Source organism: Anomaloglossus baeobatrachus, chromosome 5 (genome assembly GCF_048569485.1).
Source record: "Anomaloglossus baeobatrachus isolate aAnoBae1 chromosome 5, aAnoBae1.hap1, whole genome shotgun sequence".
Classification (NCBI taxonomy): Eukaryota; Metazoa; Chordata; class Amphibia; order Anura; family Aromobatidae; genus Anomaloglossus; species Anomaloglossus baeobatrachus.
The window spans coordinates 67,379,574-67,451,662 of NC_134357.1; the positions used below are offsets into that span (position 1 = coordinate 67,379,574).

General features: G+C 46.6%; 1 protein-coding gene across 1 annotated transcript; it reads left to right on the forward strand.

Annotated features, from left to right (window-relative positions):
- Positions 1-13,249: 13,249 nt before the first annotated feature.
- LOC142310841 (scavenger receptor cysteine-rich domain-containing protein DMBT1-like) lies at positions 13,250-46,585 on the forward strand. The gene is made up of 10 exons (XM_075348584.1): positions 13,250-13,314; positions 17,398-17,487; positions 23,813-23,875; positions 25,677-25,836; positions 26,187-26,401; positions 26,784-26,922; positions 28,252-28,472; positions 31,423-31,598; positions 33,034-33,422; positions 46,255-46,585. The coding sequence occupies exons 1-10, from the start codon at positions 13,299-13,301 to the stop codon at positions 46,505-46,507; spliced, it is 1,722 nt and encodes a 573-aa protein (XP_075204699.1). The 5' UTR covers positions 13,250-13,298; the 3' UTR covers positions 46,508-46,585.
- The last annotated feature ends 25,504 nt before the right edge of the window (positions 46,586-72,089 follow it).

The window sequence follows — 72,089 nt, forward strand, 5'->3', positions numbered from 1 at the left end:
AAGAAGGGTGTGGTGTCTTCCATTGGTTGTAGCTGAATGATGGTAACTTCAGCTGGAAGACACACGCCACCTACAGTCAGCCAGTGGTACTACAGATCCCAAGGAAACCCAAGCCCAGTGGATGAGCGGAGCCTGCGTCCACCGGTGTCGCTGGCATTGACTCCTCTCCCATCACCAGCACTACCTATGGCAGGAACACGGCGTCGCCTGGTGATCAGAGTAGAAGTCGCTGGAGCAGACTCTGGTGGTGACGTAACAATATTGATCTACTTTCTTCACTATTAGTGATGGGTGAATAGGAACTATTCATGTTCGGATTATTCGTAACGAATTCCAAAGTTCTATTCCAGTATTCGTCACGAATAATGAATCTAATGCAAGTCAATGGGGAACATGAGCGTTTTTCTTGCCGTGGTGAATACTGAAATAGTACTCGGTATTCGGTAAGAATTATCCGAACCCGAATAGTTACTATTCACCCATCACTACTCATTACTAGAGTTGGGCGGACTTGCAAAAAAACTGCTCTTTTTTTTAAAAAAAATCTGGATCCGGTCCGGAATCCGCCTTCATATAAAGCAGAATCTGAAGATTAAGAATGGTGGTAGGAAGGATACAGGAATGGGAGTCATTACCCAACGGCAGTGCAGGATTAACCCCTCGTTCCCTTCCAAAATGGAAGAAAATGATGATTGTTGCATCAGAATAGAAAAAGCTGTTTTATGGCAATCAAATCCAAGAGGCGTATACTAAAGTTAGGAGCTACGAAAATCCAACATAGAATAAAGCCATCTGTCTAGTTTTATTGGTAGTAACCATTAGGACCTCCAAATTGCAAACCAAATAAGAAAAGACAAAGGGAGTTTTTGGTATAAGACCAAAAATATACAAGACAACATAACCAGACCTTACATATCCTGTTGTAATATAGATCCGAGTGCCTAAAGGCCGTTTTACATGCAGCGACATCGCTAGCAATGTCGCTAGCGATCGCACCCGACCCCATTGTGCGTGCATCATGGACAAATCGCTGCCCGTGGTGAACAATATCGCTAGTACGCGTCACACGCACATACCTTCCTAACGACGTCGCTGTGGCCGCCGAACAAACTCTTTTTTTAAGGGGGAGGTTTGTGCGGCATCACAGCGTCGTCACACAGCGAGCCACCAATAGAAGCGGAGGGGCGGAGAGCAGCCGCATTAACGTCACTCCCACCTCATTGCCGGAGGACGCAGGAACGCTGTTGTTTATCGTTCCCAGGGTGTCACACGTAGCGATGTGTGCTGCTTCAGGAATGACTAACAACCTGCGTCCTAAAAGATCAACGATTTTTTGGAAAGGAATGACGAGTCACCGATCAACGATTTTTCCCTTTTTTCGGATCGTTAGCGGTCGCTCATAGGTGTCACATGTAACTATGTCGCTAATGACGCCGGATGTGCGTCACAAATTCCGTGACCCCAGCGATATCTCGTTAACGATGTCGTTGTGTGTAATGGGGCATTTAATTGTAACACTTAATAGTATAAATAATACAGAGGTAGTAACCTCTATGTAGTGTACATCAATACTATATGTACAATATTCATATATATACAAGAACACTCTTACCCATAATAAGGTGCACTGTGCAGAGTCCCATTTACCAGTCTCTTCAACACTCATTTTGTTTGCTCCCACTTGCTTCCTCAGGGGGTTGAATAATTATTATAACCCCTGATGAAGCAAGAGGGAACACGCAAAACACGCATTGGGGAACATGATAAGTGGGACCCTGCGTTCTGATCTACAATCTGGTTATGCTGTTGGTATATTGTTGGTCTTATAGCCATTTTTTTTTACTTATGACATATACAATGCATTATTTTGATTCTTTTTATAATCAAAAATTAATTTTGACTTTTCTTGTTCAGTCTACAAATGGTAGGTTGTAGTCTGTTACGGTGGTGGAAAATGGTTGAATATTTTTAATGAAGATTATTTGCAAATTTGCTTATTTTTTAGTTTATATGCATTGGATCAATGATAAAACATGTATTACAAAATTATGTATACTTTACTTTCACGCTACTTGCTGTAAAGGAAGTACATAGAAGAAAGGGGATTCCATAGCAAAAATCAGAATGGGTGCCCATCATGATGCCATTTTTGTCAACCACGGAGAATTGTGTTGGATATTTTTTCATCTTCTCCATTCCTTTATTCCTAGGACAATTTTTAAAATTAAATAACAATGCACAGGGGAAACCTATAGGCATTTGCACAAGTAGTAAATGAAACAGGACCAACTATGACAGGGCTCCTCTCTAAACTCTCCCTCACTGCGGTATGGTCTGCCACTATGGTATATACACTTTTGCCTCCAGATAATGCAGATAGCAATTATAAAATTAAAGGGTTAGTTAGAATGAAATGGCATAAAATAGCAAAAGAACAATCACCGCTCCAGTGCTCCTCTTACCCCAGCAGTCTATTCCCTTTAGCGGTGCTGTTTAGCCATGTAGCTGCTGCAGCCAACCACTGCCTTCATGCCACATTCACAGACATCTCTTTAAAAGGAACCTGTCACCAAATTTCTGCCCTACAACCTGTGGCCACCATCAGGGAGCTCTTATATACAGCATCCAATATGTATATACGTGTTTTTTTAAAGACACCTGTGGTGTGGTCAGGTCCAATGTGCATTGCTGGTCTCGGTCCGGTGCCTCCTCTCTTCCTTCAATCACAGTCCTCCTTCCCAGCTCCGTGAGGATGACGTCCTACATCTTCCACACAGTATCCCCCATCGTGCTCCTGCGCATGCGCACTTTCATTTGCTCTGCTCAGGGCAGACCAAATTACTGTAATGCGCTGGCGCTGTGAAAGATCAAACACCACCCACACATGCGCACTACAATACTTTCATCTGCCCTCAGCAGGAAAGAGAAAAGTGCACCTGCGCAGGAGCACAATTGAGGACACTGTGTGGATGATGTAGGATGCGTCATCTACATGAGGCTGGGAAGGAGGTGGCCTCAGCTTATAACGGACAAATCTGGTGACAAGTTCCCTTCCACACTAAATCATGTAATGGCCTAAGTTTTTAAAGGTCATCAAAGGTAACTCTGCATTTTAGAAAATTACTTTCTGCTAAAGATTCTTTTTTTATGGCAAACCTCAGTAACTTCTCATTCCCTTATGCACTTTATTATTTGGTTCTCTTACAGGTCCACAGAGATTTAATTCTCCAACACCAGGTACAAACAATTCTCTGCCTAGAGAAATATTTTTTCCTTTTAAATCTGTTTTTCCTTTATATATATATATATATATATATATATATATATATATATATATATATATACAGTTAGGTCCAGAAATATTTGGACAGTGACACAATTTTCGCGAGTTGGGCTCTGCATGCCACCACATTGGATTTGAAATGAAACCTCTACAACAGAATTCAAGTGCACATTGTAACGTTTAATTTGAAGGTTTGAACAAAAATATCTGATAGAAATTGTAGGAATTGTACACATTTCTTTACAAACACTCCACATTTTAGGAGGTCAAAAGTAATTGGACAAATAAACCAAACCCAAACAAAATATTTTTATTTTCAATATTCTGTTGCGAATCCTTTAGAGGCAATCACTGCCTTAAGTCTGGAACCCATGGACATCACCAAACGCTGGGTTTCCTCCTTCTTAATGCTTTGCCAGGCCTTTACAGCCGCAGCCTTCAGGTCTTGCTTGTTTGTGGGTCTTTCCGTCTTAAGTCTGGATTTGAGCAAGTGAAATGCATGCTCAATTGGGTTAAGATCTGGTGATTGACTTGGCCATTGCAGAATGTTCCACTTTTTTGCACTCATGAACTCCTGGGTAGCTTTGGCTGTATGCTTGGGGTCATTGTCCATCTGTACTATGAAGCGCCGTCCTATCAACTTTGCGGCATTTGGCTGAATCTAGGCTGAAAGTATATCCCGGTACACTTCAGAATTCATCCGGCTACTCTTGTCTGCTGTTATGTCATCAATAAACACAAGTGACCCAGTGCCATTGAAAGCCATGCATGCCCATGCCATCACGTTGCCTCCACCATGTTTTACAGAGGATGTGGTGTGCCTTGGATCATGTGCCGTTCCCTTTCTTCTCCAAACTTTTTTCTTCCCATCATTCTGGTACAGGTTGATCTTTGTCTCATCTGTCCATAGAATACTTTTCCAGAACTGAGCTGGCTTCATGAGGTGTTTTTCAGCAAATTTAACTCTGGCCTGTCTATTTTTGGAATTGATGAATGGTTTGCATCTAGATGTGAACCCTTTGTATTTACTTTCATGGAGTCTTCTCTTTACTGTTGACTTAGAGACAGATACACCTACTTCACTGAGAGTGTTCTGGACTTCAGTTGATGTTGTGAACGGGTTCTTCTTCACCAAAGAAAGTATGCGGCGATCATCCACCACTGTTGTCATCCGTGGACGCCCAGGCCTTTTTGAGTTCCCAAGCTCACCAGTCAATTCCTTTTTTCTCAGAATGTACCCGACTGTTCATTTTGCTACTCCAAGCATGTCTGCTATCTCTCTGATGGATTTTTTCTTTTTTTTCAGCCTCAGGATATTCTGCTTCACCTCAATTGAGAGTTCCTTAGACCGCATGTTGTCTGGTCACAGCAACAGCTTCCAAATGCAAAACCACACACCTGTAATCAACCCCAGACCTTTTAACTACTTCATTGATTACAGGTTAACGAGGGAGACGCCTTCAGAGTTAATTGCAGCCCTTAGAGTCCCTTGTCCAATTACTTTTGGTCCCTTGAAAAAAAGGAGGCTATGCATTACAGAGCTATGATTCCTAAACCCTTTCTCCGATTTCGATGTGAAAACTCTCATATTGCAGCTGGGAGTGTGCACTTTCAGCCCATATTATATATATATAATTGTATTTCTGAACATGTTTTTGTAAACAGCTAAAATAACAAAACTTGTGTCACTGTCCAAATATTTCTGGCCCTGACTGTATATATATATATATATATATATATATATATATATATTTGTACAGTACAGACCAAAGGTTTGTGAATTAAAACATGTGAAATGAAATAATTAACAAAGCAGTGTGAAACAAGTGAAGATATGTTTTATATTCGAGGCTCTTGAAAGTAGCCACTTTTTGCTTTGATTACTGCTTTGAACACTCTTGGCATTCTCTTGATGAGCTTAAAGAGGTAGTCACCAGAAATGGTTTTCACTTCACAGGTGTGCCCTGTCAGGTTTAACAAGTGGGATTTTTTGCCTTATAAATGGGGTTAGGACCATCAGTTGTGTTGTGCAGAAGTCTGGTGGATACACAGCTGATAGTCCTACTGAATAGACTGTTAGAATTTGTATTATGGCAAGAAAAAGCAGCTAAGTAAAGAAAAACGAGTGGCCATCATTACTTTATCATTACTTTAAGAAATCAAGGTCAGTCAGTCCGAAAAATTGGGAAAACTTTGAAAGTGTCCCCAAGTGCAGTGGCAAAAACCATCAAATGCTACAAAGAAACTGGCTCACATGAGGACTGCCCCATGAAAGAAAGACAAAGAGTCACCTCTGCTGCGGAGGATAAGTTTATCCGAGTCACCAGCCTCAGAAATCGCAGGTTAACAGCAGCTCAGATTAGAGACCAGGTCAATGCCCCACAGAGTTCGAGCAGCAGAAACATCTCTAGAACAACTGTTAAGAGGAGACTTTGTGCAGCAGGCCTTCATGGTAAAACAGCTGCTTGGAAACCACTGCTTAGGACAGGCAACAAGCAGAAGAGACATGTTTGGGCTAAAGAACACAAGGATTGGACATTAGACCAGTGGAAATCTGTGCTTTGGTCTGATGAGTCCAAATTTGAGATCTTTGGATCCAACCACCGTGTCTTTGTGCGACGCAGAAAAGGTGAACGGATGGACTCTACATGGCTGGTTCCCACCATGAAGCATGGAGGACGAGGAGGTGTGATGGTGTGGGGGTGCTTTGCTGGTGACACTGTTGGGGATTTATTCAAAATTGAAGGCACACTGAACCAGCATGGCTACCACAGCATCTTGCAGTGGCATGCTATTCCATCCGGTTTGCGTTTAGTTGGACCATCATTTATTTTTCAACAGGACAATGACCCCAAACACACCTCCAGGCTGGGCTCCAGGCAGGGCTATTTGCCTAAGAAGGAGAGTAATGGGGTGCTATGCCAGATGACCTGGCCTCCACAGTCACCAGACCTGAACCCAATCTAAATGGTTTGGGGTGAGCTGGACCGCAGAGTGAAGGTAAAAGGGCCAACAAGTGCTAAGCATCTCTGGGAACTCCTTCCAGTCTGTTGCAAGACCATTTCCGGTGACTACCTCTTGAAGCTCATCAAGAGAATGCCAAGAGTGTGCAAAGCAGTAATGAAAGCAAACGGTGGCTACTTTGAAGAACCTAGAATATAAGACATATTTTCAGTTGTTTCACACTTTTTTGTTAAGTATTTCATTCCACATGTGTTTAATACATAGTTTTGATGCCTTCAATGTGAATCTACAATTTTCAGAGTCATTTAAATAAAGAAAACTCTTTGAATGGGAAGGTGTGTCCAAACTTTTGGTCTGTACTGTATATATATCTATATATATGTATATATAAATATATATATATATATATATATATATATATATATATATATATATATATATATATATATATATATATATATATATATGTGTGTGTGTGTATGTGTTCTCAGATGTTCTATACAAGTAATAATGGAAAGGAGAGTCCTCAGATTTATTATCAATATATGATCAGGATTGATCATACTGTAATTGTCTCTCCCAGGGTTATGGGGTACTTGGTCCTGGGCAGTGTATAACTGGGGAGAATCTCACTTTGGTGGCCGTTGCTCGGTCCCGTGCCCTGGATGCTTTTTAAAAAGGGAAAATTTACAGGGGATTTTTGAATAAAGTTCACACGTGATGCCACTTGCGGTTTTGCGGCTATGGGGATGGAGCCGCCGCTGCACAGCTTTCACTACTGGGGTTGGTGTTAGCGGCAGCCTGGATGTTAGGCCCTCTGCAAACTGGGCCAGGCCCCAGAGGATAGGTGATGTAGATGGGTGTTAAAAGAAGGTAGGCCACACAAGAGTTGCAGTGTAACTGGTTCCTTTACTCACAGTAAGCTGGAAACTGGTCACCCGAGGCCGGCTGGCCTCAACCGCAGGTCTCCTTAGTTCCAGTGCTGGTTTAGTGACCTGGTGGCTTCTTTCCCCTGCACCTGTCTTTGGTTGGTGGGTTCCCGTGGCATGGATCGGCTGGGGGTCCCCTCCTGGTAGTCTCTTAACCATAGTCCGTATGACGGTAGCGTGAACCCTGTGGGGTCGGAGTCTCTGGTCCTGGTCCCTGGTTCTCCCATAGCTACTGTGTCCCGAATTTCAAGGTCAGTGAGGTCCTTGATGTTCCCCTTACTGTGCAGATTTTATTAGGTCTGCCTGGAGCGTTTGCCTGACCTAGGATTCTGTACCCCGTTGGTGCGTGGTTCCGGGAGTACTCCACCGTACTCCACCGGCAACCAACCACCTGGGCGCTCAGGCCACTGTTTCACTCCTGTCAGTGCGTCTGCTCGCTTCCTCTCCCTGTCACCGACTCCTGCCGACTACTGTCTCTGACTGTCCACTGTCTGCCCCTCCCACCTGGTCATCGAGTGGACTGGATTGGCTCCACCTCTAGGCACCCATCCATTGGTCTAACCCTAGCCTGGTACCATTCTATGGGGGATATTGGGGAAAAACAGGGATTTCTGGAATGTTTGTGTTGTTACTAGCACTGGTCTTCTGGGTCCCTAGGTGGTAGGCCCTGCATCCTGGTACTGATGCAGTACCTTGTAGCTCCCTGATGGCTTCAGGGGCGCTACATTATCATTACTGTAAATGTGCCTGGTACAAGTTAAAGGGCTTGTGGTCACGATTCAATCCACACTCAATATATATTGAGAACATAACCCTGAAAAATGCCATAATCACTAGTAATAATAATAATAATCTTTATTTCTATAGCGCCAACATATTCCGCAGCGCTTTACAATTCAGGAGGATCACTACAAGTGGAAACACAAAAGACCAAGCCACGCAGCCTAAAGGCCTCCCCAAAAAGATTAAAAACTTTTTTTTGCCTTTATTGTGACTTGGCTGTATGACGTCTTATTGCTACTTGACAGTACATATCGGCTAGTGATTCATATATATTATTTTTGTTTTTAATTAATTTTATTATAGCAGTACATATGTATTGCTACATATCTGGTTAAATTGTCATTAGGGGCTCAAGAATTCTTGAGTTACAACCATCAGTGGAGCTGTAATGGTGGTCATATTGGTTTCAAAGATTTACCAGAATTTGCTAAAATTAATCTATCTTTGTCATTTACAGGTATTTGACTTTATAACTAAATGCACTATAAAGGGAATCTGTCAGTAGGATCATTTTTCTAAGTCGTCTATATGGGCATGAGGTCCAAAATGTCACGTGCACACAGTTAGTAGTTAGTTACCTCGCAGCTCCAAAATGGCTACCATGAACAGGCTTGGTGCAAGCTACTTCATTTACCAGAACCCAGGGGTTGCCCGGCCTTCACCACTGTACAGGGATCTGAACTTGTACACCAGTCCCTGGGTAATGAACACAGGGTCAGCTTCTGTTCGGTGGCCCAAGCGGGCAAGGGTAGTCAGGAAGCCAGGTCAAATACAGGAAGTCACGTCAGGAACGGAATACAAAGCGGCTGCAGAACACAAACGGATAGTCAAATGTAAAGCTGAGGTCAATGAATGGGAAAATCAGGTCAACATACAGGAGCTCAGGACAAAGGCACAAACCAGGATAGAATCCCTATTGATGAGCAGTGGAAGCTGGCTCTCAGGGGGTTTATATAGAACAGCCCCACCCAGTGTTAACAGCAGACAGAAATCAAAAAAACAAGATTAACCCTGTAGCTTCCAGACTGGATAGAGCCACATATCCCAGGAATAAAATACGTTTGTTATATCAAGCATCCCTGCAGCAAGTGTGGCACCGACTAGCGGACAAAGCTGAAACTGGCAGAGATGTTACATTTAGAAAGTAGAATCAAATTATTACTTAATATCTGGGATCCAATGTCTCATTCCAGAGAAATCCACGTTTTTCTTACTATGTACATGAGCTGCTAAGATCTGTGACCCATACATAGATCTCCCTGAGAATCTACCTTCACAACTTACTGTAAATGAAAGGGGAAGTTACCAGTGTGAGACATGTAAAGACTGACAGTCTGCTCTAATGAGCTACATGTCTCACACTGGCATTCGACTGTAGATATCAAGGCATCATTTTATTCGATGTTCTGTTACCTGCATTGTTGTGTGAAGTGATGAGCCAGGGGAGCCTCTGGCCTTGTAGTCGTGGCTGTAGTTTTCAGGCTGGTCCCTGGCTTCACCACTTCTTCAAGGTCGGGGGCTGACTTGGTGGGGCAGAGTGTGATAGTGCATTCGCCGGACGACGTATAAACGATCTTCAGACAAAGGGTGCTGGTTACAAACGACATCCTTTATTGCACTACAGGATCCGGCAGTAAAATCAGGCACTTTTCGGTGGAGCTGGGGGCAGCCTGCCCTAACGCACCCTCTGGTGGGGATATGCCCAGGGTACTCCACTTCGCCGGGCTCCCACACTTTGGTTTCATGCACACCGGACCCACACCAGTTGCTTCACACCCCGAGGTTACGTTCCCCTCCTTGCTCTCCTGCGCCCCCTGGTGGTCCCGCTCACACACTCTGCCCCTTGGTGTTCTCAGCCTTCTGTCCCGGATCCAACTAACTCACACACACTCACACATTCCCCCATGATACAGCCGGCTCCTCCTCCCCGGTGGCGACAGCCGTCCCACCCGGCCACTAGGGGTGCCCTATCACAACATAAAATAATAAAAGTCAACATTTTTATTAATTACAATTCCGGGTTATCTATGCTGGTACTGGTAGGGGGTAGGCTCACCCACTACATGCCTCCCCTCTTAAAACCCGAGCCTCCCGGCAAGGCTCTAACTATAAACACATAACTGAAAAAAAATGAACATAACATAAGAATACCCTTCAGCCCAGTCCACAACAGGCGACCCGTACGAGAAAAAGGGCACCAGTCCAGCGCCCGGTCTTCGGCAGCGCTCTCGGTCTTTGCTGGCGCCTGGAGGCTTAGTAGCGCTCCCGGTCTTTTGATGGCGCCCGGAGGCTCAACAGCGCTCCCGGTCTTGTGATGGCGCCCGGAGGCTCAGTAGCGCTCCCGGTCTTGTGATGGCGCCCGGAGGCTCAACAGCGCTCCCGGTCTTGTGATGGCGAGCAACAGACATATAAACTTGTAACAACTGCAACTTCTTCGCCCTGCGGAGGAGTTCCTGACTCAGTCTGACAGCGAGCTTCCTCCGGGTTTTATCAACTGAACATAAACTTCTGCCGATCTTTCAACAATACCGGTCTTCATACAAGCCTACTGAGGTGATCTACTCCGGAGGCCAGGACCGCTTCCATTCGGCCGCCTGGACCTGGATGTAGGCGCCCAGGGACTGCCCAGGTTGGCGGCGGATCCTCCGGAAAGATTCAGGAGCGAAAGGAGGCTCCGATGATGCGGCTTCTTCGGTTCCCGGCGGGGGTGAGGGGGTCGCCACCCGGGGTGGTTGAGGCACGGGTTGCGGCACGTCCAGGACGATTACCGGACGATTGGTGACGCTTTGATTAACCGCCACCACCGGGGTACCCTTTTCCGGATCAGCGGTCGGGGCAGACTGCACCTCCGGTGGGACCGCCAAGGTGCGCCTGGAATGGGGGCCATTTGTCGGTATCGGTTTTGGCTGGCTCCGGCGCCGTTCCTGGTGCTCCTCCCATTCCAGCTCCTGTTGCCATTGGGCCGCTTCCCGGGCGGTCGGCATCCGGGTCACTCCAACCGCGAACAGGCCACGACTTCCCGCCTCGGGTAAGAACTGCACCTTCTCTCCCGGATAAAGAGTGTGAAGTCTCTTCCCTCCACGTCCAGGTGGACCCGATTATAAAAATAATCGTCTCCGGTGCTCGCTTCACGGATAAAGCCGTAGCCCTCCTGCTGGTTGAATTTCACCACTATACCAGTGGTGAATTGCAGGGCCAGCTCCTCACCGCCGGGACCGGACATCATTTCCCGGACGATGGTCTCTGCCAGCAGCCGCTCTTGTAAAGGGTCTGGTACCGGAGACGGAGCCCTTGGGTACGGTATGGGAGACGGGGTTACAGGGTCCCAAAAGAAGCCTCTGTGGTCCCGTTCCAGCCGCTCGGCAATCACTTCGGCCGGCTCCCGCACGAGGACAGATGGTGCTGCGGCTGTGGGTGTTGCGGCTGTGGCGACGGGCTGAGGTGTCTCCCAGGGGGAATAAGTAATCCCCAGGGGCCGGTTCCCCACCGGTAGCTGGGTGGCGTAGGTTGCCCGTACCTCAGTGGTAGTGCCTCCGGTTGTCGCGTCCCAGGTGGTCAGCCAGGTCACCTTTTCCGGACGTGCTGGGCCTCCTGTCCCGGTCGGAATGTCAAGCAGAGACGCTTTTGCTGCGGCAGCGTGCTTGGGACGCTCCTGGCTTAGGCTGGTCAGGGCCATGGTGGTGGCGAGATCCTGCTGTTGGCCGGAAGTCTCCATTTCTTTCTCTTGCTGTGTCGCTAGAAATGGCGGCAGAGTCAATGCTGAGGCTGGAGGAAGTGGAGGCGGGCCTATGTTTCCCGCTCTTGGACAGGCTCCACCCCCAGCCTCACACATCATCTTGACTCCTCCGCGGCGGTTCTTCTTTTTCTTTACAATACCGCCCACTTCATATTTCTTTCTTCGTGCCCTGGGACTGGCGCCTCCCCTCTTTGGGCGGAGTACTCCGTACTTCTTCTTCGGCACCGGCCAGCCCCAGGCTCTTCTTTTGGCGCCAATTTTTCGCGCCCTTTCTTCCTCAGCTTCACAGACGGCGGCCATTTTGCCGCCATCTTGTGCCCGGTCCAATGCCTTGGGCACTTCTTCCTCCCACCATGGGACTGGAAATCTTCTCTCATAGCCCGGATACGGTGCACTCGGCACCACCTGATCTCCGGCTTCTTGGGTTCCTGGCAGGGGAATCGCATCCTGCCGACTACGCCACATGAAGTGATGAGCCAGGGGAGCCTCTGGCCTTGTAGTCGTGGCTGTAGTTTTCAGGCTGGTCCCTGGCTTCACCACTTCTTCAAGGTCGGGGGCTGACTTGGTGGGGCAGAGTGTGATAGTGCATTCGCCGGACGACGTATAAACGATCTTCAGACAAAGGGTGCTGGTTACAAACGACATCCTTTATTGCACTACAGGATCCGGCAGTAAAATCAGGCACTTTTCGGTGGAGCTGGGGGCAGCCTGCCCTAACGCACCCTCTGGTGGGGATATGCCCGGGGTACTCCACTTCGCCGGGCTCCCACACTTTGGTTTCATGCACACCGGACCCACACCAGTTGCTTCACACCCCGAGGTTACGTTCCCCTCCTAGCTCTCCGGCGCCCCCTGGTGGTCCCGCTCACACACTCTGCCCCTTGGTGTTCTCAGCCTTCTGTCCCGGATCCAACTAACTCACACACACTCACACATTCCCCCATGATACAGCTGGCTCCTCCTCCCCGGTGGCGACAGCCGTCCCACCCGGCCACTAGGGGTGCCCTATCACAACATAAAATAATAAAAGTCAACATTTTTATTAATTACAATTCCGGGTTATCTATGCTGGTACTGGTAGGGGGTAGGCTCACCCACTACATGTGTTCTTCGATTCTTTGCACAAAAAAAAGATAAAGAGAACCTGCCACGTGAAAAAATGCTATCAACCTAAACCCGGCGCAAGTTCAGTAACTGCGTTGTGTTTTGAGAGTGTAAGCTGTAACCCTGCCCCACTCACCGACTGACAGCCACTCAGCATTAGAACCTGCTGTCACTCCTTGTGGGGGGCGAGGTTACAGCTGTCACTCTCGATTGCACAAAGCGGTGACTGAACCCATGCCGGCGCCACCCCGAAGACTGAAACTTGAACACTGCCAAAAAAATTAAAGTTCTTTTCTTCCTGGCAGTGAGGTTTGATGTGCAGGCGCCGGGCAGGTTCCAAGCGCTATTAACCTGCAGATTAACCCCATATCTGCAGGTTAATAGTATTTTTTTTACTTGATAGGTTCCTTTAATAACTAAATCTACCACTATTATTGTATTCCAAGGCCAAAGCTCCACACTGTCTTCAACAGGACCCCCATATACCACCCAGAATTCCATGTCTACAGCTTCTGGTAAGTTCATCAAGAATATGCATTGTGTGCACATTGTGCAAGTTGAGTACATTGGCTCAGTCCTATATATGACTTTCATATTTATATCATTGACATCTAATTTTATTATTTAATGTAATTTTTTTATCTTTTTCTCTGAGTTTTTTTTAATAATTTGTTTAATCAAACAACAGAATTTTTTTTTTATCAGTTTTTATGTTTACATAATCCTGTACCTTCCTATATATATTATACATGGGCAAGTATATTAACCTGCATACTAATGAGTATTAAAGGGCTATTCCCAACATTGCAAGTTATTACCTATTCATCGGATAGGTTATAACTAGAAATAAGTGGTCAGATTAAAGTTCGGATTTTGCAGGTTCAGTCGGACTTTAGACAAAGTTAAATTCTGGACCTGAACCCCATTGAAAGTCACCGATTGGGCAGTTTGAGTCTCCGCCCACATACAGCCAGCCATAAACAGGGCGTTTCCGGGGGAGGGAGGGCGAGTTTTTTTCATTTTTATTTTGTGCACACTACATCTGATAATGCTGTTTTTACCCCCAGTGCGAGCCGTTCAGAGACTGCGGCTCACACTGGACCAAGCACTGACCGAATCCAAGCACAGCGGTGCTCGTTCGAGTGGTCGGCATAAGTAAAGCACCCAAACTAAAACACTGATGTTATTGAAAAGTCGGTGTTCAGTACGAACAACAAACTTTACTGTTTGGGTCCGCTCATCTCTAGTTATAACTTGTTGATTGATATTGGTTAGACAATTAGGACCCCAACTGATTTCAAAAAAGGGGTTCTGGAAAGCCACATCTGAATAGAACGGGGGCCCAGGAATACGCACCTCTTCTCCTATCTGCTCCAATTACAGTACTTGACTATTTCCTACAGTTCCACTCAGAGTGAATAAAGCAATGGTGCATTTCATTAAAATGGGGCAATCCTTCATCCTGTTCTTGGATAGCTTGTAATATTGAAAATAACCCTTAAGACAATAAGCACCTAGGTTCAATTCCCACCAAGAACAATATATGTGAGGAGTTTGTATGTTCTCCCCGTGTTGGTGTGGGTTTCTTGTAGATTCTCCACTTTCCTTCCACACTCCAAAGACATACGAATGGGGAATTTAGATTATGATCCCCAATGGGGACAGTGTTGCTAATGCATGTAAAGTGCTATGGAATTAATGGCGCGATATAAGTGAATAAATATTATTAATATTAATAATAATAATAATAATAATATGTATATACTTTTAATGGACCCTGGATAATATAATGTATGGGTACAGAGAGGATGTCTTGTGATATAATGAAAGAAGGTTCCTCTTTTGCCTTATTCTTTGCAGGTTCTGATCAGCTCTTGATTTAGTGCTATAAAAAGTTAAAGAATGAGGCCCGATGCTTTCTCTGATGTCTGTTAATGGAGTTTGGCACTTAGGCTGGGGACACATGAGCATTACTGCGAGTCAATCGCATGCCACTCGACTCCCACTCTGTTATGCCACTGTGGTCCGATCCTGCGATTGCAGCACAGCTGTGGAGGAGAGGGCGGGCTCTGCAGAGGAGATGGACGGACTAATCTCCCTATCTCCACCATTGTCAGCTGATGCGTATATCGCACTGCACTCCAGTGTAATGCAAGTGCAGTGCGATGTTTGTCTCGCACCCATAGACTTGTATGGATGCAAGTGAAAACTAATCAGATTCCACCCGTAGCATGCTGAGATTGTTTCTCGATCCGATTAGGGTTGAGTACAGTTGAGCGAATACATAAATATTCGTACTCGCTATACTCATAACGAATACTATCTAATACTCACGTACAGTATTTGTTCCGAATAGCATGTGCAATGCAAGTCAATGGGGAAAAAATCGCAGTGTAACGGGTAACCCAAATGCCGTACTATTCGTGAGAGTAGCGAATAGTGCCGAATTTGGGTTACTCGTTACATTGCGAGTATTCCCCATTGACTTCTATTCAGAACAAATACACGAGTGTTAGACAGCACTCGTTGTCAGTATAGCGAGTACGAATAGTTATGTACTCGCTCAACTCAAGAGCTGAGAAAAAAATCGCTCATGGGAGCGACCCCATAGAGTAACATTGGTCCGAGTGGAATGCGATTTTTTTTTTTTTTTTTTTTTTTTTTTTTTTTTATTGCATTCCACTCTCTCCCTTTTATTCGCCATGTGTACTAGGCCTTACAACAACATGACCATTTGGTCACTAGAACTATGCAGTAGGATCAGAGTGTTGTATCAGCACCAAGATCCTCTGGAACGCCTGCCTGAACCTTAGTATTAGGGCACGGGTTAACAAAGGGTTAAAGGGACAGTAAGGGTACAGTCACACTTTAGTGACGCTCCAGCAATCCCACCAGCGATCTGACCTGGTCAGGATCGCTGCTGCGTCACTACATGGTTGCTGGTGAGCTGTCAAACAGGCAGATCTCACCAGCGACCAGTGACCAGCCTCCAGCCAGCAGCGACGCGTGGAAGCGATGCTGCGCTTGCAGGGAGCCGGCGTCTGGAAGCTGCGAACACTGGTAACCACGGTAAACATCGGGTATGGTTACCCGATATTTACCTTGGTTACCAGCACACACCGCTTAGTGCTGGCTCCCTGCACTCGTAGCCACAGTACACATCGGGTCAATAAGCAAACCTTTGCTTATTTACCCGATGTGTAATCCGGGTATGTGTGCAGGGAGCAGGGAGTCGGCACTGGCAGCCTGAGAGCGGCGGACGCTAGTAACTAAGGTAAATATCGGGTAACCACCGTGGTTACCCGATGTTTACCTTGGTTACAGCTTACCGCAGGCTGCAAGACGCCGGCTCTCTACACATTCAGATTGTTGCTCTCTCGCTGTCACACACAGCGATGTGTGCTTAACAGAGGGAGAGCAACAATAAAAAAACAAACCAGCACTGTCTGTAATGAGCAGCGATCTCACAGCAGGGGCCAGATCGCTGCTCAGTGTCACACACAACGAGATCGCTAATGAGGTCACTGCTGCGTCACAAAAACCGTGACTCAGCAGCGATCTCGCTATGTGAGAAGTACCCCTAAAGCTGGGGTCACACATAACGACGACGACAACGACGTCGTTGCAACGTCACCATATTCTGTGACGTAGCAGCGACCATCGATGATCGTTAGTAAGCTGTCAAACATGTTAGAAAAAGCAGCGACGGAGCAGCGATCATAGCGACGTCGACGGTCGTTGTGTGGTTTCAGACGTAGCGTAGCGTCGCTGCTGCGGTGTCAAACACAAGGATGATCAGCTTATCAGCATGGTGCAGCGGGATAGCAGCGATCAAAAAATGACTTCGAGCATTCAGGAGCGAGCAACGATTTCGCAGCAGGGGTCTGATCGTTGTTATGTGTCACACACAGCGACGTCGCTGTTGAGGTCGCTGCAACGTCACAGAATATGGTGACGTTGCAGCGACGTCGTTGTCGTCGTCGTTATGTGTGACACCAGCTTTAGACCAGTAATGAATAATAAAAGTAACTAGGAGATAATCATTATCTCCTAATTATCAGTTTAATGGATTTTCTGGCATGTTCTTGAAATTTCCATCCCTCCCCTGAATTCATCCTATCCATAGATGCCACAAAGTCTATTGATGTATAATGGGGTTGGATGTATTCTGCTGCGGTGTCTGATATTTTGAATAGATTAAGCAATGCAGGCTCTAAATGAATATGAACAAAGCTTAAAGGATCAGATTCAGCTGGAATGCTTCTCTATAGTTCTTGAGAAATTGCATAAGAAGGAGTTAAATGCTGCAGTGCCGCGGTAAGGAACCATCCAGGATTCTTTAATAGTGAATTTATTTCTACACATTTCAGAGAATCTTTCTCCTTCTTCAGGAAAATATCAGATCATGTGGCTGCAGCTGCCGTGGTCATAAGCATAAAAAGTATACTATGGTTGTTAGCACCTTCAGTGTTTTACTCCTGTACCACTCTGCGGATAACACCCTCTTTGCGCTCGTTTGTCTTCTAGTTTATTTACAGTGCTCTATATAGTTCTTGTAATAAGTTTTTAGTACTTAATACTACTTTTATTTTTTGTAGATACAAGTCCATCAATGTCTACGGAAATGTCTACGGAAATGTCTACAGAAATGTCTACAATAATGTCTACGGAAATGTCTACTACATTAGGTATTTTACCTCAAATGTTTCTGCTCTCTGACTGTACAGAGTATTTTCCTCTTACCTTGTACCAAATAGTTACATTTTTATGTCATATTAATTTGCTGGAAAAACTAGATGACAGTCAAATTTGTAGCTGGCATTATAGGTCACTCATGGGATTTCACCAGGATGTAGCTGCCATAGTGCGCATGGAGGTTGAGGCGCTTTCAATGACCTGAATATAAGTCCTTCGCTATCACTGAGTAGTATTAAAAAATGATGTTTACCTGCAACTGCCACTAGGGGAAGTTCAGTGGATATATCCCCTGAGGAAGCCGATTCGGTGAATCTTCTCAGAGAGACATACCGTGTTTCCTTGAAAAATAAGCTCTAGCAGGAGTTTTCAGCAAGGCATAAATAAAAGCCCTACCCAAAAATAAGCCCTAGTCGTGGCTCAATAATGAAGTTTCCATGCAGCTAAAAAAGTTAAAGAATACTGCAGGACACTTCATTATAGAAAGCAGATACCCACAAGAGAGAGAAGAAAGAAGATAGAAGACCTCGCGATTATACTGACCAGATGCTGACCGAAATCAATGGAACACATCAAGGATCTGCAGCGGAACGCACACCCACACACATCAGATTACACACACACATGAGATTGCACACATACACTCACATCATCCAGGGATATTGATTGCTTCTGGCCGGCATAAGGACCTGGGACTCTGTGCAGTGGAGTGCCAGGACCTGCGGGTGGAATACATGGAGGACCCAGGGGTGAAACGCATCATACAGACAAGAGAGCAGAGAGTCCCCTGCTGGCTGGAAGCAAGTGGTATCACCAGATGTGGTGAGTGTGTGTGCGCGCGATCTGATGTGTGAGTGTGGACTAGAAGGAGAAGGGGACGACGTGCAGCACACCTGCTGGGAGCGCCCGCCGACAATCGCAAGAGGACCTGGGAGCGACGCAGACGTCCGGGGTCTGGTAAGTATGATGATCCTGGAAGGGGGATCTGCATTTTTTGGGGTGGGGGTAACCCTTCCTCCAACCATGTATCCCTGAGAATAAGCCCGACCCCAAAAATAAGCCCTAGCACTTTTTTCAGGGCCCAAAATAAAATATTAGACGGTGTCTTATTTTAGGGGAAACATGGTAGTTACTGTACATTTTGAATATGAACAGCAGACCATGAAAGTATAGTGTGGTGATATGGATTGAAATGCAGTGACCTGCAGGCACAGTTAATATTAACCAAATAAGAAATATCCACTATTGCGGTAAAGAGTACAAAGAGAACCACAATTAGTAGCGAGTTCTCCAGTTCCTGATGTTTTTAACAGATATAATCTGTAATGAAATGTAAATAAAAGTGAAATTTTAATACAGAATTCAATTATTAGGAAGTGGTTTGGGAAGAAGGATTGTAGTGATTCGTACTCAAAATTAAAATAATAGTGAATGCAGATGTAGACAGTGTCTAATGAGTTAAATCCAATCTCTAATATACAGTAATCCCCAAATAGTTATTATTTAGCTGCATATGTGTAAAAGAAAACTAAAACTGTGTACATACAAGTGCATGTCAATAAATTAGAATGTCATCAAAAAGTTACCATAATTTATTTCAGTAATTCAATATAAAAAGGGAAACACATATATAAAATAGAGTCATTACACACAGAGGGATCTATTCCTATATATTATATAGAGTCATTACACACAGAGTGATCTATTCCTATATATTATATAGAGTCATTACACACAGAGGGATCTATTCCTATATATTATTTAGAGTCATTACACACAGAGGGATCTATTCCTATATATTATATAGAGTCATTACACACAGAGGGATCTATTTCTATATATTATATAGAGTCATTACACACAGAGGCATCTATTCCTATATATTATATAGAGTCATTACGCACAGAGGGATCTATTCCTATATAATATATAGAGTCATTACGCACAGAGGGATCTATTCCTATATATTATATAGAGTCATTACACAAAGAGGGATCTATTCCTATATATTATATAGAGTCATTACGCACAGAGGGATCTATTCCTATATATTATATAGAGTCATTACACACAGAGTGATCTATTTCACGTGTTTATTTCTGTTAATGTTGATGATTATGGCTTACAGCCAATGAAAACCCAAAAGTGATTATCTCAGAAAATTAGAATATTATATAAGAACAATTGAAAAAAATATTTTACGCTCAGAAATGTTGGCGCCTACTGAAAAGTCTGTATAGTAAATGCCTCAATACTTGGTCGGGGCTCCTTTTGCATGAATTACTGCATCAATGCGGCGAGGCATGGAGGCGATCAGCCTGTGGCACTGCTGAGGTGTTATGGAAGCCCAGGTTGCTTTGATAGCGGCCTTCAGCTCGTCTGCATTGTTGGGTCTGGTGTCTCTCATCTTTCTCTTGACAATACCCCATAGATTCTAGTTTGTTGGCCAATCAAGCACAGTGATACTGTGGTTATTAAACCAGGTATTAGTACTTTTGGCAGTGTGGACAGGGGCCAAGTCCAGCTGGAAAATGAAATTTCCATCTCTAAAAAGCTTATTGGGAGAGGGAAGCATGCAGTGGTCTAAAATCTCCGGGTAGACGGCTGCACTGACCTTGGTCTTGATAAAACACAGTGGAGCTACACCAGCAGATGACATGGCTCCCCAAACCATCACTGATTGTGGAAACTTCACACTAGACCTCAGCAGCTTGGATTGTGGCCTCTCTGCTCTTCCTCCAGACTCTGGAACCGCGATTTCCAAATGAAATGCAAAGTTTACTTTAATCATAAAACAACACCTTTGACCACTGAGGAACAGAACAGTTCTTTTTCTCCTTGGCCCAGGTAAGGCGCTTCTGGCATTGTCTATTGGTCATGAGTGTCTTTGCGACCCCCAGTGAAGAAGCCCTCGCGAAACGCGTTGGGGTCTGTGGAGCTGCACCCCTCCTTGGCTGATTCAGTTATTATGGGTATGTGTCCTAATTATTCCTCTTGCTGTGCTTCAATTGTCTGATCACGTTATTCTGGTGCTTGGGGAGAGTTTCATCTCCTCTCCCCTGTACCACCAATTTCTAGTATTTTATGCTATGTATGAGGCATTTGACCTTAGTGTCTACCATTAACTTATATCTGGCACCCCCCCTTTCTTTGTAAAACTTTTTACATAAACTATGGAGCACTCCCTTTAGAGAGGTAAACTTGTTATAGCATTGTCATAGACACTTCTGTTCCCAGCCATAGTATTACACATACTCAGCCAGTGGGGTGCATGCTCCTTCATTTTGTATCTCTGCCAGCACTCCTTGAATTGTTTTTAACCTGTGTGTTTCTTATGCCATTATTTAATAAAAACTTTTGTACGCCTTCTGCATTTAGGTAGTGTTAATGACTTGTTTTTCTGGTTTTTGATGTTTTTTGAGTCTCTACCAGGGATTTATTTCCCCTTTAGTCCCATATAGGGGTTATGGTGATCAGTGTTGATCACCAAAAATCTCCCCCTTTTGTCTTTGTTCAGATGTTGTTTACATGTGCTGGATACGTCTGTGTGTGGTGACTCTTGAAGCACTGACTCCAGCAGCAGTCCACTCCTTGTGAATTTCCCTCAAACTTTTGAATGCCCTTTTAACCTTTAATAGGATTAACAATCCTATCAAGGCTGCGGTTATCACATTTGCTTGTGCACCTTTTTCTACCAGACTTTTTCCTTCCACTCAACTGTTCATTAATATGCTTGGATACAGCACTCTGTGAACAGCCAGCTTCTTCAGCAAGAAACTTTTGTGGCTTACCCTCCTTGTGGAGTGTGCCAATGACTGCCTTCTGGACATTTGTCAAGTCAGCAGACTTCCCCATGATTATGTAGCCTACTGAACCAGACTAAGGCTATGTGCGCACGTGTGCGTATTACATGCAGTTACTGCATGCGTCCTGCGTCCCCTGCATAATCTATGGAGATTGTGCAGGGGCCATGCGCACATGGCGTATTAGAACGCAGCGCTTTGGCTGCTGCCCGACGCGTGTTCTAAGAAGTGACATGTCACTTCTTCCGTGCACTTTGCCGGCAGCCCCTGCTCTGTCTATGGCAGGAGCTGCATGCAGAGCGCACGTTCTCTGCCAGCACCATGCGCTTCAGAACGGAGCTTTTCAGCTGCGCTCTGAAGCGCACCTTTTAGGTGCGGTTCAGAGCGCACACGTGCGCACATAGCCTAAGGGACTGTTTTAAATGTTTAGGAAGCATTTGCAGGTGTTTGTGGTAATTATTGTAATTTTCTGAGATAATGACTTTTGGGTTGTTATTTGCTGTAAGCCATAATCATCAACATTAACCGAAATAAACAAATGAAATAGATCCCTCTGTGTGTAATGACTCGAAATAATACATGCCTTTCCCTTTTTGTATTGAGTAACTGAAATATATTAACTTTTTGATGATATTTTATTTTTTTTTACATACACTTGTATCTGTGTATACTTCCAATTGCCTTTTAAAATTTATTATACAGAAATACCAGAAAAATGTTTTGCTACATACTGTACAGTGCCTACAAGTAGTATTCAACCCCCTGCAGATTTAGCAGGTTTGATAAGATGCAAATAAGTTAGAGCCTGCAAACTTCAAACAAGAGCAGGATTTATTAACAGATGCATAAATCTTACAAACCAACAAGTTATGTTGCTCAGTTAAATTTTAATAAATTTTCAACATAAAAGTGTGGGTCAATTATTATTCAACCCCTAGGTTTAATATTTTGTGGAATAACCCTTGTTTGTAATTACAGCTAATAATCCTCTATTATAAGACCTGATCAGGCCGGCACAGGTCTCTGGAGTTATCTTGGCCCACTCCTCCATGCAGATCTTCTCCAAGTTATCTAGGTTCTTTGGGTGTCTCATGTGGACTTTAATTTTGAGCTCCTTCCTCAAGTTTTCAATTGGGTTAAGGTCAGGAGACTGACTAGGCCACTGCAACACCTTGATTTTTTACCTCTTGAACCAGGCCTTGGTTTTCTTGGCTGTGTGATTTGGGTCGTTGTCTTGTTGGAAGATGAAATGACGACCCATCTTAAGATCCTTGATGGAGGAGCGGAGGTTCTTGGCCAAAATCTCCAGGTAGGCCGTGCTATCCATCTTCCCATGGATGCGGACCAGATGGCCAGGCCCCTTGGCTGAGAAACAGCCCCACAGCATGATGCTGCCACCACCATGCTTGACTGTAGGGATGGTATTCTTGGGGTCGTATGCAGTGCCATCTAGTCTCCAAACGTCACGTGTGTGGTTGGCATCAAAGATCTCGGTCTTGGTCTCATCAGACCAGAGAACCTCGAACCAGTCTGTCTCAGAGTCCTCCAAGTGATCATGAGCAAACTGTAGACGAGCCTTGACATGACGCTTTGAAAGTAAAGGTACCTTACGGGCTCATCTGGAACGGAGACCATTGCGGTGGAGTACGTTACTTATGGTATTGACTGAAACCAATGTCCCCACTGCCATGAGATCTTCCCGGAGCTCCTTCCTTGTTGTCCTTGGGTTAGCCTTGACTCTTCGGACAAGCCTGGCCTCGGCACGGGTGGAAACTTTCAAAGGCTGTCCAGGCCGTGGAAGGCTAACAGTAGTTCCATAAGCCTTCCACTTCCGGATGATGCTCCCAACAGTGGGGACAGGTAGGCCCAACTCCCTGGAAAGGGTTTTGTACCCCTTGCCAGCCTTGTGACCCTCCACGATCTTGTCTCTGATGGCCTTGGAATGCTCCTTTGTCTTTCCCATGTTGACCAAGTATGAGTGCTGTTCACAAGTTTGGGGAGGGTCTTAATTAGTCAGAAAAGGCTGGAAAAAGAGATAATTAATCCAAACATGTGAAGCTCATTGTTCTTTGTGCCTGAAATACTTCTTAATACTTTAGGGGAACCAAACAGAATTCTTGTGGTTTGAGGGGTTGAATAATAAATGACCCTCTGAATAAACTTTTCACAATTTAAAAAAAAAAAAAAAAAGAAATAACATTCTTTTTTGCTGCAGTGCATTTCACACTTCCAGGCTGATCTACAGTCCAAATGTCACAATGCCAAGTTAATTCCGAATGTGTAAACCTGCTAAATCTGCAGGGGGTTGAATACTACTTGTAGGCACTGTATTTGGACAAAATTACCATTTGGAACTCTAGAAAAAAAATGAATAATGTCCATTGTAGGAGCAAAAATGGTCATATTGATTTTTAAGCTTTACCAGAAATTGCTAAAACTAAGCTAAAAAACTACATGTAACAGAAGAGCCAAACAATGATATGTAACTATTTCTAATGCTGTATTCTATGCCAAGGTTCATCAGCAACTTCATCTGGACCCTCAAACATTACCCAAAATGTCACCTCTGCCTCGTCTGGTAAGTTTAACCTGAATACATTAATATACAGTATGCACAAGATGAATATGGTGACTCAATCCTTCATATGAGCTTTAATTGTTTAGTCATTCATATTTTTACTAGTTATATAATAAACACTTACAACTATTGCACCCAATATGATGGTAAATGAAAAGTAAATACTATATTTTTATAATACCTATGAAAATATAAATTAAAAGACAAAATGCAGACAGAAACAATCTGCAAGTAGCCAATATACAAAATAACAAATCTTTATTGATAAATATATAAATAAAAATAGATAAAAAGGGGAACGTCAGACAGAAGACTACATGAAGGGAATCAGAGGAACACCCTAATGTTAATTGGTGCCCCCGCTCCACGGAGGTTATTCCTATTGATGATCCTTTAAGCCCCTAATCTGAAGCCCAATGATCAGAAAGATAATACAAATATAAGGTATAGCCTATAGGCACCTATATAGTCCTAAAGGAGGTCCAACATCATAAATCAATGTTACTGACATAAAACATATACAAAATTATCCCCATGTAGATATAGCCCAAAGCACAAACAATGTCAATACCAGTAGATAATTTTCGGCATCTCTTCGTTCTCTCCTTAGATGCTTCAATAGTGACTGCATGGGGATCCAAGTTCATAAATCATTGAAATCAACTAGTGCTCACAAATTTCCATGGGGTATAAAAAACTCCATTCTGTCCAGAGCAACCTATTGTGTCTCAATACTTTCCCATCTAGAAGTCTAGATCATAAATTCTTCCGCTCCTGCCTCGACGAATTTCCCCCCTTCCATGGCTGAGGTTCATCAGGAGGCCTTTCTTAGATGCAATGTTCCATTAATGCTGATATCCAAACATTGGTGTGCTCGGGTGTACTAACAACAACCCTTCATATGTGCGATCACAAACGGTTTGATCCCAGGCATACAATGAAATTTGGGAACTGCCAAAGAATCCTTAACCCTCTAGGGCCTCCACCATCTAACCAGCTAGACCGATCATCCAGCTGTCCCTCCTTGGACGAAGTGGTAATGACTACCAGCAGTAAGTGATCGGTGTCTATAGCCCATAATTATGATATGAAGACATCAGCTGCATTCACTGTAAACTGAAAAATGATCTTCATCAAAATAATCTGTAAAAGTATCTTCAACTCCAAAAAAAATCACGGGCACCTTACATTTTCTTACAGACAGGGCAAAAAAGTGCCTTAATTTTATGGACTGTGCTGGAATTTCTGGATGGTTGGCAACCCATTTAGGAGTAGAGATGAGCAAACCCGAGGTTTGGTGTTTGGTTCTCGGCCGAACACCAACTTTTTTTTAACAGAAAAACAGAGTTCAGGTGCCTGATGTATGAACTTCACTTGAGCAAGCATCGCTGTGCTGGAGTATGCTCGGTTCCCAGAGTGAGATGCTTGCAGTGTTTGAACGGCTCGCACTGGGGGTAACAACAGTGTTATCAGATATAGTGTGCAAAGCCACAAAAATGGAAATACCTCACCCACCCGCCCCTAGAAGTAATCTGTGTATGGCTGGCTACATGTGGGAAGAGACCCACACTGCCAATCAGTGACTTCCATTGTGGTTTGGGCCAAGTCCAAACCCATCATGGAGGTACGGTTCCACTGCATGCACCAAACCAAACTTCTACAGGTTTGCTCTTCTCTAGTTAGGAGGACAGTGAGGTCTCGTTGGTTGTGAAGGTAAAGCGTGGGCTGAAGAATTAATTTACTCCAGTCAATTGTACACTTTATAATATTTACTACATGTAATTTATTTCTGTTCTTTCAGAAACAAATGAAACTTACATTTGTGGAGAGATATTGACGGAAAGTTCTGGCAGATTTACAAGCCCCTTATATCCCAGCTTTTATCCTAGAATAAGTCACTGTACGTGGGAAATCCGCACAGCACCAGAAACTTTCATAGAACTCAACTTTCCAAGCATAAAGTAAGTCCTGGTTGTGTCTGGAGATAAGGGGTAATAATTGTTATCTGCTGGTGACTTTGTAGTTATTAATGAGGACCTGATGTATAATGTGAGGTCCTCAGTATATCTCACCAACTGCTTATCAAAAAATCTATCATTGACCTCAAGTCTGTCCTCGAAGCTGTTTCTTCGCAAGGTACGTTAGGTAGGAAATCATTGCTAGAGCTCCATGCCATAGGATTATGGTGAATGTTACCACCTCTGCAATCATTACTGAACCTCATTTCGTGGAACACATATACAGATGATATCACATACGTGTGCATGTGTATTTTGTACTGTTTTGATTTTGTTGTAATTTTTTTTCATAGTTTGGAAAGCGATGAAAATTGTGAACACGATTATGTGATTGTATATGATGGACCTCCTGGAAGTTCTATACTTGGGAGACTTTGCCATTCAAAAAAACACACATTTCATTCATCATCAAATGTAATGACCGTTGTGTTCAGAACTGATGGATCCGTACAAAATTTTGGTTTTGAAGCCTATTATAATACATCAACTTCAACCAAGTCAATGTCAGGTACCAGAAACCAAACATATTCATAACAATAGCCCATAATCAGTGCATCCATCGTCATAACCCAAATTATATTTCCAATAAATATATGTCAATTGTCAGAGTGAACTTATTAACAATTTCAGCTAAAGTGTCCTCCTCCCCGGCAAACCATTTTATCCCCAACAACTGTACCATCCCCCAGATTGAAAGGGGTTGTTCACAATTGGACAACCTCTTCTTTATGGGTCCAAGGAAAAAATAAATAAACATCTTGGAGAAGTGCCCCTTTAGACACAACCCTGTTTCCCTTCTGCATCACACAAATCTGTGGCTAATAGTAAACTACAATTTGATTGTATTTAAAGATTACAGATTGTCAACTTTTGCTTTCCAAAATTTGCAGAGAAATGTGGAGGCATCTTTACAAATTTACAAGGAGTATTCCATTCACCCAGGCTTGCTTCTCCAGATTCTGACTACTGTGTCTGGCACATCAACGTTAACAACAATTACAAAATTCATCTTCAGTTTTCAGATTTCCAGTAAGTGTGAGAATATAGTTAAAATGCTGGTAAGATGATCATTTTTTTCTGTAAATAATTGTGGAAGCATCTTAGATATTTAGGTCTATAGAATTAAAAAGGTCAGCCACTACTTTAACATTGATGGCCTGTCTTTAGGATAAGTCATCAATGTCTAATCAGCTGGGGTCCAAAACCCTGCAACCACGCACACCCGCCGATCAGCTGTTCTCGGTGCCGTCAGCGGCTGGAAATGCTCAGATCCAGAGCTACCCCATCTTATGATAGCAGCTACAACTGGGAATTGCACATCTGCCTCCCATTCAAATCAATAAGAGGTGAATGTGCAGTAACCGTCGGCTATCAATTGACTCGGCAGCTCCTGGACTGAATATTTCCGGCCATCTGCTGACACCAAGAGCAGCTAATCAGTGGAGATGCGGGGTGTCAGATCCTGGCTGATCTGACATTGATAACCTATCCTAAGGAAAGGCCATCAATGTAAAATAGTGGTCGACCTCTTTAAGGGTGTTGTAGAATGTACATTTTCATACTTTCAGGATATGCCAAACATGTCCCAAAGATGTGGGACTGAGCCCAAAAGCACTTATCTTGAGGACCTCAGGAGCACTTATCTTGAGGACCTCAGGAGCACTTATCTTGAGGAGCTCCGGAGCACTTATCTTGAGGACCTCAGGAGCACTTATCTTGAGGAGCTCCGGAGCACTTATCTTGAGGACCTCAGGAGCACTTATCTTGAGGACCTCAGGAGCACTTATCTTGAGGACCTCAGGAGCACTTATCTTCAGAATCTGGGGATACACCATTTGCTTTTGGAATATGAATACCCTTGGGACCCTTGGGGAATCTGACACATTTGTGCATTAGACATTCAGCTCCTTTGGTGGGACTTAATACCTACTACCAAGTTCACAATTTTAATACAATTGATAATAAAAATAATATTGGGGTTCAGTGAATTTGCTTGAATCCATGTGATCATAATAATAAATATCTGGTGTAAATTAAGAAATATTTATAAAATTTCTTTACTGAGGGGCCTCTGACCATGAGACAAAAATGATCTTGTCCCCACACTATGCTTTTTCCTTTTGCATGAGTTTTATTTGACTGGATTTAGATTTTTTCTTTTACTGCAATTTTATTAGTATTTCTTATTTTTTATGTTCTGTTCTTAGATTATATCATCTTTATGTTTTTTATTTATGGTTAGTTTTTATACTATAATATAATTCTAGTTGGATGATGGTATTCATTTTTTGCATACTGTCTTTTACCTTTGCCATTGAACGCAGATATATATATTTTTTTTGTCGTTTTAATGGTTAGAATGAAAGATCCTCGATCCTGTCACTGCTTTTCTTTGTCAGTCTATGATGGGACACCACAAGGGTCACCCTTACTGGGACAACTCTGTGAGACAACTGTCCGGTATTTCAGCTCCTCATCAAACAGCATTAGCATTGTGTACACCAGACTCCATGCGGATACTGACTTGGGCCTGGAATTCTCGGCTTCATATTACTCTGCTTTCCAGAGCAACACAAATGGTAACGTATAGTTCAGAGAATAAAATAACATTTTGTCCTAAAATCTAGTTCTTGGAATTAACTAATTTAAAACGGGGAAATCCTGCTGGAGGGCTGGGTGTCGGACCACCATTGATCAGATATTGATGATATATCGTAAGTGTAGGTCATCAATATAAAAGTCCCAGACAACCCTTATGTTATAATAGTAGTCTGTACACAGATGCCATCATTTAAAGTGATTAACCCCATATAAAGGTCAGCTGTTCTAGTAGGATGTTCCTGAGAGTTTTGTAGTTGCATTTTACAGCAAAAATCATGTGTAATGGGGATCGGATGACTTGACAGGGACATCTGGGCTGACCCTTAAGGTACCGTCACACATAACGAGATCGCTAGCGAGATCGCAGCTGAGTCACGGTTTCTGTGACGCAGTAGCGATCCCGTTAGCGATCTTGTTTTGTGTGACACCTACCAGCGATCAGGCCCCTGCTGGGAGATCTCTAGTCATTGCAGAATGGTCCAGGCCATTTTCTTCAAAGGCGATGTCCTGCTGGGCAGGACGCATCGCTGTGTTTGACACTGTGTGACAGGGTCACAGTGACTGCTGAGATCGTTATACAATTCGCTACTGCGACCTGTATTGTTCCTGCATCTCTGGTAAGATCTAACTGTGTGCCATCTCACCTGCGACCTCCCAGCGACTTACCAGCGATCCCTATCAGGGCGCATCGTTTTCGGAAACTGGTAAGTCGTTGTGTGTGACTGGGCCTTTAGACTGGAGACCCTGCGATGTCCCTTAGCTCAGAGGTACACGTCATAGTAGCGAGGTCTGAGTCTTCAGAGTGACCTTAACTCCTATCCAAGTCCTGGTGTTACTCTCCTCCCCCTACTCCATCTAAAGGGGTTAGTCAGGACTGTAGACACAAACCTTACAACTAAACACGAATGGGGGAAAAACAAAACTCGTACGCACAGCAATAAAACACAAAGGAGCGACAATTCATGCACAGCGGAGAATAACATAAAAGGGAGGAAGTAAACAGACAACCGGGAAACTTCTTTACCGTACAATAAGCACACCACACATCACCAAAATTGGTTCACCACAATAGACCGGAATCGCTGCACAAGCAGAGCTATCATCGGCACTGAATAGCAGGATCTAGAATCTTATATAGGAAGGAAACTGCTGTGATTAGTAATTAGCAGAGTACGCCAGGTCAGCAGGAATTAACTCCTGCAGGACTGAGGAACAGTGCACATGAAACAGCAGATACCAATCTCTGGCTGAGAAACTAGGATACATCAGGTTGCCCGTTAGGCTCTGCAGTGTGAACAAAGCCCAACGCCGCTTTGACACCTAATGAATCTGGAACCGAACATACATGACACCATGTTTCATAAACAGCATACAACACAGCAAGGAATCTCATTTTTTAAAGTTATCAGTCAAGAGAAGGTTACAATGTTTTCTTTTCAGTGCATTACATATACCATGGTATTATTACATACCTTTCCTGGATATCCCAGGCTCACATTTCTTCCCCTGGATGCTGCCCTTTATTGTGCTCCACAATAAGTTTTTCAAGTTGCCTGGCATGGCTTTATTGACTCTTTGGTCCCGCTGCCAAGCTATATGCAAATATAACATTACCCTCTTTCAAAAAATTACCTTTGCTTCTATGTAATATTAAACTAGTAAGTTTGTTGAATGATTAATGAGATGCTTTCCTTATCTGTACATTGTAAATCAAATGTATTGGGTCAAATACTGCTTATATTGAAGGGTAAGTGGCTTATTCCTGCACAAGGGCTTATTGCGGGATTCACCTAGTCCCCTGTGGACCAGTCCAAGCCTGTGATCATACAGCCCTGATAAATGCTATGCTTTCCTTGCGTAAGGAAAACATTCTTTTGCAGCCTTGTATCATAGTACCTTGGTTCAATGTGGTTTGTTGTTTCCCACCAATGGCACCCAGGGCACATAATTGATTAGACCCTTGGTAAATAAAATTCCTCTAGTTATACTTGCATATCCTGCGCTCATACATTTGTTATTCAGAATTCTAGGAAAGATTGGAGAAAATCACTGAGTGTCACGCGGTGTTCAGGTCCAGACTCATTAGGTGTCATGGCAGCGTCAGGTTCTGCTCACACTGCAGAGCTTGACAGGTAACCTGATGTCTCCTCGTTCTTCAGCCAGAGCTGGGCGTTGGCTGTTTCATGTGCACTGTTCCTCAGGAGTTAATTCCTGCTGACTTGGGGAACTCTGCTAGGAGCTTAGGTTGCTAATTACCAATCACAGCCGTCTCCTTCCTATAGAAGATTCTGGACCTTGCTATTCAGTACTGATTATAGCTTCAGATTAGCTCCGTTTCCGGTCTTGGTGGTGATCCAGTTGGTGGTGATCTGTAGTTACTATTATATGTGGTGTGGAAGTTCCCCTGTTGTGCATTTACTTCCTTCCTTTTTCTTTATTCCCCTGTACACATATTGTCTCTCCTTTGTGTTTGAGTGCAGTGTGTACGAATTTTCGTTCTTCCTTGTCCATGTTGTTTCTGTAGAGTTTGTTACTGTGTTTCTGGCCCGCCCCAAGGGTGGGGGAGAGACATAGAAAGATCAAGGCTCAGACAGGAGTCAGGGTGATGCTGGGTGCTCAGATCCAGCTACCATCAAGCCTACCTCTGAGATAAGGGAAAGCACAGGGTCTCGAGTCTGAAGGCCAGCCTAGGAGCCCCCTTTCTGTCATTTCAGACCTCTTGACATTATGATGGTAATTGCCACTCATCTCTGAATCTGTGAATAATTACAGACAAATATATAGGTATACTTAAGAATGTATGCCATGTTTTTTGGGGGTGTGATGGATCTGATTGTTATCTGTGGTGGCATGTGTTGTCTGTAGTTATATTGTCCTACTTTTAATATATTATGTTGAGATAAACCTGTTATTCTTTTCATTTATCAGTAACTCTGTCCTGCCATTCAGACTACATGGACGCTCGAGTTTCTTCACAGTATCTAAACTCCTTGGGTTACTCTTCAAATAGTATTTTTCTAAATGATCCCGAGTGTCGCCCCCGTATTCTAGATGACTGGTTGGAGTTTCATGTTCCATATCAAAGATGCCTAACAGTTAAACAGGTAAAAAAACTTGTAGATGACAGATAACTCAGGTGTACTTCACAGCGGCATTTATCCCTTGTAGGCTCCCATTGTAATATAAACAAAACAATAAAAACCCAGTATAGATGTAGTAAACATTTTTCTATTGCATGGATATTAATATAGATTTATTACTAGACAAAGTAAATAGATCAGAAAAAAAGTATACCAGCCCTATGAAGGCCAAAAGGACACTCTTTTGATCTCCATTGAGTGATTAGATTCCCAAGTTACAATTGAAGTGTACATTCAAGGCATTTACAACAAATATAAAGTGCAAAATACAGTGTGGAAAAACCTCTGGTGGCTGCAAAGAAATTAAATTAGGGAGACACTTGACTGCCACAAGTGGTGACCACTAGTGATGGGTGAGCATGCTCGCACTGCTCGATATTCGATCGAGAATCAGGGTTTTCAAGTACTGAGTATAATGTAAGACAATGGGAAACTTGAGCATCTTGAAACGCAGACTCTCGAGGCTCAATCGAGTAATGAGCTTTGGCGAGTATGCTCGCTCATCACTAGTTATCATATCTGCCACATGTCCCATCTTTCTCCTGGTCTTCCTTGGGGAGTTCTCCTTAGGGCTTACCTCCTATGCCAGAGTGCCTTTGCCATTTGTCCCATCTCTCTTCTGGCCTTCCTCATTCAGTTCTCCCTTGTGCTCAGTTTGGCTCCTTCCATCGCTTTCTATGTTCCAAGCTGCTGCCCGCTTTTCTCTACTATGTTGCATCCCGTATTTAGCATCCACAGTGCTTTACAGTTTACTACCGACAGCGTCTTACATGTTTTCTCCTACTCCTAAGGAGTAGATTCTTTGCCATTCTTGCCACTGCTAGAGAGTGTTGCCTTGGCCTGGGGCAAAACTATTAACTACCATTACCTGTCCCCATCTCACTTTGTTAAGCTTCCATTTTGACTTACATTATTTTTATCAATCAGCAGTAGTTGTATTATTAGGAAAAATAGATCCAAAACCCAAAGTGCTTGGTAGAGAATACAGTCCTACCTATGAGGACTCCACATGGCAGTAGAGTCACTTTTGTTCCCCTTCAGAGTAATAATGGGGCATGACACAGAATTAATGCCTCACTTTTTGGCCCCAGCACAGTAGTAATGTTCCTCTTTACACCTTCCACAAAAAGACCTGTGCCTCCTTTGCACCAATGAAAAAAAAAAACCTTGAATCCCACCACTCCTTGTTTTTACAAGGAGCAACTGGGTACCATTCCTGCTGTCCGTGATCCACCAATATCATTGTCAATCATGGAGTCTACATGAGTTGATGCGGGTCCTCTATGAAGTACTAAAGTAGTAAAGTTAGAAGCTTTTGAGGTTCCTCCATTGTCCTATTCACATTTCTAGGCTGCGATGTAACACTGAGCTGGATATTAATTTTCTTTCTTCTCCCCAGGTTGTCAATGACACCATGAGCTATTCAAACACTTTGTTCACTTACTCTATGGAACCAAGCGTAATTCACAGCAAGAAATTAAGTCTCACTTTGAGATGTCGGATGTACCAAGATACAATAATAGATTCCTTATATTTTGCCGATGACATCATGGAGAACTCCTTAACCCAACATGGCCTGTATTCGGCTAATCTAACCTTCTTCAGCTCTCCAAGTTTCCAAACCCCAGTGTCCCAGTATCCATACTACGTGGCACTCAATCAGGACTTGTACCTACAAGCCACCTTGGACACCACAGACCCTGCCCTGGTGTTGTTTGTAGACTCGTGTCTAGCTTCTCCGGATCCTTTTGACATGTCAAGAAATGTTTATTATCTCATTCATAATGGGTAAGTCATTGCATTGTATGCGTGTAGGTAAAATCTCCTTTAAAGAAAATGCAAATTGCAGTTAACAAATAACATATTACCAGTGGCGTAACTAGAGTTTGATGGGCCCTGGTGCAAAATTTGGACTGGGGCCCTCCTCCAGGTACACCGACACTTAGGGTACGGGATAATGACACTGACACTCGGGGTACAGGATAATGACACTGACACTCGGGGTATAGGATAATGACACTGGTACTTGGCTTTTACCTTCAGCACCCAGGTTTCCCATGATCTAAAATCCCTCTATCAGCACCCAGCTTTCCCATGATCTGATATCCATCTTGTTCTCGGCACCCAGCTTTCCCATGTTCTGCTATACATCTTTTATCATATCAGAGCATGGGAAAGCTGGGTGCTGAGAGATGTACAGCAGAGCATGGGAAAGCTGGGTGCTGAGAGATGTACAGCAGAGCATGGGAAAGCTGGGTGCTGAGGGAAAGTGCCTTTTTCCCTCAGCACAAAACATTACCATCCCATACTTATTTGTATCTTTGTCCCCCCTTGTATATAGTTCTCCAAATACAATAATGGCCCCCACATAGCCTTCCATATAGTATAAATGGTCCCACATAACCCTTTATATCTTAGAATGCACCTCCATAGTCCTCCATGTATTATAATGCATTTCCCATAGTTCTCCATATTTTATACTGCACCACATAGTCCTTCATGTTTTATAATGCACCCCCCTATAGAGCATGTGTAAGGTAGCCTTCATAGTCCTCCATATATTATAATGTAGCCCCCATAGTCCTATATGTATTATAATGCAGCCCCATGAATCATCATATTGTATTATGCAGCCCCATACTCCTCCATGTATAATGCACCCCTATAGTCCATGTATAAGGTGTCCTTCATGTTTATTATGCAGTCCCATAGACCTCCATGTATCATGCAGCCAGCACACCCAGGGCCTCCATGTGTCATGCAGCCAGCCCCACCAGGGCCTCCATGTGTCATGCAGCCAGCTTTCCCAGGGCCTATATGTGTCATGCAGCCAGCCCCCCCAGGCCTCCATGTGTCATGCAGCTAGCCCCCCCAGGTATCATGCAACCAGCCCCCCCAAGGGCCTCTATGTGTCATGCAGCCAGGTTCCCCAGGACCTCCATGTGTCATGCAGCCAGCCCCCCCAGGACCTCCATGTGTCATGCAGCCAGCCCCCCCAGGTGTCATGCAGCCATCCCCCCCCAGGGCCTCTACGTGTCATGCAGCCAGCCCCCCCCCCCAGGGCCTCTACGTGTCATGCAGCCAGCCCCCCCCCCCCAGGGCCTCTACGTGTCATGCAGCCAGCCCCCCCAGGGCCTCTATGTGTCATACAGCCAGCCCCCCCCCATGGCCTCTACGTGTCATACAGCCAGCCCCCCCCAGGGCCTCCATGTGTCATGCAACCAGCAAAATAAAAAAACAAGTATCTCTCTTCTCCTTCCGACCCCTGCGACCACGGTAGCTACGCCCCTGCCCTCATACGTCACACACCCTGCTCTCCATACAGCCTGCACCCCCATATCACACACACACACTACACCCCCATATGTCACACACCCTGCCCCACATATCTCACCCTGCCTGTACCCCAACTAACCCCTCTCAAACACTCTGCCCACCTTCACATGCTTCTTCCACAGTCTGCAGCCCTCATATGCCACTCACCCTGCACCCCCTCTCATGTCCCCTCTTTTCTCATTACCAATCATGTGTCCAAAGTATTTTCTCCTGCTTTCTCCCCAGCAATCCTGTGTCTCCTCCCACACAGTCACATGGGCATGACATCATCGCAGGTCCTGGAAGGATGGATTCTGTCTGCTGTGCAGGAGCGCTTCTGCTCTGCTGCAGGTCAGGAACGCCTGGTGGGCCTCTCCAGGTCAGGAGCCCCTCTGCCCCCTGCTGACACCGGGCCCCCCTGACTCACAGGCCAGCCCCCTAGCGGTCCATAGTCGGCCACTACACAGCGGTACTACACATAGGGGCCCGGCAGCCGGCTCTGCAGAGCGGCTGCTGGGCCCCTATAACCCTGCGGGCCCGGTCGCAGTGGCGACCTCTGCGACCGCAGTCGTTACGCCCCTGCATATTACCAGCTTTTGTGTGCAAAAAAAAGTTGCCTTGTAATTCACTGCCCCATTTATGTTCCCCTACTTCTATTGCCGCACCTTAAATGTAATCTGCCACTAGGTTTTTGCCAGTTATTCCGAAAGCAGCATAATGTAGAGACAGAGACCCTGATTCCAGCAATGTGTCAGTTACTGGGCTGCTTGCTGTAGTTTTTATAAAAGAAGATCACTAAAGGACTAGCAAATCTTCCGCCATTAGTTCTCCATATTCATGTCCTCTCTATAATCCCGCTCTCTCCACTGATTGAAAATAGCAACAAATAGAGGAGATAAAAATTCCCCCAAAAATGTATTATAAAATATACTCACAGCAGAAAAGAGGGCAACCAGTCCAGTTAGCCCAGGCCAACACATCTAATGCACAGACAGGACATTTATAATACATTTTTGGGGGAGTTTTTAGCTCCTCTTTTTGTTGCTATTTTTGATATTTATCAGTGTAGGGACCCGCAAGCGTGAGGATCCGTGATGAGGATTGCGGGCTTACGTACATTGGCCAATTTACAAACTAATACCTCATATATATTTTATATGTATTTTTTGCACTTTGATTATGCGGGGTGCAGCCGGGCCTCTTAATACGGCCGTGCATAGTGGAATTTCCGTCCCTTACGTGCTGCAGTGAGTGGTGTCCGAGTAGCCTGCCTAATCTAATAGTAAGAGCGTGGTAATAGGTTGCTGGCTGGACACCATGTGCATACAAGTGTGAACAGCGCCCTATGCGCGCCACTAGTGTGCAATTTACCTTGCACCTGTGAAGTGTCCATCATGTTGTGAGGTTTGTCTGCATCCTGTTTGTGCATTAGATGTGTTGGCCTGGGCTAACTGGACTGGTTGCCCTCTTTTCTGCTGTGAGTATACCTCTCCACTGATTGGCAGCATTCTGCCTATGCACAGTGCACACAGAAAGCTTATTTTAGTTTCCACTAGTGATGAGTGAGCACTACCATGCTCGTGTGCTCAGTACTCGTAACCAGGGCCGGATTAAGGTTGGTGGGGGCCCCTGGGCAGAAAATCTGGTGGGGGCCCCATAAACGTTAACATTTTTAGCCATAACAGTAGAGCGCGAACTGTAGCATTTAGATATAAATTTAATGAACATTTATCTTCTCCTGTTCTGCCACATTCAGATTTACAGTACAAATACAGTCCAGGATCACTCACAGCCGTCACTTATACACACAGTACAATACAGATACAGTCCAGGATCACTCACAGCCGTCACTTATACACAGTACAATACAGATACAGTCCAGGATCACTCACAGCCGTCACATATACACACAGTACAATACAGACACAGTCCAGGATCACTCACAGCCGTCACTTATACATACAGTACAATACAGACAGTCCAGGATCACTCACAGCCGTCACTTATACACACAGTACAATACAGATACAGTCCAGGATCACTCACAGCCGTCACTTATACATACAGTACAATACAGACACAGTCCAGGATCACTCACAGCCGTCACTTATACATACAGTACAATACAGACAGTCCAGGATCACTCACAGCCGTCACATATACACACAGTACAATACAGATACAGTCCAGGATCACTCACAGCCGTCACTTATACACAGTACAATACAGATACAGTCCAGGATCACTCACAGCCGTCACATATACACACAGTACAATACAGACACAGTCCAGGATCACTCACAGCCGTCACTTATACACACAGTACAATACAGATACAGTCCAGGATCACTCACAGCCGTCACTTATACACACAGTACAATACAGATACAGTCCAGGATCACTCACAGCCGTCACTTATACACACAGTACAATACAGACACAGTCCAGGATCACTCACAGCCGTCACTTATACACACAGTACAATACAGATACAGTCCAGGATCACTCACAGCTGTCACTTATACACACAGTACAATACAGACACAGTCCAGGATCACTCACAGCCGTCACTTATACACACAGTACAATACAGATACAGTCCAGGATCACTCACAGCTGTCACTTATACACACACAGTACAATACAGATACAGTCCAAGATCACTCACAGCTGTCACTTATACACACACAGTACAATACAGATACAGTCCAGAATCACTCACAGCCGTCACTTATACACAGTACAATACAGATACAGTCCAGGATAACTCACAGCTGTCACTTATACACAGAAAGTAGAGTTGCTCACATATTTTTTTATTCATCCCAATGTTAAGGCAGCCAGGGCCGGCTCCAGGTTTTTGTGGTCCCCGGTTGAGTCTTAGTGGGCCCCATCCACACACAGACACGCACATACACATACAGGCATACGTACATATACATATTTGAAGACAAATTCACAAAAATACATTTAAACAGACAAATATATGCACAGTCATATACACTGACACACATGCAGACACAGACGCATTAAAGGTGTTAATATGGAGAAGTCACAAGCAGCCTCACTCACCTCCCCCGCTTGTTTCCGTCCAGGTCCTCCAGGACATGTGGCTGTGTTGCATGATGGCCATCACTAACATGACTGCACACCATGCACACTGACACAGCACTGCTGTATATACATCACAGGAGGGGCTAGGGCCTACAATATATACATTACAGGAGGGGCAGGGGGCATAGACGTTACTGGGGGGCATAGATGTTGCTGGAGTGGCAAACAGCTCTGGTGGCGTACGCATTACTGGGATGGGTGGCTTAGCGCTCTGGGGTGCTGCACTGACTGCTCTGATTCATATATACACACACAGCTCTGCTTCACACACACAGCTCTGCTACACACACAGCTCTGCTACACACACAGCTCTGCTACACACACACACACACACACAGCTCTGCTTCACACACACACACACACACACACACACACACACACACACACACAGCTGCTTCACACACACAGCTCTGCTTCACACACACACACACAGCTCTGCTTCACACACAGCTCTGCTTCTCACACACACACTCTGCTACACACACACACTCTGCTACACACACACACACTCTGCTACACACACACACACAGCTCTGCTTCACACACACACACAGCTCTGCTTCACACACACACAGCTCTGCTACACACACACAGCTCTGCTTCACACACACACACACACACACACACACAGCTCTGCTTCACACACACACACACAGCTCTGCTTCACACACACACACACACACAGAGCTCTGCTTCACACACACAGAGCTCTGCTTCACACACACACACACACACACACAGCTCTGCTTCACACACACACAGCTCTGCTTCACACACAGCTCTGCTTCACACCACACATCTTTCTTCAGCTCTGCTTCACACACACACACAGACCTGCTTCACACTACACATCTTTCTTCAGCTCTGCTTCACACACACACACAGCTCTGCTACACACACACACAGCTCTGCTTCACACACACACACACACAGCTCTGCTTCACACACACACACAGCTCTGCTTCACACACACACACAGCTCTGCTTCACACACACACAGCTCTGCTTCACACACACACAGCTCTGCTTCACACACACACACAGCTCTGCTTCACACACACACACAGCTCTGCTTCACACACACACAGCTCTGCTTCACACACACACACACACACACACACACACACACACACACACACACAGCTGCTTCACACACACAGCTCTGCTTCACACACACACACACAGCTCTGCTTCACACACAGCTCTGCTTCTCACACACACACTCTGCTACACACACACACACTCTGCTACACACACACACACTCTGCTACACACACACACTCTGCTACACACACACACACTCTGCTACACACACACACACTCTGCTACACACACACACAGCTCTGCTTCACACACACACACACAGCTCTGCTTCACACACACACAGCTCTGCTACACACACACAGCTCTGCTTCACACACACAGCTCTGCTTCACACACACACACACACACACAGCTCTGCTTCACACACACACACAGCTCTGCTTCACACACACACACACACACACACACAGAGCTCTGCTTCACACACACACAGAGCTCTGCTTCACACACACACACACACACACACACAGCTCTGCTTCACACACACACAGCTCTGCTTCACACACAGCTCTGCTTCACACCACACATCTTTCTTCAGCTCTGCTTCACACACACACAGACCTGCTTCACACTACACATCTTTCTTCAGCTCTGCTTCACACACACACACAGCTCTGCTTCACACACACACAGCTCTGCTACACACACACACAGCTCTGCTTCACACACACAGCTCTGCTTCACACACACACACAGCTCTGCTTCACACACACACAGCTCTGCTTCACACACACACACAGCTCTGCTTCACACACACACAGCTCTGCTTCACACACACACAGCTCTGCTTCACACACACACAGCTCTGCTTCACACACACACAGCTCTGCTTCACACACACACAGCTCTGCTTCACACACACACACACACAGCTCTGCTTCACACACACACACAGCTCTGCTTCACACACACACACAGCTCTGCTTCACACACACACACAGCTCTGCTTCACACACACACAGCTCTGCTTCACACACACACAGCTCTGCTTCACACACACAGCTCTGCTTCACACACACAGCTCTGCTTCACACACACACAGCTCTGCTTCACACACACAGCTCTGCTTCACACACACAGCTCTGCTTCACACACACAGCTCTGCTTCACACACACATCTTTCTTCAGCTCTGCTTCACACACACACCTCTGTTTCACACACACACACACAGCTCTGCTTCACACACACACACACACAGCTCTGCTTCACACACACACACAGCTCTGCTTCACACACACACACAGCTCTGCTTCACACACACACAGCTCTGCTTCACACACCACACATCTTTCTTCAGGTCTGCCCTTACCTGCTCTGATGCCATCCTCCTGCTACTCCGGTATAGGCCGCCGTCCTCCTGCTGCTGTTCCGGTGCCGCGGCCATCCTCCTGCTCCGGTGAGTCTCCTCTCCTGGCCACGGCGCCGGTCTTCTCATCCGCGGCCGCGGCGCCGGTCTTCTCATCCGCGGCGCCGGTCTTCTCATCCGCGGCCGCGGCGCCGGTCTTCTCATCCGCGGCCGCGGCGCCGGTCTTCTCATCCGCGGCCGCGGCGCCGGTCTTCTCATCCGCGGCGCCGGTCTTCTCATCCGCGGCGCCGGTCTTCTCATCCGCGGCCGCGGCGCCGGTCTTCTCATCCGCGGCGCCGGTCTTCTCATCCGCGGCGCCGGTCTTCTCATCCGCGGCCGCGGTGCCGGTCTTCTCATCCGCGGCGCCGGTCTTCTCATCCGCGGCCGCGGTGCCGGTCTTCTCATCCGCGGCCTGGGCGGCGTCCTGCTGTGACGGCCGCGGCATTGGACCCCGCAGCAGAGCAGGGAGCAGGCATACCTCTGACCCCAGAAGTACAAACTACTTCCGGGGTCAATCAGCGTCCTGCGCCCGCAGTTTGTTTTTGCGTCTTAGAGACGCAGATACAAATAAATGTAGGTGTGCACACCTCCCCCCCCCCCCCCCCCCGAAAACACAGCTGATGTATTAGACTGTCTTTACGGAGGGGGAGAGGGTGTGAAGAAAAAAAAAAAAAAAAAATTGCTGACGGGTGGCAAGTATGGCCCTGGTGGTGGGGGCCCCCTTGGAAGCTCTTATGGTGGGGGCCCCGGGGCTGAAGCCCCGCCTGCCCCGCCTATTATCCGGCCCTGCTCGTAACTAGTGATGAACAGGCACTGCCATGCTCGGTTGCTTGGTACTTGTAACTAGTGATGAGTGAGCACCTCCATACTCAGTACTCATTAAGAGCAGTTGGATGATCGGATGGGTGCGACTCGAACACTCGAGTATAATAGAAGTCAATGGATTTCCCAGAAAAATGCTCAAGTCCCCCAACGACTTCCATTTTACTCGGGTACTCGAGTTGCGCCCATCCGAGCATCCAACTACTGTTAATGAGTACTGAGCGTGGTAGTGCTGACTAATCACTAGTTACAAGTATCAGGCACCCGAGCATGGTAGTGCCCGCTCATCATTAGTTACAAGTATCAGGCACCCGAGCATGGTAGTGCCCGCTCATCATTAGTTACAAGTATCAGGCACCCGAGCATGGTAGTGCTCGCTCATCACTAGTTACAAGTATCAGGCACCCGAGCATGGTAGTGCCCACTCATCACTAGTTACAGGTATCAGGCACCAGAGCATGGTAGTGCCCACTCATCACTAGTTACAAGTATCAGGCACCCGAGCATGGTAGTGCCCACTCATCACTAGTTACAAGTATCAGGCACCCGAGCATGGTAGTGCCCGCTCATCATTAGTTACAAGTATCAGGCGCCCGAGCATGGTAGTGCTCGCTCATCACTAGTTACAAGTATCAGGCACCCGAGCATGGTAGTGCCCACTCATCACTAGTTACAGGTATCAGGCACCCGAGCATGGTAGTGCCCGCTCATCATTAGTTACAAGTATCAGGCACCCGAGCATGGTAGTGCTCGCTCATCACTAGTTACAAGTATCAGGCACCCGAGCATGGTAGTGCCCACTCATCACTAGTTACAGGTATCAGGCACCCGAGCATGGTAGTGCTCACTCATCACTAGTTACAAGTATCAGGCACCCGAGCATGGTAGTGCCCGCTCATCACTAGTTACAAGTATCAGGTACCCGAGCATGGTAGTGCCCGCTCATAACTAATTACAAGTATCAGGCACTGGAGCATGGTAATGCCCACTCATTACTAGATACAAGTATCAGGCACTTGAGCATGGTAGTGCCCACTCATCACTAGATACAAGTATCAGGCACTGGAGCATGGTAGTGCCCACTCATCACTAGTTACAAGTATCAGGCACCCGAGCATGGTAGTGCCCGCTCATCACTAGTTACAAGTATCAGGCACCCGAGTATGGTTTATTTAATCGCATGAACGTATACCTTACCATCATATAAATATAAACACCAGACACTAGACAATGATTGAAAAATATCAAAAGGATAAAAATCAAAGTCAAATATCAAGATTTCCTATGTATGCAATAGCATTAACATTTACAGTATAGAAATCATTCTTGTCACCATGGTAGGATCTCAGGGGGCACTTCTCAACAATGTGCTGGATAGTTTGATGATCTGCTTCACAGTAACAGGTCGGAGAGTCAAATTTTCCCCACTTAGACATAAAATCTGCACAGACGCCAAAGTTTGTTCTGATACGATTTAGGGTAACCCATGTTTTTGTCGCGGGCGGAGGAGGGGACGCCGCGCTCTCCCACTGCTCGGGTCCGGCTGCCGCGGCTGCTGCGGCCTGCCGCTGCTCGGTGGCTCGAGTGATGGGCCGGATCCCGGGGACTCGAGCGGCGCTCCTCGCCCGTGAGTGAAAAGGGGAATTGGTGTTTTGGGATAGTTTATTGTCCGTGACGCCACCCACGGTTGTGGTGATTTGTTAACACCACCGCTGCTCTGTATGGGGAGCCCGGGAGTGATGGTATGGAGCAGCCAGTTGTTGATGTGCCCTCCGTGGGTAGGGGTTGTGGTGCTGCCGGGGCCCAGTGATGGGATTGGGATGGTGGACAGGCGGGTCTGGGGCCTGTGGAGGTGCAGGGGCGCAGGGACAGCGCTGTGCCGCACGGCACGGAGGTACTCACTCAGCCAGTAAACACGACACAGTTCTCGGTAAACAAACGGCTGGTTGGATGGGTCCCTCGGACGGTTCACGGTGCTGATGTTCCCTGCAGTTAGCGGTGACGGTCTCTTCCCTGCACCTATGAAAGTCTCTTTGGTAGCGATGGGTCCCCACCGGTTACCCACTCCTCGGCTTCAAGCTGTGCCGAAGGAGCTCTACTCTTGCCCGCAGGCACTGGCCCTGGGAAACTGGTGCCCTGGTGGTGGCGGTGTCTCCCCTTCACGGTCGGGCTGTTGCCTTCAATCGGGACTTGGTTGTTAGGAGACAGACGTCCCCTTCACTGACGGATTTGGCAAATTATGGCGACTCCTAGCCTTGCCAGGATCCGAAAGGCCCCTGCCCTGGTGCTGACTGTTCTTCATATACTGCTCCGGTACCGCCGGGTCACCACCCATCCGCGGTCCTTCCAGCAACCTCCGAGCAGTCCCCCTGCAGACTATCACCTCCGTCTGCTGACCTTGCTGTCACTGTCCAGGGCACACACCCGGACCAACTTCAGGCTTTACAAACTGTTTCTTTTCACTTTACTTCAGCTTCTCTCCTAAGATCCTCTACCACTTCCTTCTACTTTCACTTCCCTAGCTGGACTGCCTGGTTTTCCCGCCTCCAGGGCTGTGAACTCCTCGGTGGGCGGAGCCAACCGCCTGGCCCACCCCCTGGTGTGGACATCAGCCCGTGGAGGAAGGCAACAAGGATTTTGGGTTAGCTTGATGTACCTGCAGGGAATGTGGGGTGCGTGTGGTGTTGTGACCTGTGACCCCTGGCTTGCCCAGGGCGTCACATTTTCCTCTCACTACATGATGTATGCAGACATCCCAGTGAGAGCCATTTACAGTCCCGCAATGGCTCACACGGGGGATAAAACAACGTTCTCGGTCGTAATGTGACCCAAAAAGAAAAAACCCACCCTCCCTCTGGCCGGAAATGCTCTATTTATTACTGGCTGTATGTGGGTGGACGCCTGAACAGTCCAGTTATTGACTTTCTCTAATGCTTGTTACTCACGTTGAGCTCGTCTGAGCGTCTAACCATCTCAAATCAGGTAATGAGCATTCGAGCATTTTAGTCCTCGCCCATTACTATTTATAACGTAGAACTGCATATAGATTCCATTCCTGTAACATCACCATAGAACCTAGCTGCTCATTAAAGGGAATCTGTCATCAGGATTTTGCCATGTAATCTGACTGCAGCATGATGTAGGGTCAGAGTCCCTGATTCCAGCAATGTGTCACATACTGGGCTTTGTTTTGCTATTTTAATAAAATCAGTGTTTTATCAGCAGGAAATTATCACTAGAGCACTAGGTGTCTTGTAACTCCTGGTCCATCCCCGCCCCCGGCACTGATAGCAGCTTTCTGTCTTGTGCCTTCTGGTCCAACCCTGCCTCCAGCACTGATTAGCAGCTTTCAGTCTTATGCCTCCTGGTCCAACCCTGCCCCCAGCACTGACTAGCAGCTTTCTGTCAATACACACTGTACACAGAAAACTGCCAATCAGTGGTGTGGGTGGGCTAATACAGGGCTCAGCATTCAGACCTTTGCTAGAGATGCTGCTGCTGTGAAAACTGTGATTATATAAAAACTGCTGCACTTAGTAAACTAAGTGACACATCGCTGGAATTAGAGTCTCTGTCTGCTCTCAGATTACATAGCAAAAACCTGCTGATGGATTACTTTTAGCCACATGTCTTTAGCTATACAATATTCACTTTATCTAATATATAAAGCTGAATGTGTGTATGTATGTGTGTGTGTGTGTGTGTATGTATGTGTGTGTGTGTATGTGTGTGTGTGTGTGTGTGTGTGTGTATGTATGTGTGTGTGTGTGTGTATGTATGTGTGTGTGTGTATGTGTGTATGTGTGTGTGTGTGTGTGTGTGTGTGTGTATGTGTGTGTGTGTGTATGTATGTATGTGTGTGTGTGTGTGTGTGTGTGTGAGTGTGTGTGTGTGTGTGTGTTTGTGTATGTGTATGTCCGGGATTGGCATCTGCAGCTACAGCCACAAAATTTTGCACACTCACACGTCTGGACCCTGAGAGCGTCATAGGCTATGTTGTGAGGTGAAATTTTAACCCCGCACGTTCCAATTTACCAATCCATTTTGCCCCTATCTACATAGTGGAGAAAAAGTGAAACGAAAAGTGTATCCGCACCGTCGCATTTACAATCACAAAATTTTGCACAGACACCACATGTGACCCAGGGAACGTCATAGACTATGTTTTGACAGGAAAATTTAACCCCGCGCTTTACAGTTACTCTCCAAAAAACATGCCTTCATTAAAGTAAATGGAGCCTGGAACTACAGGTTATTAGTAGGAGCTGTGAGTGGTAGCTATAGGATCAAAAGACATTCATAGTATAAGAAGCTTATATGTGAGGTAATAAGATGTCGGTGGGGAGACGGATAGAGAGAGAGACGGACAGACAGAGAGACAGACAGAGAAAGAGATAGATAGATAGAGACAGACGGTGAAAAAGACAGACGGGGAAAGAGACAGACCTGGAAAGAGACAGACAAAGAGACGGGGAGACAGACGGGGAAAGAGGCAAACCTGGGAAAGAGACAGACCTGGGAAAAAGACAGATGGGGAAAGAAACAGAGAGATAGAGACAGATAAAAAAAGAGACAGGCAGACGGGGAAAGAGGCAGACGGGGAAAGAGACAGACGGAGAAAGAGACAGACGGGGAAAGAGACAGACAGAGCACATTACTTGGCCAATTTAGTTAAATCTGTGTGGAATATCTGTGGTGTTGAAATATATGTTGTGAAATGCTTCTATTAGCTTAGTTTTTGCCTTTTTAATTACATTTCTATCTATTTGTTTTGTGATTTTTGTGTGCAGAATACATTTTTGTTAATACATTCTATTTTGTTAACAGCAGTTATTAACCCGGGCGAAGCCAGGTAGTACACCTAGTAAGACATATTTGCAACATAAACCTAAAAGTGGCTTTTGTTCCTTATATTTCAGGTGCGCCAGGGTCCCAGATTATCGCACCTATCCTTCTTCATCACCAAGCGCAGCGAGATTCGGATTCAATGCCATCAGCTTCTTGGGCCGTTTCTCCAATGTGTACATTCAGTGCCAGCTAGTTGTATGCAAGCAGTCTGAAAGATGGTCGCGCTGTAACCAGGGCTGTAAGGCAAGGAACAAGAGAGCGCTGGAGACCCCTCACGAGCGTGTTGATGTGGTCGCCGGACCTGTTAAGCTTCTGACCTATTAAGAATTTTTCTGAGGTCAAAGTAAAATAAAGTACGTAAATGTTTGCTGTTCTTTAGAGAAGGAAACATTCACTGCAGAGTAAGGGTATGTGCACACGCTGATTTGCTGCAAACATTCATGCTGCTAATGTTGAAGTGTTGTCAGGAAAAATACAACATAAAATGTAGCAAATATTTAACGTGTGCACATACCCTATTAGTAATAGTTTTTCATTCATGTAGAAACAATGGAAAGCCAATAAAACTGCTGAAAAATATGTTTGTTGAATTTTTGTGATGTATAATGTAAACTATCCTGTCCAATGCGCAGAAGAGGCGAATCCATTAGATGTGCCAAATCTGGAGCTTTACCTGCTTCTTTCTGATTGCTCTGATGTGGTGGCAATCTGGGTAATATATGGGATTTATTATAGCTGTGATTTGTCAAAAACAGTTTGGCAGTCCGACATGCTCAAACGGTAATGTGGATTGTCGGATTACTGGACTGCGTGACTAGGCGGCAGAGCAGTTTGACAGTCTGGTGGTGAGATCAGCTGTGGTCACCTGTGGTCTCATGGTACCAACTATAAGGAATAACGTTTGGAACACCATTCTAAGTCTGAACTGGGTGCAAAAACCTAAAAAAACATCACTATGGGGAGATAAGGTATGCACACCAGTGACTATGTAAGGGGAATACATGAAATAGCAGAAACTGCTGTGTGAATACTGACTTGAAAAATCCAATAGCTATATGCAAGAGTGAAAATGTGAAAAATGGAATCTGCATTACTGCCATGAACATATGAATCAAGAGAAATTTAGCTACTGAATTGATCAATGCAATAGAGCCCCAACACTACGCCAAAGTATTTCTCTACGTTGGGGTCCCTAGCTTGTGTGTGTCCTCTCATGCAGTTAAAAAACTTACCGTGTATGGGAAGCTGAGACCCAGGCTATTTATGCGTATGATATGGATTGGCAATAGGTGTGGTTGGGGAGGGTTCACAAACGAAAAACTACTAACAATAAGGAATAACATTTGGAACACCATTCTAAGTCTGAACTGGGTGCACAAACCTAAAAAAACATGGGGCTCTATTGCATTGATCAATTCAGTAGCTAAATTTCTCTTGATTCATATGTTCATGGCAGTAATGCAGATTCCATTTTTCACATTTTCACTCTTGCATATAGCTATTGGATTTTTCAAGTCAGTATTCACACAGCAGTTTCTGCTATTTCATGTATTCCCCTTACATAGTCACTGGTGTGCATACCTTATCTCCCCATAGTGATTTTTTTTAGGTTTTTGCACCCAGTTCAGACTTAGAATGGTGTTCCAAACGTTATTCCTTATTGTTAGTAGTTTTTCGTTTGTGAACCCTCCCCAACCACACCTATTGCCAATCCATATCATACGCATAAATAGCCTGGGTCTCAGCTTCCCATACACGGTAAGTTTTTTTAACTGCATGAGAGGACACACACAAGCTAGGGACCCCAACGTAGAGAAATACTTTGGCGTAGTGTTGGAGCTCTATTGCATTGATCAATTCAGTAGCTAAATTTCTCTTGATTCATATGTTCATGGCAGTAATGCAGATTCCATTTTTCACATTTTCACTCTTGCATATAGCTATTGGATTTTTCAAGTCAGTATTCACACAGCAGTTTCTGCTATTCCATGTATTCCCCTTACATAGTCACTGGTGTGCATACCTTATCTCCCCATAGTGATATTTTTTTAGGTTTTTGCACCCAGTTCAGACATAGAATGGAGTTCCAAACGTTATTTCTTATTTGCTAGTAGTTTTTCGTTTGTGAACCCTCCCCATACACACCTATTGCCAATCCACATCGTATATATAGCCTGGGTCTCAGCTTCCCATACACGGTAAGTTTTTTAACTGCATGAGAGGACACACACAAGCTAGGGACCCCAACGTAGAGAAATACTTTGGCGTAGTGTTGGGGCTCTATTGCATTGATCAATTCAGTAGCTAAATTTCTCTTTATTCATATATTCATGGCAGTAATGCAGGTTCCATTTTTCACATTTCATTCTTACATATAGCTATTGAATTTTTCATGTCAGTATTCACACAGCAGTTTCTGCTATTTCATGTATTCCCCTTACATAGTCACTGGTGTGCATACCTTATCTCCCCATAGTCATGGTACCAACTGTGACCACAGGTGAGCTCACTGCTTGACTGCTCTGCCACCATGTCATGCAGTTCGACAGTCCAGCAATCTCTGTGATCCAGTGGAATGGCTTGAGCACATTGGATTGTCATACTGACTAACTGCATGATACGGTAACAGAGTAGTTCAGCAATGAGTTTGTGAAGCCCTCTGCGCCACTCACCTGCATCAGTCGCCTCTGGGACCTTAGGGACTTCACGTGCTGGGAATCTTCTGGCAACAGGTACGTTAACATCAATGGGAATCGTGACGCCACTCTCGGTTTTGCGGTCAGTGGGTGACCGCCACTGCAGTTTGGGGAGCACCTGGGGCTGATGTAGTTGCAGTCTGGTGATGTGGCCTCCCGAGAGTGAGGCTGGCCCCAGGGCTCAGGTGTAAGTGCGTAGTACCACAGGTCGCAGAGTAACTCACACACAGGGAGCAATGTCTTTCAGGGTTTTTACTCACTGTTTGGTGGTAAAGTGAGGCAACCCAAGCGATGCTGTGATCAACCAGGAGGGGAACCAGGTATCCTTCAGGCCGACTTAGGGGTGACTGCCAGCTCGCCGTCCTAGTCCTTCTTGTTTTGAGGGGACCACCGACTTGGAGTACTCCGGGATCACCCAGGGAAGCTGCAACTGCCGTTCTCCCCTTTTTGGCCCGTTTGCTGACAGCGTGCACCAAGCAGTGATGGCTTCCTGCCTTCTTCTACTTATGGGCCCCCTCGTTGCTGTGGATCCTGCTCTAGGCACCTGTTTTCCCCGTGCGGGCCTGGCCTACCGGTGGTCCCCTTACTCAGCCACCTCTTCACTAGGTGGTTTTCAGGTGGCCCCACTGGGTAGCCGTTCTCCCTCGCCAACAACCACGACACCTGCAGGGTCTGACTAGTGGCTGCACTCTCTGTTTCCTCCCTCTAGACTGCTCCACTTCAGACTGACTCACGTCTGCCTCTCCACTGTGCCTGTCTCTGCACTTTAGCCGTCAGCTTCTCTACCCAGGGCCGGCGTCACCACGCGGCATACCCGGGCAAGTGCCGGGGCCCTGGACTGACAGGGGGGCCCACTCACGCTATCTAGGACACCTGCAGTACGTCGCGCCGTTCATTTTCCCTGTCGGCCTTCGTACTGCCTGCTATTTGCGTTCCACTGTGGAACGCAAGACGGGTGGGGGGGGGGCACATCTCTCCTCCCTCCTCCCCTACTTGATTACTAGTGCGTAACGCATGCTGGGATGGGACCACCTCCTCTCACCTCTTTGATACGAGTGGAATGTATTGGAGCCGTGCGTCTCATTCCTGCTGCTGTCAGAACGCCCCCGTACGTCGTTTCCTCTTACGACAGCACAGTGGGCGGGCCTTCAAAGAATGATTGTCGTCATCAGCAGCAGCACACACACAGATGCACTTCCTGCTACCACAGTGGAACGCACACCGGCAGCGCCTCGTTCAGGACCTTGTTGTCACTGACGACCGGCCGACTCAGTCACGGCAGACGCAGTACAGTACGGAAGCAGGTCCAAACCGTCCGGGACCGGTTCATTGGAGTACAAGAAGCCCAGGTTAGAAGAGCTACTCTTGGAGGCCAGAAGTGCATTGCCATTGTTTTTTTTTCCTTTTATTTTGATTTATATTGTACCTATGTGTGTTTGCCAGCTTTTTTTTTTTTTTAAATAAACCTGACATTTCATATCTGTATGTAGCAGAGTTGTATGTGTTTGTCTGAATGTAGCAGAGTTGTATGTGTTTGTCTGTATGTAGCAGAGTTGTATGTGTTTGTATGTAGCAGAGTTGTATGTGTTTGTCTGTATGTAGCAGAGTTGTATGTGTTTGTCTGTATGTAGCAGAGTTGTATGTGTTTGTCTGTATGTAGCAGAGTTGTATGTGTTTGTATGTAGCAGAGTTGTATGTGTTTGTCTGTATGTAGCAGAGTTGTATGTGTTTGTCTGTATGTAGCAGAGTTGTATGTGTTTGTCTGAATGTAGCAGAGTTGTATGTGTTTGTCTGTATGTAGCAGAGTTGTGTGTGTTTGTCTGTATGTAGCAGAGTTGTGTGTGTTTGTCTGTATGTAGCAGAGTTGTGTGTGTTTGTCTGTATGTAGCAGAGTTGTATGTGTTTGTCTGAATGTAGCAGAGTTGTATGTGTTTGTCTGAATGTAGCAGAGTTGTATGTGTTCGTCTGTATGTAGCAGAGTTGTATGTGTTTGTCTGTATGTAGCAGAGTTGTGTGTGTTTGTCTGTATGTAGCAGAGTTGTGTGTGTTTGTCTGTATGTAGCAGAGTTGTGTGCGTTTGTCTGTATGTAGCAGAGTTGTGTGCGTTTGTCTGTATGTAGCAGAGTTGTGTGCGTTTGTCTGAATGTAGCAGAGTTGTGTGCGTTTGTCTGAATGTAGCAGAGTTGTGTGCGTTTGTCTGAATGTAGCAGAGTTGTGTGCATTTGTCTGAATGTAGCAGAGTTGTGTGCATTTGTCTGAATGTAGCAGAGTTGTATGCGTTTGTCTGTATGTAGCAGAGTTGTGTGTGTCTGTATGTAGCAGAGTTGTGTGTGTGTGTGTGTTTGTCTGTATGTAGCAGAGTTGTGTGTGTGTGTTTGTCTGTATGTAGCAGAGTTGTGTGTGTGTGTTTGTATGTAGCAGAGTTGTGTGTGTGTCTGTATGTAGCAGACTTGTGTGTGTGTGTGTGTGTCTGTCTGTATGCAGCAGACTTGTGTGTGTGTGTCTGTATGTAGCAGACTTGTGTGTGTGTGTGTCTGTCTGTATGCAGCAGACTTGTGTGTGTGTGTGTGTGTCTGTCTGTAAGTGTATATGACTGTATAGATTTGTCTGTTTATATGTATTTTTGTGAGTTTGTCTTTAAATATGTATATGTACATGTTCGTATCGGTGTCTGTGTGTGGATGGGGCCCACTGGGACTCTTCCGCCCGGGGCCCACAAAAACCTGGAGCCGGCCCTGTCTCTACCGCACCCCCATGATTGGATGTGGAGGCTCACGCCCCCTCCTGGGTCTGCCCAGGGGTCCCCTCTATGGTGTGTGAGAGACCTGGTACTATGTGTCTGTGTGTGTCACACCCTAGTCAGCCTTTGGGATTACCTGTTTGTACTCACTCAGCCTGAGTGCAGTACTCAGTGGCGCCTGACCAGGTCAGGGGTGCCACAAGTTCACTAGTGGTCACAGTTGCCAGCTCACACAGAGGGTATTGTGGGAACCGCCAGCTGTGAACTCTGGTGACCTCATAGCTGGACTGCCGGGATGCTCTGCTGCTGTGTCATGCAATCCGTGTGACCCAGTGGAATTGCTTGAACACGTCAGGCTGCCGGACTGTGTGTCATGGTGGCAGAGCAGTCCAGCAGTACAGCAGTGAGTTCACCTTCGATCACAGTTGGCAGCTCACACAGAGGGTACCTTGCGAACCGGTGGTTGTGAACTCCGGTGACCTCAATTACATCATCACTTTTCCCAGCAAGTGGCTCACCCGCTACCCTCAGTCTGTTCCGGATGCTGCAGTGAGCAGTCATGTTTTCTAATGTCACTGCTCACCGTGGCATCTGGATGTAGCAGAGCTGAGAATTGTTGTGGGACGTCATTGTGAATTATATTGGACGTGCGTGGGTGTTTTTGCTGTAAAAAAGAGCATGGCTTCTACAAACGGATAATGATCCTAAACACAAAGACTCTTGGATGGTTACAAAAAGCATTTAAAAGTTGTGATAATTGTCAAATGGGGTGCTACTAGGTACTAACCATGCAGGGTGCCCAAACTTTTGCATCAGCCCATTTTCCTTTTTTATTATTTTAAAAATGTAGGAGATAAAAATATTTATTTTTTGCCTAAAATACAAAGGAAATGTGTCATTTTAACTTTGTCTTTTAGAGATCATTTCATCTTCAACTTGCTTAACTGTTGACAATAACAGTAAATTTGACCAGGGGTGCCCAAATGTTTCTATGCCACTGTAAATATGATGGTCCCCACAATCTCCTTATATATAAATATGATGGCCCCCACAATTCCCTTACTGTATATAGAAATATGATGTCTCCCAATAGAACCCTATATATAATTATGATGATCTCCACAGCCCAATCATATAAGAAACAATAAACATTCTATTCCACTAAGGCTATGTTCACACAGGGCTTTTTGGTAAGTTTTTGCGGCGTTTTTTAGCTGCAGATTTGCCTTGGTTTTATGCAAATCCATGCTAATAAAAAGCTGCTTTTTACAATACCAGCAAAGCGTATGATATTTCTGAGATCTCATGCCCACACACACAAACACATCAGGTTTTTCCCTGACTGTTTTGTCAAATACCTGCGTTTTTGGTCAGGTTTTTAAAGAATGAGCATGTCAGTTCTTTGCTGCAGATTTGCGGCGTTTTTTCATTGATACAACCCATTTTGTAGAAAAAAAGCAGCAAATTCGCACCATTTCTGGAGCAAAAACACCACTAAAAAACGCATGAAAAACGCACCAAAAACACAGATAACTGAAAGGAGATTTCCTGCTACAAGATCAGGTTTTGGTCAGAAAAAAAACTTACCAAAAAAGTCCTGTGTGAACATAGCTTAACCCTTATTCCTGGCAGTGTATGCCTCCATCTCCTCTCTCCTAAAGCGGGCCTGCAGAGGCAGTATGACATCATTGTGCTGCCCGTGTGTGTACGCCAACGTCTCGGAAGCTGCAGCATTCAGCAGTCTGTGGCTTAGGAAATACGCAGTCATAGAGCAGGTTTCTTGTGTCTGACTGCTCTATCATGTCATAGTGACGATGACACAGTTCAATGCGGCGGTTGCAGTAGATGTGGGGCTCCAGGCAAGAAGTTTGGTGCTGTTTCTAGCGACATCCGTGGAAGGAACTAAAACTCAGAGTTCATGGAAGGAGCCCATGGCTTCCTTCAGAAATGTTTGTGTGGAAGAATGGAACAAAATTACACCTGATCAATGTATGCAACTAATTTCTCGAAACAGGAGGCATTCTGAATCTTCATCACCAACAAACGCTTTTGTACGACTTATTGAATACATTTCAGTAAGCGTGTTCAATACTTTTTACCTGTGTCATTTCTCATTATTACACATAATTTATGGACAGCTATGGTTTCATTTCTTTGCCTGAGTCAATTGGATGGATTTTTACCAAAATCTGGTTAGAAATTCATGTCAATAGCACTTAGAAATATATCTACTTAGAAAATTGGTGACGTTGTCAATAGTTATTTCACCTTCTGTATGTGTTGAAGTTACCCCTGCTATACAATACACTAACTCAGACTTGTAAGACTTGTTTTAAGTCAATCTAATTTATTAGTTAATTTTAAATGACAGGTGGGCATTATGAGTGTGAGACATGTAGACCAGGATATCAGTCTGTCAGTCATTACATGTCTCATACTGGTAACACCACATTTTATTTAAAGTAAGCTATGGAGGCAGATTCTCAAGAGATCTGTGTCCGATCCATAAATTGTATATGCATTTTAAGAAAAATTGTGGCTTTCTCAGGAATAAGACATCGGATCGCACATAGCAAGGTATCATTTTATTCAGCTTCCTATCATCTACATGCCCATATGGGTGGCTCAGGATAGATGATCCTACTGACAGATTCCTTTTAAGTACAGTGTTAATAAGATTTCATTTTCATGTTGAAGCTATGCTGCTTTTTTGCCACAATCATGTAAAAAATGCATTCTGTGGCTGTGAATTTGGAACGTCACAGCAAAAATATTGCAATTTTATAACAATTGTGGTAATAAAATGCATTGCAGGCACACTGTGTGAACGCATTCTTATAAGTGCAATATTTTTGGACTATAAGACACTTTTTAACAAGACAAGCACATGCTATAAAGTGTGCCCATATAAAAAGAGCCCATATATTTGGAACCGTATGGAGCATTTAACCCACCTCCCATAGTAAACAGCGTTATACTTAGAGAAGCATTGGTAATAATATCCCTATATTTTACCTTGTGAAATGTCCTCTTTATTAGGAGATAAAGTATTGACAAGGATTGTGTTTATTACGCAACCTGTTTGATGATTCTGCTTTATAGGGGTGGTCTGACGTACAGTACTAAGTAATTTCCATCCACATTCCCTATCTATTTAAGGCTATGATTGATACTAATTTCTAATATACTTTAATTAAAAATTCCCTCTTCTTCCCTAACTACACTATCTAACTGCTTTTCCTTTTTTTATGATGGTTTGTTGAAGAATGTCAGTGCATGCTTGAACACTCAAACAAAGCGTCATCAGGGGCAGAGGCTGCTGTCACTTCCTCAGTCTCTGCCCCCTCCCTGAAACAAAACATCATCAGTGACACTCATTTCAGGGGCTTGGCTGGTTCCTGCATTGTTCCTGTATGCAGTCATTGTATGAACTGGCAACGCAGTTGGCACAAGTACAACACCACGCATGCCAGTATTGGAACTTCGTACATTTTTTTCCACATCTTGCTCAGCTTCAGCAAAACAATGGATGGCATCATTTGATGGTAATTAAGAATTCATTACCTGTGTCCATGGATGATAATCAGATTGCATTGTCAAATACAGTTCCAGGTCATGAATGAAGGATTTAAGTATCGAGATGTGTACACATTAGGCTACATGCGCACGCTGCTTCTTTTTCGTGTTCACAAACTGCAGCCAAAACTGCAGCCAAAACTGCAGCCAAAACTGCACCTTGTCAGAGAGAGCCTGGAAATGTCACAAAAAATGTAGGTGCTTTTTTGGTGCATTTTTGCTGCTTTTTTGGTGCGTTTTTGGCTGCAGTTTTGTCAACAATTGTTTCATGTATTTTTCAGTTCAAACAAGCCCATAAAGCTTGTTGAATTGGAAAAAAAAAAAATTAGAAATAAATAAATAATTAAAAAAAACGGCGTGCGGTCCCCCCCAATTTTAATGCCAGCCAGATAAAGCCATACGGCTGAAGGCTGGTATTCTCAGGATGGGGAGCCCCACGTTATGGGGAGCCCCCCAGCCTAACAATATCAGTCAGCAGCCGCCCAGAATTGCCGCATACATTAGATGCGACAGTTCTGGGACTGTACCCGGCTCTTCCCGATTTACCCTGGTGCGTTGGCAAATCGGGGTAATAAGGAGTTATTGGCAGCCCATAGCTGCCAATAAGTCCTAGATTAATCATGTCAGGCGTCTATGAGACACCTTCCATGATTAATCTGTAAATTACAGTAAATAAACACACACACCCGAAAAAATCCTTTATTAGAAATAAAAAACACAAACACATTCCCTCATTACCAATTTATTAACCCCGACAAAGCCCTCCTTGTCCGGCGTAATCCAGCATGCTCCAGCGTCGCATCCAGCTCTGCTGCATGGAGGTGACCGGAGCAGCAGACACCGCCGCTCCGGTCACCTCCACGCAGCTAATGAAGACAATAGCGCGATCAGCTGAGCTGTCACCGAGGTTACCCGCTGTCACTGGATCCAGCGGTGGCCGCGAGTAACCTCAGTGACAGCTCAGCTGATCGCGCTACAGCGTGGAGCCGGCGGCAGGAGCGTGGAGCCAGCGGCAGGAGCGTGGAGCCGGCGGCAGGAGCGTGGAGCCGGCGGCAGGAGCGTGGAGCCGGCAGGAGCGTGGAGCCGGCGGCAGGAGCGTGGAGCCGGCGGCAGGAGCGTGGAGCCGGCGGCAGGAGCGTGGAGCCGGCCGGCGGCAGGAGCGTGGAGCCGGCAGGAGCGTGGAGCGTGGAGCCGGCCGGCGGCAGGAGCGTGGAGCCGGCCGGCGGCAGGAGCGTGGAGCCGGCCGGCGGCAGGAGCGTGGAGCCGGCCGGCGGCAGCAGCGTGGAGCCGGCCGGCGGCAGCAGCGTGGAGCCGGCCGGCGGCAGGAGCGTGGAGCCGGCCGGCGGCAGGAGCGTGGAGCCGGCCGGCGGCAGGAGCGTGGAGCCCGGGACTGTCAGCGGCGGCGGCGGTGGCGGTGAGAGGGGTCCATCATCTCCCTTGTGCGGGGACCGCGGTACTTCGGGGAACACGGGGAGGACGGGACTATCAGCGGCGGCGGCAGCAGCAAGAGGGAAAAATCAATGTTTTCAGCTGCCAATGTCCATCCCCCTCTCGCTGCTGCTGCTGATAGTCCCGTCCTCCACATCATCTCCCCTGGGGACAGCGGTACTTCGGGGAACACGTGGAGGACGGGACGGGACCACTTGCCTGACCTCACTTCCTGACAAATCACCTGCGTTTTTGCTAGCAGAAACGCAGGTAAAAGGCAGGTAAAATGCACCACTTTTGATTAGCATGCATTTTTCCTGCGTTTTTGATGCCCTCATTGATTTCAATGGGTGACAAATGTTGACAAAAACGCAGGAAGAATGAACATGGTGCATTTTTTTTGTCACAAACTTTTGACAAAAAAAACGCTGACAAATAAACTGCAATGTGCGCATGACAAATCTGACTTCTCATAGACTTTGCTGGGAAGTCAAATGTCAGAAAGTTCTGCTGACAAAACTGCAGCCAAAAAAGCAGCAAAAAAGCAGGAAAAAAAGCAGCGTGCGCATGGAGCCTAAAGCAGCTATGACAATATTTCTTCTTAAAAATAATTGCTATTTTTTCATAGAGTCTATCAGTAACTTTTTGTTTAGCCAAAAGACGTCTTCCATATGGAGGTGTCTACGCCTTAAGGGGGCTGTACACGCTGCAATATCGCTAACGACTTATTGTCGGGGTCACGGTGTTTGTGGCGCACATCCGGCGTCGTTAGCAACATCGCAGCGCGTGACACGTACGAGCGACCTTTAACGATCGCAAAAGTGGTCAAAATCGTTGGGTTTGGAGAGGTCATCCAAACACCAAATATTGTTGTCTGGTGAGTAACGAGGTTGTTTGTCGTTCCGACGGCAGCACACATCGCTATGTGTGACACCGCAGGAACGAGGAAACTCACCGTACCTTTGTCCCGCTGGCAATGAGGAAGGAAGGAGGTGGGCAGGATTTTCGGCCCGCTCATCTCCGCCCCTCCTCTGTTATTGGGTGGCCACTTAGTGAAGTCGCTATGACGCCAAACAAACCGCCCCATTAGAAAGGAGGCGGTTTGCCAGTCACAGCGACGTCGCTAAGCAGGTAAGTGCGTGTAACGGGTGTAAGTGATGTTGTGCGACACGGGCAGCGATTTGCCCGTGACGCACAACTGGAGGGGAGAGGGTATGCACGCTAGTGATATCGATACCGATATTGCAGCGTGTAAAGTACCCTTTACTTCTGCCCAAGATGTGTCGGGAGTTCATGCCATACCTCTCCAGTCTTTATTTGATAGAGAAGTAGACAGTGGTACAGTTGATATTCTATGTTTTGAGCTTTACATACATAGAAAAACATACTACCAATGTGGAAGTCATATTTGGCAAGTAAATATAAGGCAATAAATTGAGAAAGCAGTACCACTAAATTCTGGTATTACATACTGAAAAGAATGGCATCTTACCTGAAATTAGTACAGTTAAGAGTTTTGCACTGATTTCGTTGCTTTTGGCTTCCACGATTTTTGTTCGTTGTTTTTGTTTTTTGCTAAATCCCGCTGTAATTTTAAATGATCCTCCTCTTTATTAATTACCTTGCGAAGCTTAATATTATCTGCAAATACGGAGATTGTATGGTGCATGCTCTCTTCAAGGTTATTATTAAGTTATTCTTAAATATATTTAAAAGAGATCCCAATACTGACTGACCTTGTAGTGCCCAGTACATTGTAGTGACTCCTTCTGGAGACACACACCCAATAAATTAAGCTGCCTTTCTAACTACAACTATGCCAAAAAATTGGAAGTAAACTGGGGTTTAGGCACACTGTGGTGCTGGATTTCTTTTTGAGGGGGAGCCATAGCACATTACCAGAGCCATTGTGCTGCTGGTGATGTAAAAACCCCTATATTATGTACCTGAGCGGGGACATTTTTGGGGTGTTATGTTGAATGCTATTAATGGAAATTTGGGTACAGAACATTTTGGATCAGTTCACAGTTCTCCTGTGCTCTATGCTGAGCATTTACATTAAGGTTTCCACACACAAGTCCAAAATACGTGATTCAGAATGAAACCCCAATGGATCCATTCACTATATGGGGCAGCAGAGTTACTCCGGACTCAGTTTGGCCACTGCTCAGTGGTGTCCTTCTTTTCAAAGGTGCCCCAAACTGTTGTTGACTGCCCTTTTGTGCATGCCTAAAAATACGCATCAAAAGATGGACACTGCCCAGACCACAGGCCAGACAGGAGCTCAAACTGACTCCCTGTGCTTCAATACAGCGAATTTTCCATTGGACATTTTATCTTATAGATGCCTCCCATTACTAATCTAGGGCGTAGTGGAGCTGTGAATTGTCATTAACCCCTGATATTACCCAGATTAGCATAGCACCAGGGCAATTGGGATGAGCTGAGTAAACTGGCGGGATTGTGACATCTAATGGATGTGACAATTCTAGGTGGCTGCAGGTTGCTATTTTTAGGCTGGGGGACCCATTAACGATGGGCCTCCCCAGCCTGAGAATACCAGCCTCCAGCTGTCAGCTTTATTGTCGCTAGGTATCAAAATTTTTAAATTGAAATAATTTATAAAAGTCGCATTTAGTCCCTCTTAATTTGATACATTGCTTAGATAAGCACACGGCTGGGAGCGGCAGCCTGTAGCCGAATGCTTTATCTGTGATGGGTATCATAATATGGGGGGACCCTATGCCAATTTTTTAAATTATTTATTTTTGCACCACTATACATACACAGACAGCATGTGTGATTGCAACCAGTCAGACACACTGTCACACAGGGTGGGAGCGCTGTCTAACTGCAACCAAGCACTTTTATTTTGTAGTGAATACATGTGAACAAGGCTTGTGATGAGCGCCAACATCATATATTGTTTTAGTCACATGTACCCTGAACTACATTGGAAATTATATATGCCATCACTTTGGTTTTCTGAAATTAAGTAAAAGATTACATTTTTTTCATTGTAACCACGAGTGTGCTGTATCTGAACTTTTATTGAAATTTTACTTACTAGCACCTCCCCTTTTTGACCGAGTGTTGAACCTGTTCTTTACTGTGCAACCATTCACAGACACCAAGACGGCTGGAGGGTGGGGGAAACAGTGCATATGCATGAGGTTAATGAGCGACTGGTAAGTATAACATGCCTGCTCTAATCCCCATATCCCTTCTACCACCATTTTACATTGCATGATTCGGGTCCCCATAGACTTATATGGGGATCGGTGTCCAGGCAGATATTCGTGAACAATTCCTTGCCTAAATTTTTTTAATAATCCGGTTAAACCACCCCAACTCGTATATCTAAGAGTTTAGAGGGCTTTACACGCAGCGATATCGCTAGCGATATCGCTGGTGAAAGCACCCGCCCCGGTTGTTTGTGCGTCATGGGCAAATTGCTGCCCGTGGTGCACAATATCGTTAAGAGCCGTCACACGGTCTTACCTGCCTAGCAACGTCGCAGTGGTCGGTGAGTCGCCTACTTTCTAAGGGGGCGGTTCATGCGGCGTCACAGTGGCGTCACTAAGCGGCCACCCAATAGAAGCAGAGGGGCGGAGATGAGTGGCTGTAACATTGTGGCACCCTGGACAAGCCAGGGGCCACAGAGAACTACACCAACACACCCCACACTCCCGGTCAGGCACACCAAAGTCAGACAAAAACCCTTGTTGCCTTCCTCCAGGGGCTGATGATCACACCAGGGGATGGGCCAGGCGGTTGGTCCCGCCCACCGAGGAGTTCACAGTCCTGGAGGCGAGAAAAGTAGAGAGTTCAGTTTAGGAAGCGAAAGTGAGAGGAGTGAAGTGGCAGCTGAGCAGACTGAAGTTGGTCCGGGTGTGTGGCCCGGACGGATCAGCAAGGTTGGCAGACGGTGGTGACCGTCTACAGGAGTGGCCTATCGGAGCCTACCGTAAGGACCGTGGACGAGCGGTGGCCCGGCGGTACCAGACCGGTACACAAAGAGAAGTCAGCACCATCTGGCAGGGGCTTGCGGACCCCGGCAAGGCTAGGAGTCACCGTGAATTTGCCAAATCCGTTAGCGAAGGGAACCTCCTGGGTTTCCCAGCAGCCAAGTCCCGTCAGAAGGCAACCGTCCAACCAAGAGAGGGAAACACAGCCACCGCCAAGGCTACCGTTCTCAGGGCCAGAGCCTGCGGGCAAAAGGGGCTCCTCTAGCCCATATCCAAGCTGGGCAGCGGGTTACCGGTGGGAACCCATTGGAAACGTTACACTACCTAGGTGCAGGGAGAGGCAGTCACCATCAACCTGCCGGGAGAAACAACACCGCAGCCATCTGTGGGACCCGTCCATCCAGCCGTGTGTTTTACCGAGAACTGTGTCCTCATCATTGGCTGAGTGAGTACCACCGTGCCGTGCGGCACAGTGCTGCCCCCGCGACCCTGCACCTTGCCAGGCCCTGTAGCCCGCCTGCCATCCATCCCTACCCCATCACCGGGCCCCGGGACAACCAACCCCCTACCCACGGAGGGGAGAACTAACATCCAGGCTGCTCCCTGTCATCGCTCCCGGGATCCCCCGTTCAGAGCAGAGGTGGTGTCACCAATATCACCACAACCGTGGGTGGCGTCACGGACAATAACCAAATCCCCACAATCCAATCCCCTCCCTTTTCACTCATGGGCGAGGAACGCCGCTCGAGTCCCCGGGATCCGGCCCACCGCTCGAGCCACCACCGAGCAGCCGCAGCAGCAGCGGCCGGACCCAAGCAGTGGGAGAGCGCAGCGTCCCCTCCTCTGCCCGCGACAACATCCCACCCACCTCCTTCCTTCCTCATTGCCGGTAGCCACAGGTAAGCTGTTGTTCGTCATTCCTGAGGTGTCACACAAAGAGATGTGTGCTGCCTCGGGAACGACGAACAACCTGCGTCCTCAACAATCAACGAATATTTGAAAATGAACGACGTGTCAATGATGGATGATTTGGTGATTATTTTCCATCATTGACGGTCGTTCATGCGTCTCACATGCAACGACGTTGCTAACGATGCCAGATGTGCGTCACGGAATCCGCGATATATCGTTAGATACGTCGTTGTGTGTAACGGGGCCTTTTGCTCATCCTACATGAGTGTGTTAAATCTTCCAAAGCAGAAGATCCCCTTTGAAGCCACTCTCTGCTCTCAATCATGGATGGGGCTAATCAAATAGTTTTGAATAGGTTACCCCATTTTTATACTTGAATTTTCTAAGGGGTACTTTGCACACTACAACATCGCAAGCTGGTGCTTGCGATGCCGAGCGCGATAGTCTCCGCCCCGTCGCAGCTGCGATATCTTGTGATAGCTGCCATAGCGAATATTATCGCTACGACAGCTTCACACACTTACCTGCCCTGCAACGTCACTCTGGCCAGCGACCCGCCTCCTTCCTAAGGGGGCGGGTCGTGTGGCGTCATAGCGACGTCACACGGCAGGCGGCCAATAGAAGCGGAGGGGCGGAGATGAGCGGGACGTAAACATCCCGAACTTCCTTCCGGCGGGACGCAGGTAGGAGATGTTCCTCGCTCCTGCGGCTTCACACACACTGATGTGTGCTGCCGCAGGAACGAGGAACAACATCCTAACATCGGTCTTTCCCAAACTATGGAAATGACCGACACTACAACGATTTCGATGGTTTTGCGCTCATTAATCGTATCAAAAATGCTTTACACACTACGATGTCGGCAGCGACGCCGGATGTGCGTCACTTTCGATTTGACCCCACCGACATCGCAGCTGCGATGTCGTAGTGTGCAAAGTACCCCTAAGAGTATGTGCATATGGTGTGTTTTAAATAAAAGGTATTGGCCTGCACTCAGGATGTTGCTGGGAGGTGCTGGAGGAATAGTCATAGTTCCAATAAATCCAAGAATTATGCACCGCACTCACGAGGAACTATGTTGCAAATATTTGTTTTGTGCAAACACAAGAAAATATAAAGTGGGATATAGGGAAGAAAACAAAACACAATGTTGACGTTTCGACTAGATACCGGCCTTCATCATCATGGAGTCGATATAAAATATAGAGCAAAGTATAAGACATTTGCTATGCAATATGTTACAATGAACATATACTGTAGATCTTTTAGGAAGTACACTTGCTGGGTTTTGCCATAGGAAGAAGCCTTAGGACACACCAACGTCATTTGTCTTAAGCATCTTTTCAATAGTTGTTTTTTTGTAATTCTACCTGACTCTTCAAGCTATGAGTTCTTTAAAATGCTGGAACATTTTAAAGGACAGCCTAAATGGCCAGGTTCTAATTCATGCCACCCATGGATTATGCAGCATGAATCTACTAACAGGTCTCCTTTAACTCAAGAACTCTCTCAAGAACATAAGCGAAAAAAAGAAAACATTTCCTGGTCAGCCTGACACCTGCAGTTAATGATTGAAGTATCCTGGAATGGTCATGTAGCTTCTGCTTTGATCGGTATTGTTATAATGTTCTCTAGAATAAATAAGGTATTTTATTTATTGTGTCATTATAATCACTTTCAGTCTAACATTAAACAAAGGAAAAGCCATATTCTATGAAAAATTGCATTTTAATGCTTTAGATGCAAAGATCCGAGATTGACATAACACATAAAGCATAACATTTACACATCTCAAGTATTACCGAAGAGGTACGGGTCCACAGGCAAAGACTCGCCTCCAGCGCCGCCCTCTCCACTCAGGGTCAAAGAAGAAAAACTTTGCATAATACTAAACTATTTTAACAATATCTTTACCCCAACCTCCTCAGCCAACTTTTCTGGAGGAGGAACCAGGGTGTCTCTAACCCTAAGGGGGAGGGGGGGGGGTGGTTGGCAGCACTGGGCACTCCACATCTGTCGCCAATGCCAAAGACCAAATTTAAAATAACAAAGAGAAGGGGGAGTAATCAGACCCCACCGCCCTAATAGCAAATAAATGCAAATATTATGAGGAATACTAAACAAATTATGCTAATATGAACAGCTACTTATAGAGAAAGATTATCTAAATTCTCTGCGGTGAAGGAAGGAAGCATGAAGCACACCTCCCACTGTCCCTGAGGGAACAATATCTCAAAACCAGAATTTCAATCAAAAGGCTCCAATGTCTTGGAGATATTTGTCTCAGGTCAGATTCGGGAATGCCTTAGACCGAGAGGAGGAAAACTCCCCCTTGGAATCCACCAGTTGCCATATCGGATGAGGTGGGCTGGATTGCAACTCTAAGTAGCACTTTGAACACAACGACATCGCAAGCCGATGCTTGCGAGGCCGAGCACGATAGTCCCCGCCCCCGTCACAGCAGCGATATCTTGTGATAGCAGCCATAGCGAACATTATCGCTACGGCAGCTTCACATGGACTCACATGCCTTGCGACGTCGATCTGGCCGGCGACCCGCCTCCTTATTAAAGGGGCGGGTCGTGCGGCGTCATAGCGACGTCACACGGCAGGCGGCCAATAGAAGCGGAGGGGCGGAGATGAACGGGACGTAAACATCCCGTCCACCTCTGTCATTCCGCATAGCCGGCGTGAGCTGCAGGACGCAGGTAGGAGATGTTCCTCGTTCCTGCGGCTTCACACACTGCGATGTGTGCTGCCGCAAGAACGAGGAACAACATCGTACCTGTCGCAGTCGCGTAATTATGGAATTCCCAGACACTACACCGATGATACGATTACGATGATTTTGCGCTCGTTAATCGTATCATCTAGGATTTACACACTACGATGTCGAGTGCGACGCCGGAAGTGTGTCACTTTCAACATGACCCCTCCAACATCGCACCTGCGATGTCGTAGTGTGCAAAGTGCTACTTACAGCAAGATGCGCTGCAGTGTGTACATCGCCCTGGCCAAAAACTAGTACTCTAGCAGGATACAGCTAAACCCCCACTAAAGTGGAAGCGTCACAGGTGCAGGAGGAGCAAATCACACACACCTCCATGGAATGGAGGAGGGCGATTGCTAGATGATAAAACTGCACACTAGTGGCTTGCATAGAGCGCTGTTCACATATGCAGATAACACAGTCACAAACCCGCAGCCTATTAGGTGACGCCCATACTATTAGATCAGGCGGGCTGCCAAGCCGTACCCCACTTTGTATCATGCACGGACAGACACTCTACAGTGCAAGGCCCAACAGAAAGGGGCCTGGCTGTATCCTGTCCAAAAAAATAAATATGAGGTTTTTGTTGGTATTTATGGCATAAAAACGTAAGCCTACAACCCTCGTCACGGAACCTCATGCTTGTAGGTCCTGTGATATAATCACTGGTACTGTGCTGAGAGGGTTAAGGTGTGTTACCTGGGCCGGCTCTGTTGTGGACAGCTAATGAGATAGGTGGGGTGGCTGTTCACCAAAACTCCACCTCAGGGTGTGGTCCCAGGAATGAAATTCAGGCCTCTGGACACACCCATGGCCCTGCACTGAAGTTGCTGTGCTGGAGGAAGTAGCTGGGTGTATTGGTGGGTGGAGGTAAGGAAACAGCGTCTGAGAAGGCTCTGCAGGGACTTATGGACTGAACATAATCTGAAGGGCTGAGGTTTGGGAATGTACCTTTTTTCCTGCCTGTACATGCCATGTGATGTCCGTACCAGCGCGGTGCTTTATGAAGTTGAATAAAGCAGGCTGTGATATTGAATAAAGCGCGGTGCTTTATGAAGTTGAATAAAGCAGGCTGTGCCTCCTGTGTCTACCTGAAGCCCTCATGCTGAGCGAGTAACCCCCTATGTTGCAAGGTGCAACGTCACATTTGGTGCTAGATAGCGGGCAGCGTTCCCAGGAGCACGTGGTGGATATACACAGCTGTGGATCGGCGGGTCCACGAACAGTGACAGCGCCCTCAAGCACCTGGCGACGAATCAGCAGGTGGCGGGGTTCCGTGCTGCAGTGGCGAAAGTCCAGCGACTGGAGGTTCCAGGCCAGCCTGGAATTGCGGGGCCCTGCTTGGTGAGCAGTGATACACCACAAGCTGGAGATCCTGGTTGTACGGGCGGTACAACCCGGAAAGGTTAATGGTTCTCTAACCCCCCCCTGTCTTTGCCCACCAGGTATTACCCATTGGAGCGCCCCTCCTGTTCCTCTTCTCGTTGCAGCATGGAGGGGCTCCTAAAACACCTGCTGCAGAGCCAGCAACGCCAACAGCATGTGCCAGGAGGGCCAGTGACAGCAGTGGGGGCTGAAAGCCGAAAAGAGGGAATGGGTCATGCAGACGTTGTGGAGGAGCTTTACCAGTTCCTGGTGCGGGGACAGTAGGAGCTGTCAGTGTGCAGCGATGTGGCAGCCATGGACCAGTTTGAGCGTTCCCTTCGGGGGCCGGTATGGACATTGGGTGCCCAGGGAGATAAGGGCGAACGGTGTGAACTGGGGGCATGGAAACCCCAAAAGGGGGCAGAGTCCCAGAAGGGAATGGTTGCCCATTAGGGAGCGGAGTCCCAAAAAGGGGTGGTTGCCCATTAGGGGGCGGAGTCCCAAAAAAGGGGTGGTTGCCCAAAAGGGAGCGGAGGCCCGGAACGGGGTAGTTACCCAACAGGGGGCGGAGCCTCATAAAGCGGTGGTGACCCACAAGGGGGTGGAGCATTCACAAGCCAAACATGTGGACTATAGCAAGGGGCAATGGGGTTTGCCTTACATATGTCCTACCTGCGGTATAGGCTATCCATCTGGTATAAGGCCACAGAAGTGCTCCGTGGACTTGAATGGGCTACGTGTGTCTGGTCTGTTAGACCCGGGGAGCCGGTTGAACTTAGTGAGACCCATGCCTGATCTCCATGTGATGGTGGGTAGGACGATAGAAGGAAGTTGTGTGCATGGGACCACTAAAGTATATCCTCTGGCCAGGGTGATAATTCAGACGGCCAAATGTTTTGGACGCCCTGATGTAGGGGTAGTTCCAGATCTGTTATATCCGGTTATCATAGGACGGGACTTTGAGCTCTTTCAGGATTTATGGAAGACAGAGGCCGGGACCGATTGCACAGGAATGAGTCGGCCCTGGCCTAAGAAAGCCTCTTTTCCGTTTGAGGTTATACAGATTCCCTGTGGGATATTGGGGTGCAATGAGGAGATGGTACCTCCACATAAGGACTGTCAAGAGTTAGGGGTGACCATGACGTCTCCAAAAGGAAGTGACAGTGTGACCACTACAGTTATAGTAGCTCCAGAAAAGGGGGCCGACACCTGGTTAAGTGGGGACGTGTTAGTCCAGGACACCAGGGGGAGTGACGATGACTCCAGTAAAGACACTGACTCAAGAAAGGTGACAAACAAGTACAGTGAGGTACAGAAGTGTGAGAAGGGGAAAACTTCCTCCCGACGCCGAAGACGTAATAAGCGCCGAGAGGTGGCACAGTGTATGCCGCCTGAGGGTGCAGAGAAAGTGAAATACCTGGGTAATGAAAACACGTTGCCAGTAGCAACTGCTACGGTAGAGTCAGACAGTGATATCCTACAAAAGAAAGAGGAATCAAAGACTGAACTGACACATTGTCACGACAAAAATCAGCAGGGTGAAATTGCAGGGAAGGAACCGACCAAAGAAGTAATGGCGGTGTCTCCTATAATTTCCAAGCATGAAGCTGGTGGTCTGTCGGATGAAAGCACTGTAGGAGATGAAATCTTACAGAGTACTACAGGAGATGGAATCCTGGACAGTATTGGTGGAGTACAAATCCGCAAAGGTCCTGGTGAGCAGACCGGTAAGCTACCCAGTGTGGAAGTGATGAATGTTGAAAATGGTACCAAGGTTCTAAGAAGAACAGAGTGCTGTGCTGAAGGGCGTAACACCCTGGTAGAAGGCGATGACTTCTACCAAGAGAAGGCAGAGGGTGACACTGCAGAGACCCAAGTGGAAGTTGGAGGGAATGCAGTGAAGTCCCAAGACACAGCTGGTGCTGTAAAAGTGGAAAGAGCCTCTGAGGAAGAGGTGAAGTCTGGATGTGAGGTCTCATCAGAAGCTGAGAGCCTGACTGACTCAGTGGGTAAGACCAAGACCGCAGACAATAAGATTGACTCAGCTAAGAGCCGGAAACCCAGAGGCTCTGAGGCTGGGGCTGAACCCGAGGTCTCATCAGGAGCTGAGAACCTGACTGACTCAGTGAGTAAGACCAAGATCGCAGACAAGAAGATTGGCTCAGCTAAGAGCCTGAAGCCCGAAGGCTCTGAGGCCGGGGCGGAACCCGAGGCATGTGTAACTCAACAGGTGAAGCCTTTGGTGGAGAATATGGAGGAAGGCAAGAGACCTCAGGAACAGTCTAGTGTCCTTGACAGTGAAGGAAGCAGACCAGTCTTCAAGTGCCGGATAGACGTGCCGGAAGACTTAAGAGAAGCCTGTGCCAGTGAGAAGGTGCATGAGAGATTCCAGAAGGCAGTAGGGGCCTGTAAAGTGTACTTTGCCGCAGAGACTAATCAGTTGGTGGTGTGCTCTTTCAGTGATGTCACAAAGAAGCGAGTGGCAATCCTGAGTGATATGCACCTACGGTGTCTTCGTGCGAAGTGGATCAGCACTGCAAAGAAGGATGAAGACACCAGACGCTTGGCGCAGCTGACCGCAGGCTTTCAAGAAGTGGTGGTTGTGAAGAAAGCATTAATTGGACTGGCATTGAGAGCACTAAGAAATAATATTAAGCAAGCCAGGAAGGTTCCAGGTGTCACAGCTGTGCATTTAGATAAAGACAGTGGAACATTTCGTATCTATGGGACAACTGCAGAAGCGGTGAAGACAACTCGACGGTTGTTGGAGTTTGTAGAAGAGATCATGCAAGTGCCCAGAGAGATGGTCTTGAGGCTTATTGGACGACATGGAAGAGCGATGCAGGAGATGGTTGATAAGACCGGTGTGACGACATTAAGAATTGATATTCATAACGAAGCCAGGAGGCCCTGTGAAGTCGGTTTGGTTCCCTGTGCCATTGTGGGCACAACTGGGTGTGTTGAAGATATACAAGCCCTCCAAGAATACCGTTTGGGATACCTGGAAGAGTTAAAACAATTGAATCGAGAAAGACAGAGGATTGCAAACCAACTTCGCCAAGTTGGTGTGGGATGGTGACCATATAGGGGCTTTGGCCCAGAAGAGAAAGGTGGCCCGCTCGATGAACGTGTTGCTTCAGAGGACAAAAGCAAGTCCAATGGTAAAAGGAGCCAGGGTCATAGAGGACCCAGGTATTCATCGGGCTATAGCACAGACTCTGAAAGGTCTCAGTCCTGTGAGACACAATCCAAAGGACTGAACGAAAGTAGCGATGTGTCGTTAGCCAATGTTGTTGACAAGAGAGTGCACAATCCGAGAAACAGACGACGATGCCCAGGTAGAAGAGCCTACGATAGATTTATACACAGACTCTGCGGAAGGCCTGGATATGGCGCCTCTTCTGGCAGTTCACCGCTGAGGCCCCTCGATAGTAACCCCTCTAGTGGTCGGGATAGCTCAGGGTTAGACAGAATGGTAGTATCGACTGGGAGAGAGACTCCATCCTACACTGACCGTGGGTGGCAGCCTTGTAGAGCTGGGACTGACCAGGGGGCGTATGAGAGAGTTCGCTGGGGAGGGTCCGGTGACTGTGACGGACGGTACGTCAAGGGCTGTAGTCCGGGGCGGACAGAGCGGGTGCTCTTGTCCGCTATTTCAAGGTGCCAAAACCCCCCAGCTTTGGGCAGAGGGGGAGGATATGTGATATAATCACTGGTACTGTGCTGAGAGGGTTAAGGTGTGTTACCTGGGCCGGGTCTGTTGTGGACAGCTAATGAGATAGGTGGAGTAGCTGTTCACCAAAACTCCACCTCGGGGTGTGGTCCCAGGAATGAAATTCAGGTCTCTGGACACACCCATGGCCCTGCACTGAAGTTCCTGTGCTGGAGGAAGTAGCTGGGTGTATTGGTGGGTGGAGGTAAGGAAACAGCGTCTGAGAAGGCTCTGCAGGGACTTATGGACTGAACATAATCTGAAGGGCTGAGGTTTGGGAATGTACCTGTTTTCCTGCCTGTACATGCCATGTGATGTCCGTACCAGCGCGGTGCTTTATGAAGTTGAATAAAGCAGGCTGTGATCTTAAGAAACTGTGCCTCCTGTGTCTACCTGAAGCCCTCATGCTGAGCGAGTAACCCCCTATGTTGCAAGGTGCAACGTCACAGTCCCTACACTAAATATAAACATAGCAACAAAAAGAGGAAAATATCCTCCAAAAATTATTACTTACAGCAAGATGGGCTGCACTGTGTACATCGCCCTGGCCAAAAACTAGTACTCTAGCAGGATACAGCTAAACCCCCACTAAAGTGGAAGCGTCACAGGTGCAGGAGGAGCAAATCACACACACACACCTCCATGGAATGGAGGAGGGCGATTGCTAGATGATAAAACTGCACACTAGTGGCTTGCATAGAGCGCTGTTCACATATGCAGATAACACAGTCACAAACCTGCAGCCTATTAGGTGACGCCCATACTATTAGATCAGGCGGGCTGCCAAGCCGTACCCCACTGTGTATCTTGCATCTGTTGGGCCTTGCACTGTAGAGTGTCTGTCCGTGCATGATACACAGTGGGATACGGCTTGGCAGCCCGCCTGATCTAATAGTATGGGCGTCACCTAATAGGCTGCGGGTTTGTGACTGTGTTATCTGCATATGTGAACAGCGCTCTATGCAAGCCACTAGTGTGCAGTTTTATCATCTAGCAATCGCCCTCCTCCATTCCATGGAGGTGTGTGTGTGTGATTTGCTCCTCCTGCACCTGTGACGCTTCCACTTTAGTGGGGGTTTAGCTGTATCCTGCTAGAGTACTAGTTTTTGGCCAGGGCGATGTACACACTGCAGCCCATCTTGCTGTAAGTAATACTTAATTTTTGGAGGATATTTTCCTCTTTTTGTTGCTATGTTTATATTTAGTGTAGGGACCTACAAGCATGAGGTTCTGTAACGCGGGTTGTAGGCTTACGTTTTTATGGCCATAAATACCAACAAAAACCTCATATTTATTTTTTTGGACAGGATACAGCCAGGCCCCTTCCTGTTGGGCCTTGCACTGTAGAGTATCTGTCCGTGCATGATACACAGTGGGGTATGGCTTGGCAGCCCGCCTGATCTAAAAGTATGGGCGTCACCTAATAGGCTGCGGGTTTGTGACTGTGTTATCTGCATATGTGAACAGCGCTCTATGCAAGCCACTAGTGTGCAGTTTTATCATCTAGCAATCGCCCTCCTCCATTCCATGGAGGTGTGTGTGTGATTTGCTCCTCCTGCACCTGTGACGCTTCCACTTTAGTGGGGGTTTAGCTGTATGTGGTGCCCTGGACAAGCCAGGACATCACAGGTACTACAACAACACACCCCACACCCCGGTTAGGCACATCAGTCACACACACAAATCCTTGTTGCCTCCCTTCAGGGGCTGATGTCAACACCAGGTGGGGTGGAGCCAGGCGGTTGGCCCCACCCACCGAGGAGTTCACAGTCCTGGAGGCGGGAAAAGGAAGGCAGTTCAGGGAGAGAACAGTTTGAGAGTTGAGGGAAGTGGTAGTGGAGCAGACTGGCCGTGTCCGGGAACGTGGGCTGGGGCACAAACAGCACGGTTGGCAGACGGTGGTGACCGTCTGCAGGCGAGGCCGATTGACGCACAACCGTAAGGACCGGGGACGGGCGGTGGCCTGCCGGTACCGGACCGGGGAGCGAAGAGAAGCCAGCACCATTTGGCAGGGCCTAGGCTTGGAGTCGCCGTTAAACCGGTCAAATCCGTCAGCGACGGGAACCTCCGGAGTTTCCCAGCAGCAAAGACCTGACTGAAGGCAACCGCTCAACCGTGAAGGGAAATACAGCTACCGCCACAGCTAGAGTTCCCAGGGCCAGAGCCTGCGGGCATAAAGGGGCTCCTCTGGCAAATACACCGCTGGGGAGCGGGTTACCGGTGGGAAGCCATCGGAGCCGACAACACATCACGGGTGCAGGGAGAGACAGTCACCGCCAACCTACCGGGAGTGACCATCGCAGCCGGCTGCGGGACCCGTCCATCCATCCATTTGTTTTACCAGAGACTCCGTCTACGTCATTGGCTGAGTGAGTACCACCGTGCCGTCTGGCACCGCGATGCCCCCGCGACCCTGCACCTCACCAAACCCCACCATCCACCCTTCAGTCACCATCATTGGGCCCCGGGACCACCAAATCCCCCTACCCACGGAGGGGAGAGAAAAACATCTCGGCTGCTCCCTGTCATCGCTCCCGGGATCCCCGTCCAGAGCAGCGGTGGTGTCCCATCCTCACCATAACCGTAGGTGGCGTCACGGACAACATCCCCAAACCAAACCATCCCTTTTTCACTCACGGGCGAGGAGCGCCGCTCGAGTCCCCGGATCCGGCCCACCGCTCAAGCCACCGAGCAGCAGCAGCAGCGCCGGACCCGAGCGTTGGTGAGCGCAGCGCCCCG

Excerpts from the sequence above, each read along its gene's own strand:
- LOC142310841 (XM_075348584.1), top strand. Across the intron at positions 26,923-28,251 it reads CTTCAGTTTTCAGATTTCCA|AATGAAAGATCCTCGATCCT; the intron begins GTAAGTGTGAGA and ends TTTAATGGTTAG. Across the intron at positions 28,473-31,422 it reads TTTCCAGAGCAACACAAATG|TAACTCTGTCCTGCCATTCA; the intron begins GTAACGTATAGT and ends TTCATTTATCAG.